Source organism: Osmerus mordax, chromosome 24, assembly GCF_038355195.1.
Source record: "Osmerus mordax isolate fOsmMor3 chromosome 24, fOsmMor3.pri, whole genome shotgun sequence".
Taxonomy (NCBI): Eukaryota; Metazoa; Chordata; class Actinopteri; order Osmeriformes; family Osmeridae; genus Osmerus; species Osmerus mordax.
This window is the reverse complement of record NC_090073.1, coordinates 6,801,547-6,872,404: the sequence shown is the minus strand read 5'-3', so window position 1 is coordinate 6,872,404 and position 70,858 is coordinate 6,801,547. Positions and strand designations below refer to the sequence as shown.

General features: G+C 49.5%; 3 protein-coding genes across 5 annotated transcripts; 1 reads left to right on the top strand and 2 right to left on the bottom strand.

The window, feature by feature from the left end:
* Window positions 1-19,667: 19,667 nt before the first annotated feature.
* On the top strand, window positions 19,668-27,756 carry tbx1 (T-box transcription factor 1). Of its 2 annotated transcripts, none has more exons than XM_067227851.1 (8): window positions 19,668-20,160; window positions 21,365-21,704; window positions 23,722-23,823; window positions 24,003-24,174; window positions 24,588-24,743; window positions 25,672-25,739; window positions 26,221-26,321; window positions 26,653-27,756. In XM_067227851.1, exons 1-8 carry the CDS (start codon window positions 19,974-19,976, stop codon window positions 27,027-27,029), a joined length of 1,503 nt encoding a protein of 500 aa, XP_067083952.1. In that variant the 5' UTR covers window positions 19,668-19,973; the 3' UTR covers window positions 27,030-27,756. The 2 variants fall into 2 exon arrangements, with proteins under 2 accessions (XP_067083952.1, XP_067083951.1); XM_067227850.1 differs by having other exon boundaries at window positions 21,314-21,704.
* A 3,754-nt stretch (window positions 27,757-31,510) lies between these two features.
* Window positions 31,511-48,987, bottom strand: gnb1l (guanine nucleotide binding protein (G protein), beta polypeptide 1-like). 2 transcript variants are annotated; one of them, XM_067228162.1, is made up of 7 exons: window positions 48,957-48,987; window positions 44,275-44,418; window positions 44,043-44,168; window positions 43,268-43,430; window positions 41,573-41,665; window positions 37,641-37,856; window positions 31,511-32,515 (listed from the first exon to the last, which is right to left on the bottom strand). In XM_067228162.1, exons 2-7 carry the CDS (start codon window positions 44,382-44,384, stop codon window positions 32,237-32,239), a joined length of 987 nt encoding a protein of 328 aa, XP_067084263.1. In that variant the 5' UTR covers window positions 44,385-44,418; window positions 48,957-48,987; the 3' UTR covers window positions 31,511-32,236. The 2 variants fall into 2 exon arrangements, with proteins under 2 accessions (XP_067084263.1, XP_067084264.1); XM_067228163.1 differs by lacking the exon at window positions 31,511-32,515 and adding an exon at window positions 35,140-35,277.
* A 6,589-nt stretch (window positions 48,988-55,576) lies between these two features.
* On the bottom strand, window positions 55,577-70,606 carry txnrd2.2 (thioredoxin reductase 2, tandem duplicate 2). The gene is made up of 17 exons (XM_067227914.1): window positions 70,531-70,606; window positions 70,143-70,208; window positions 69,911-69,967; window positions 69,629-69,773; window positions 69,257-69,331; window positions 68,642-68,720; window positions 68,430-68,492; window positions 67,863-67,933; window positions 65,657-65,676; window positions 65,258-65,349; window positions 64,642-64,816; window positions 60,429-60,565; window positions 59,405-59,500; window positions 58,430-58,522; window positions 57,902-57,973; window positions 57,705-57,802; window positions 55,577-57,363 (listed from the first exon to the last, which is right to left on the bottom strand). Exons 1-17 carry the CDS (start codon window positions 70,604-70,606, stop codon window positions 57,240-57,242), a joined length of 1,539 nt encoding a protein of 512 aa, XP_067084015.1. The 3' UTR covers window positions 55,577-57,239.
* Window positions 70,607-70,858: the final 252 nt, after the last annotated feature.

Genomic DNA, 70,858 nt, shown 5'->3' with positions numbered 1-70,858 from the left:
ACACACGCACACACACACACGCACACACGCACACACACACGCACACACAGGCCACAAGGGCTGCTGGGAAAGACGAGCAGCTGCTGCCAAGGACTACACAGGAACTTGAATGTCTTCATATGCACAGGACTATTTTAGTCCTGTGTTTGCGTGTGTTTGTGTTTATTTATGTGTGTGTATGTGTGTGTATGTGTGTGTGGAATCTGAGGATGCACACCTGCACTTTGTTTGGTTGGTTACTCCTACACTCTTACTCGTTTTCTTCATCTCCTTCTGCCTTCTCTCTCTCTCTCTCTTTCTCTCTCTCTGTCTCTCTTTCTCCCCCCCCCCCTCTCTCTCTCTTTCTCTCTCTTTCTCCCCCCCCCCTCTCTCTCTCTTTCTCTCTCTCTTTCTCCCCCTCTCTATCTCTCTCTGTTTCTCCCTTGTGTTTGGTTGTATTTGTAGCCAACCAGGCCCCCCTTGGTAACCAGCCTATCCACCGTCAATAGCAGGATTAACCTGAGATTACAGACGGGCTGTGTGCCTGTACTCACCAATCCAGCTCTTCCCTGGTGAGCTCATTTCTTTCCTTACTGACAGCTTGGGTCGCAGGTGAACACACACACGCACACACACACACACTCGATACACCCTGCCAAACAACCAGACAGTGAAGGTCAGCATTTTACCGAGGCTCTCGGTCTCTCTTTTGTGTTGGCGAGCCTGTGTTTATTAGCAGGGATCCGAAGGCATTGTGAGCTTGTCACGGACGAGTCTTAATAGCAGTCAGCTCACGTCAAACCCAAAGCCACCCCCACTTCACCCAGTGGAGAGGAACATGTCTTAACCCCACACAGGGGGGGAGACAGGGGCAACACGGCAGACCTTAGCCCCTGCCTCTTCATCTGAAGCTGCCATTGAATTCCAGGATTTAGCCAGGCTCCAAAAGGCCTTCTGGGAGAATGTGTCTTAGTAGCTACAGCACTCTCGTTCTGATCCACCGGGGAGATAGTGGTTATTAGCGTCGCATAAATCTCGGTTGTGTCTCTCCCTACGGGGTCCCTGGTCGTGTTTCACATCCTGCCGTGGCTCTGCGGCGGGGGACGGGCGGATGTGCCCGTGGGCGCAACAACCACCTGATTACTACAATCAGCGCAGACGACACCTCCCAGAGAGAGGTAGAGAGAGGAGGGGGACTTTCAGGGAGAGAGAGAGAGGGAGGGAGGGAAAGATCGATTGAGAGAAAGAGAGAGAGACCGAGGGAGGGAGAGGGAGGGAGGTTGTTTGAGCTTCTGTTGGAAACATGACATTTACAGGACATGCGCATTGGCTCTGAGGTTTTACAATGGGGCCCAATGCTGCCTGCTGCAGTTGTAATGGGGTTGCTAGCCAGGAGGTGAGTGACAGGAAAGCACTCCACACTGTCTGGAATAAAGCCTGTAATCTGAGGTATCGAATTCACCCGGTCTGCTGATGGCCGGGCCACGTTCAATAGCCCTCTTTGTCGCGGCGGCGTTTGAAGACGCTCATTTGCATCCGATGATAAACGTTGTTTACACTGAGCATACAGCGGGTGAAGTGGCAGGTATACGCAAGCACAATGATAGATAACGACTCCAGCCAGGAATGAGAGCCAGGCGCGTATGTACACTCGACACTCACCCCATTTCCACAAACTTTCAAACACACACACACGCACACTCAGACAGACGCTCAAATACGTGCGCACACAGACATATACATACAAACGCAGAGGGCAAACATACACAACCACCAGTTTGTGTCCAGAAACAGGATCAATTTTCCTTCCCTGCTCCAGTGATTGATGCACATTTCTTTCGGCCCTGGCTGCAGTTAATATTTCCAGACTTTCATATTGTCAGCCCACTTTGCCACTCTGTCAGTGCTGGCCTCGAAAGGCCGCGGTGTTTATTTTCGAAGGCCCACACACGGTAAACAGATCCATGTAACCTCCAGGGCCCGGGTGTACCTGGTGGGGTCCCAACCCAGAGCCTCGGAGACGTTCCACTCTCTCATTCCAGCATGAGAGATCCCTCCTCTAACCAGGCCAGGCAGGCTGCAGGGAGGGGCGCGGCCCAGGGCCCAGGGCCCCGCCTCCCCGCCCGCTGGAGGGATCTCTGGGTGATTTGTCTTCGTCCCGAGGAGGGGGCGGGAGCGAGGGGGGGGGGGGGCTGGAGTGAGGGGGGTGGATGGGGGTGGGAGGAGTGGGGGGGGGCGGGGAGGAGTTGAGGCAGTTAAACGGGCTGCGGGTCACTGCCATCGCACAGTGGCCCAGTCACTCAGCCCTGGGTGGAGAGGAGGGGGGTGGCTGGGGACGGGGGGGGGGGAAGAGGGAGGGGGGAGGAGGGGATGGGTGTCAGAGAGAGAGAGAGAGAGAGAGAAAGAGAGAGAGGGCGTGCAGCTTTTGAAAAGGTGGCCACCTTCATCCACTCCTGCGTCCCTGCCCCCCCCCCCCCTCAACATCCACCACAACCCCCCCCCCCCCCATGTGTGTGTGTATCTACGCCCATGTGTGTGTGTTTTCCAGTGCCAGATCATGTCATCTTGTCTGGGGCGGAGCTGTAGACGGCGCCCGGGCCCCAGGTTTCCCAGAGGGCACCGGGAGGGCTTTGATGTCGGCCGCTCTCTCTCATTCTGCCCAGCGAGCCGTGGTGTGAACGACCAACCAGAGGGCTCCGTCTCGCGCCGCCGCCGCCGTGCGTAGCCTAGCAGGCCGTGTTAGCGCATCTCAGCACGCCGGCCAGCAGGAATAATATTGGCCTTTCCGGTTTCCCAGAGAGCCTCACAGCGTGGGTGAGATGGTGGGGAGGGCTGGGGGGGGGGGAGGTTGGGGAGGTTGGGGGTTGGGGAGAGGAGGGGGGGGAAGGCGCCGCAGTCTCATGCCATGCCAGCCGCCCACCAGCCAAGCGCAGATAAATCAAGCCGAGGGCTAGCGGAGCTCCTCGCCGGTAGCGGACCCTCAGCAGGCGCTCATGTCGTCTGGGGGGGGGGGGGGGGCACTTCGGGTCCCTCGATGCGAGGTCAAAGGTTACCTTTGGGTGCGGGTGGACACGTACGGTGACGTACGCGTCCGCGGTTCGTGCGGTGCGTTCTGATTGGAGCACGGGGAAGAACTGAGAGGAACGCTCTGAGGGGACTGGGGGTGGAAGAGAGGATAATCAAGAGGATAAATAAACACCCAGAGTCTCCACTGACCTCAGCGTACATTGATGAGTTCCGCGGCCAAACATCTCCAACATGCACAGAGTGTGGAGGGAACGGAGTTCCCACACTGTCTCGAAGATAAGTTAGTCTGGTCTAACTGGGCTCTGATTGCCTGGCCTGGCCACAGCCTCTGCATCAGTCTTAGCCCTGTCCCAGCCGCCCTCGACCCCCCGGGCCCCCCAGCCCTCTGTCTGTGTCTGGGTGGGCTGACTTAAAGTGTCCCTGAGGTCTCATTCCAGGTAGAGTAGCAGACAGGGGTCTGCAGCCCCCCCCCCTCCCCCCCACCACCTCTTCAGCGCCCAGGCAGCTGACCATCCCATTCGAGGCGCCTTTCACACACGCACCCACAGACACACACGTATGTGCTAATGCACACACACCCGTTCGACCACTCATGCACAAACACAGAAGCACAAACACACACGCAATTACAGACATACGGACACACACGCAGTTTAGTGCCTCTCTCACACAGCAGCATGGTCTGAGGTTCCCAGGGTGCTTGGGAGTGGGTCTGGGTCTGGGTCTGGTCTGGGTCAGGGTCTGGGTCTAGGTCAAGGTCTGGGTCTGGGTCTAGGTCAAGGTCTGGGTCGGGGTCTGGTCTGGGTCGGGGTCTGGTCTTGGTCTAGGTCTGGGTCTGGGTCTGGGTCTGGGTCTAGGTCAAGGTCTAGGTCTGGGTCAAGGTCTGGGTCTGGGTCTGGGTATGGGTCTGGTGTGGGTCTAGGTCTGGGCCCTGTCGGCCGACCACACATTCCTCCAGCACCCTGGCTTATTATTGGAGGAAATTTATAGGGCCATTTATTTAACTGGATTTGAATGACATTGGTCAGGGTTGACTGGGCCTAGTGCAAACTGCAGGGCCATGTGGTCCAGGGAAAACACAGAATAAATCACCATCGAGAGGAGAGAGGGGAAAGAGAGAGGGAGGGAGAAACAGACAGAGAGAAAGAGAGAGAAACAGAGAGAGAGAGGGAGGGAGGGGGACGTTAAGGGAGGGGGGAACACTGGTGTTGTTTTCTTTTTGCAAATTGTTGCTATTTCTGACAACACACTGTTGAGCACGTGTTGCTCAACATATTTGTGTGTTTAAAAAAATGACTGACCCCCCCTTCTTCTTTCTCTCTTGTTTTCTTGGCATGAGATTAGGCCCTGAAACACCACTGCTTGACTGCATGCCTGCAGTGCGGACACACACACACACACACACACACACACACACACACACACAGACAAGCACATGTAGACACACACACATACACACACGCACACAGACACAAACAGACGCACGTAGAGGCAGACACACACACACGCACACACACACACACACACACACACACAGAGGAATGTGGGAAGTTATAGAAAGGGAGCACATTACACAGCGGGGAAAGGTCCAAACCCTGCAGGCAGACTAGGCAGACAGGGGAGGTGGCGTGTGTGTGTGTGTGTGTGAGAGAGAGAGAGGGGGGGGGAGTGGAAGTGAACACCACAAGACACAAGTCGGAAGCCAATTTACAGGAATTCCACCTGTGAGCTCCGAGAAGGAGGCCGCTGGCTGGAGAGACACGCAGCGCACAGCTGTTGCTGCAGGCCGACAGGAAGAGTCTCTAGTCTCTATCTACCAGTCTCCCTGCTGGTCTCTCCGCCAACCTCTCTGCTAGTCTCTCTGCTGAGGCCGTTGCGTCTCCCCTGCGCACCCAAAACATCCCGCACGCACCAGAAGCAGCTCACCGCAGACCACTGAGGAGGAGGAGGAGAGGGCGTGGGTGTATGTTGGTGGTCGGTGCATGTGTCGTTGTGTCTCTGCATGTGTGTGTGTGTGTGGGGGCCGGGAGGGTGAACACGCATGTGCGCACACACACACACACACCCCCTTCTGAAGTGCTGGAGAGGTGTAAGAGGGCGGAGGGGGTGGTGGTGTCAGCGTAGAGAGGATCTGAGCAGGAGGAGGCTGTAGTCTGCAAGGGGACAGGACCACCCACAGAGTACAGGTCGCTCTCCTAGTGTGGGCCTAGAGGGATAGCCACGGACGGGGCTAACAGTAGGGGGAGCCATGCGACTCACTCTAAACATTCTGTGTCTGTGTGTGTGACCGAGTGTGTACGTGTGTGCGTACGTGTGTCTGTGTGCGTGTGTGTGTGCGTGTGTGTCTGTGTGAGTCAGACACCAGCTGCAGCTCTAGCACCAGGGCCAAAGTACTGACAGATTGTCTTTGTGCTGTAGGCCCTCTGTGTCAGCACTACTGTAGCAAAACATGGGTGTGGCTGACAGTCAAGAGATGGAGTACTGATAGGAAGGACCGGGCTTGCTCCGCCCCCTAAGAGGGCCTGTGGCATTGTGGGGGATGTAGTACGAGGGTTCGGCGGGGAGCCGAGGGCGGGTAGGAAGGGAGAGGAAGAGTGGGTCTTCCCCAGGTAGTACAGAAAGTGCCAGGGGTCTGGAATGCCCCCCCATAAACCCCCCACCCCATCCTGCCCCCCTCCCTGCACCCCTTCTACCCCGACTGCCGCCCCAGGGGTATGTACTTGCACACCTGGGCACTGGGGAAAACACAACATGTGCCAGGGAGATGGTGGGGGGGGGGGGGCAGACAGACAGAGGAAACAGGAAGCAGGATGGCCTTTGGAATGACGCAGCCTGCAAATAAAATGCCCCTAAAACGTGACTTCATATGGGCGTCCACCTTCGCCAAGTGTATGTAAAGTGTTCTGCCGAGCATCTGATATATCTCTATCTAGACACGCAGACAGCCCTGGCTACCTTCCAGGAGATGTTTTCCACATTAGATCTGGAGGGGCTTGTATGCAAAGCCCTGGAAGGTAACCTGACACTTCTTGGCACCACACATCCCGACCCAACATAAACAGCCCCATGCCCCCCTCCCTCAGAAACCCCCCTTACACACACCCCCCCGCCCCCCCCCCCCCCGCCCCCCCCAGATGTGTGGGCGAATGCCATGTGACGGACGCCTGTCAGGGGTGAAGGGAGGCCAAGCAGGGCAGAGTGTGTGCACATGTGAGGGGTTGTGTGACTGTGTGTGTGTGTGTGTGTGTTTGTGTGAGGAGGAGAGTGTTATCCCCATCAACGATAATGACCACTCTTCACACGATCCACACATCTACACCCACACACCCACACCCACACACACCCAGACAGGACAGTGGCCGTGCGGCGCACGCCCACTCGTCCTTGGGGGTCAGGAAGTGGGAAAAGATCGAAGGAGGCGTTCTCACCATTGAAAAGCTGAACCAACGAGCGGCAGGAATCCCAGAGGATCGCCTCTTATTTACCTCTTTATTTGTGAAGGACTCAGCCGCCGTGCTGGTCTGTTGTTACAGCAGCTATCAGGGCTCCTTCCCATCTGCTCTCACTGAGCAGGAAACAGTAAACACTACTACAGGCACTAGGAGCTCTAGGAAAACAAGCAAAGAAACCCATGTAACTATGGGGATTATGTGGCACTTTGGATTTGGGATATGGCGGAACAATGTTGGACTTTTTCCTAGTCTGAAGCAACAGTCCCTGCTGGTTTACGTAAAGACTGTGTATGTATTGAATCTTGCTTGATCGCTTTGTTATTGTGTCTCCAGGGGCCAGGGCAAACCAGGGCAGACCAGGGCAGACCAGGGCAGACCAGGGCAGACCAGGGCAGACCAGGGCAGGGTGAAAGTGGAGGAGAGTGTGTCTTCAACACCCCAGCGGTCCCTCCAGAGCCCCGGGAGCACGTCAGTGTCAGCCCCCCCACGGCCTGACCCTGCCCTCCTGACAGGTGAGCCAGGGCTGAGAGCATTCCTCCTGGGGGATGGAGGGAGGGAGGGGGGCCGGGAGGAGGGAGGGTGGATAACAGGGGGGACGACCACGACGGCACCCCCACACGGAAGGAATTCCACGCTCGCTGCTCCTCCGCGAGCTCACATACCGCCTAATTTGCATCGGTAAACAAGCGGGCGGCAACCTCAAAGAACCCTCCTCCGACAAGGCATGACACGGGAATACCTCTCCCCGGTGTGTGTGCGTGTGCGCGCGGGTGTGTTTGCTCAGCTTGCCACCCATGGAGACGTGTCAGGTAAATATTTGGTGGCGAGGTGAAGAGGGGTTTCAGTCAAGTGCTTGCTCCTCTCCAGACCTGATCCAGATGGAGACACCGGATCCAGCATTAAACACGGCGAGATCTCTGATGCCGAGCACAGCTCTGCGCACCCTAAACATCCACCTGAACCTCAAAGAGCCCCAAGGAAATAACTCTGTGTGTGTGTTCTGCTCTGTGTGTGTGGGGGGGGGGGGGCGTGAAACGCTGGAAACTTGAAAGACGCGCAGATCGTCAACATGAATTTGAGTAATTGTTTGAGCCCCGGCAGTTCCTGTGGAGAACAACGTGACGTGTTCCCTTGTCATGTTTGTCATCTGGAAAGCCAGCTGATGAGAGATGGGAGATGAAAGAGCCATCTCGAGGTGGGTGTGTGTGTGTGCGTTTCTGTGTGTGTGTGGGTTGGTGTGTGTGTGCCTGGCCGCATTCATGCGTGTGTGTGTGAGCGCTCGGCTGCATGTATGCTTGTTTGTGTGCCTGCATGCATGCATGTGTATGTATATGACGAGAGATGTAATTACTTCAATTGTTTCACCAGTAACGATACAGATGTTTAAAAGGGATAAGAGGGACCTTACGGGTGACACAGGGTCAGAAATAAAGTTTAATTATTGGTATAAGTTTGCTACCTATTCAGTAAAACACATTTTAGGCAAAGAACACCCACCATGTGTGTATTGCCAGCCACTTAAGGATGTTCCATTGATTATGCCATCACAGTGTATGTGTGTGCCTGCATGCATGCATGTGTATGTGGGTGTCTGTGTGCTTGTCTGCATGAATGCGAGTGTGCGCATGTGCCTGCCTGCTTGCATGCATGCGTGCGTGCGTGTGCGTGTCGAGGGCCAACCACTGGCTGCTCCAGCTGTCTCAGACAAAGATGTTCTGATGAAGACCCCCCCTTCCATGTTCCTCCCAGCTCAGCACAGCTCAGCAAGGTAGTAAAGTACCTCAGTATGATGCCTGAGTCCAGTACAGGTATCACACAGGACAGGCACGGACAACATACCCCCCCTCACAACCATCCTCCCCCTATCTAGTCCTAGAGGCCTGCCTCTCCCCTCTCCCCCCTTCCCTCTCCCCCCTCCCCTCTCCCCTCTCCCCTCTCCCCTCTCCCCTCTCCCCTCTCCCCCCCTCCCCTCTCCCCCCTCCCCCCTCCCCTCTCCCCCCTCCCCCCTCCCCTCTCCCCCCTCCCCCCTCCCCTCTCCCCTCTCCCCTCTCCCCCCTCCCCTCTCCCCTCTCCCCTCTCCCCTCTCCCTGGGGTAGTGCCAGGTGCTCTTACCCTCCCGGGCCACAGAGGGGAGCTGCTGATTTTTACAAGCAGCAGGCCCACGGCCACGCTGGACTCTCTCCGGCTCTCCCTCGAGCCTCCCGTCACTGCATCAACGGTCAAGCGTTAGCTACTGGGAATGGTCTGTTTTCATTAACGTTTTGGTGTAACATTATCCGTAAGTAATCAGCTGCTGAAATACACGCCATCGGGGGTTGTGTGATTGAAAAGGCTTTGGATAGACTATTTTTTATCCGAGTTGAAGGCAAAAATATACGTGGCAATCAAATCCGTGATTATTATCGTGTCACACTGAGCCAAGAACCTCTTAAAGAAATTATTTCCTTGAAACATGGACAGATTTATGTATTATCAACTGATTACAATAAATGTAGGAGATCAAATTTGAATACAAGGTATAATAAAAAAAATGAATTTGTCATCAAAGCCATTTATTATATTTACGACTCTTGACAAGTTGAATTCAAAATATGGTTTTACAAAACCTTGTCTTTTAATCAAACATGTTAACACAACTCTGTAAATATGTCAATCTGATGCAAGATAATGAAAGATTGCGTGCAAAGACATGTTCTGAAAAATACCGTTATATTCAGACCGGCTAAAAATGCCAACCACTTTGAGACTCTATGGATCCAGACAAGATTAATGAGCTGGGAAATTGGACCCAAACACAAACTTTTTTCCCTCCTCAATTCATTACTGTTTTGGCTTTTCTGCTGTGTCCACATGGGAGGTTGCTATAGCATGCATGGTGGAGAAGGATTTGGACTTGTCTGTGTGTCTGTGCTCATTTGTCAAAGATTCCGTCCATTTCTCACAGAGGTTTGAGAGCAAGATGGGGGGTTCCTGAAACGCTTCTGAAGAGGCTGGAGGGGAACACACAGAATGCTGTACTGTGTTCTAGCTGTCACACACAACCACTGTCATAAAGGGTATTAACTGGGAAACAAACCTGAGACAAGCCATAAAACAGACAGTAAACCTAAATGCAACCCAGCCTCTGTAGGTAGTGTGTTGAGAAGTGATTTATCACAGTTACAAGGTCGTGTGTGCGCGTGTGGTGTCTGTGTGTGTGTGTGTGTGTGTGTGTGTGTGTATGTGTGTGTATGTGTGTGAGAGAGAGATTTCAGCTCTTGCTTTACATGACTCATGGTCTAAATGTTCTCACTGAAGCAGTTTTCAAAGGATTCATTTGTTTTAGATCAGATGTATGGAGTGTTTTTAAAGTCACTTCCAGTAATCAGGATTATGAATTATAAATTGTGCATTTTACATAAATAAAACATTCGTTTTCACCAAATAAATATTTGAAGGAGAGGAAATTGCATTTAGATGAACGGTTTTGTATGTCTAGAATCAATCAAATTAAGCTTTGGAAAATCAAACGCTATAAAGTTGGAAATATTTATGCAAGGAGCACAGCAATTCTTTCCAACTAGGAGAGGGTCCAATCACATTGTATGTGTGTATGTTCTCTGATGCCAGGGTGATGTCGCCCTGGTGAGAGGGATTTACACACATCTAAATGCATTTTTCCTTCACAACTAGATAAATAAACCACTCCCTTAAACTGGTTAAAACTCTTAAAACCGTTCTATAAAATACTTTCAAAATGTCCCAATGAATGAAATATAATACTTGTAATGCTAACATTTTGACCAGTGACTGCCTGGATGCAATTATTGCTTGATTTGATCTACTTTAATTACAACAAATACCTTAGTTATAACAAAAATGAATAATTAGAAACTGGCAAATGAGTTTTTTTCCTGCAATTAAAAAGAAAATGCTGAAAAGAAGACAATTATAGATTAGTTAGATTTGAAATAAAACAAATGATGGATAAAAAAACATATTTGCATTGAATTCTTGCTGAGTTGCTTTATTTATATGTACGTTATTAAAGGAATAAAACAGTGATGGGATCCACAAATACATTAGAAACAAGTTTTGAAAGTTCATATAATTTTCAGTAATATTCATATGATAAGACGAAACATAAGAACATTTTTCTTTATTTAGGATTGTAAATATATTAATTAATTTACTGTACATGTAACTGATTAATCTAAATGAGTACAAAATCCTTATCATTTATTTTGTAAGCAAACACAACAGGCAAAGGAATGTTTTAATTAGAAACAGGACATGTAATCTGGATCCTTTGTTTTTCTTTCAGTCTCAAATGTTGCTCAAAGCCACAGAAATGCCTAATGGATGCAAATGGAGGAAGTGTTTGACATTGCAGACACAGTAGTGCTTGTTTTAGAGGAGTCAGTCGTAAGGGATTCTGAGCCAGGCCACACAGAGCCCCTAATCTGCCCCAGACCCCCCACCCAACTGGAGGGGTCTCCATAACTGTCCGGTCTGAGGTGAGAGAGTGTCAGTTTAGCCCCCCAGTGAACGCAAGTCAACATGCCATAATCCTCCCATCACCTAATGTTACACTTCTGGGTCCCGCAATTAGCCAGCTAGCCTGAGCCACCCACACCCCACTGGGCTAGGCCTGGGGCTGGGGAGGGATAACTGGGCTGGGGCTAGACCTGGGGCTGGGGAGGGATAACTGGGCTGGGGCTAGACCTGGGGCTGGGGAGGGATAACTGGGCTGGGGCTAGACCTGGGGCTGGGGAGGGATAACTGGGCTGGGGCTAGGCCTGGGGCTGGGGAGGGATAACTGGGCTGGGGCTAGGCCTGGGGCTGGGGAGGGATAACTGGGCTGGGGCTAGGCCTGGGGCTGGGGAGGGATAACTGGGCTGGGGCTAGGCCTGGGGCTGGGGAGGGATAACTGGGCTGGGGCTAGGCATGGGGCTGGGGAGGGATAACTGGGCTGGGGCTAGGCATGGGGCTGTGATAAAGGCCTCTAAGCCGGGGTTAGGCAGATGGAACTGGGCTGGGGCTAGGCCTGGGGCTGGGGAGGGATAACTGCGCTGGGGCTAGGCCTGGGGCTGGAATAAAGGCCTCTAGGCCGGGGCTAGGCAGATGGAACTGGGCTGGGGCTAGCCTGGAGCCAGGCCTAGAGAGTGAACTAGTGGTATACGTTTCCATGGCGCTGTGCCAGACTGGCCCAGGCCTGGCCACATGGTCCCTCATCTTTCACTGTCACCACGCTCGCAGGGAAGAGATCAAAACAAATACGGGGGGGCAGCGAGTGCCGGGGATGATGAATCGCTGTAATCAGTATCAGCCTTGCCCAGGCTGCTCTGTGATAGGTCGAGGGTAGGTTTGACAGATTCTTTAAGCAACAAAGTGACGGGAAGCCCAGAGTGCAGCTCTCCGACCTGTAGCGTCGTCTGAAAACAGAACAGTGACAGATCCACGGACAACCTCGATAGTATCTCCGCTTTTGAGAACATTTGTTCTCAAGAACCGCTTTCAGATCCATGAGTCTTGTATCTGAAAGCAAACAGCTGAGAGGCAGGGAACACGCCACCGTACAGTCCTTGGCGGGCGCTGCGTCCATTATCGGTTGGCCCTGGTCAGCGGTCATGGCGTTGTAAAATTCCGTGCCGCGGTACGAGCTCCATTCTCCACATTGTTTGACTCCCATGTGACTTCCTGCGCTGCAACTGAGCTGGCGTGGAAGAGCAACGCAGGGAAGCTCAATATTTCCCCTCAACCCAACCTTCCCAACACCTAAACAAAAAGGCTGTTTTCCTGTCTCCAATCGCTATGTATTTCCAGTGTGTGTGCGTGTGTGTGTACGCGTGTGTGCGCGTACACGCGCGTGTGTGTGTGCGGTGAGAGGGCTGTTGGCATTCCTGATACTGGATCCTGTTCTGATCCCCAATTTCACTGTCTGGGGTGTGTGTGTGTGTGTGTATGTGTGTGGGGGGGGGGGGGGGTCTCTCTCCAAATGGACATGTTATCCATTTCCTGCTCCTGGCTCTCAGGGGTCACGTCCCACTGTCATAGAACGAATCTCCGTGTTCAAATCTCACTAAAAACCGGGAGGGGGCACTGGGGGATTCATCAGGTTACCCTCTCCGGGGGCGACGTGTTGCTCCGGAGAACCTCCAGGATGATGAGGGGGAGGAGGAGGAGGAGGAGGAAGAGGAGGTGGAATGGTTCCAGCTCGTGAAAGGTGCATTTAGAGGCCTGGGCTGAGCTTGAAAGAAAGACTCTCTCAGCTGAATTAAAATAACAGACTGGAACAGGATTTAGCGACCGCGTACAGTTAAAAAGTGAAGACATTGACGCTAGCCGTTATTAATTGCTGTTTCTCTCCAATGGAGGAACGCAGGGAGTGGAAAACACCGTGAATACACACACACACACACACATAGACACACTGTGACTCAGGGCCATCATGTCCTGTAACTAGGAGTCTACAGAAACCAGGCTATGGTTCAAGTTCATGAAAGTGAAGGCCATGGGAGGTGAGGAGTGAGGCGGGCCGGTGAAACTTAGGGCCGGGGCTGGGAGGATGGGGGTAGGGGCTGGGGGGTAGGTGGAGTAGGTGGGGTGTGGAGCTGCGGGGAGGGGAGGTGGAAGGGAGGGGGGGGCGGGGGGGTATATTTGTGGTGATGAGCCTCTGTCTCGGCCTCCTCTCTCCTAGAACCAACATCAGGCCTTCTCACAGTCAAATAAATACGAACCCGCAAGGGGAGTAGGTAAGGACTCGCAGAGGAGGGGTGGGTGGGGAGGGTGGGGAGGGTGGGGGGGGGGGGTCCTGGTGGTTCCTCTGCTGCATTGAAGCCTATTTAGGCTCATGAGCTGGGCAGAGAGAAGCAAGGCAGGCAGTGACAGATTTATAATGAGCACAGACTCGGCCTTTGCATTTAATACCAGGGCTTAAGACGTATTAGGGACACAAAGGACACAGATTCAGCTCTGGAAGAAGAAAGGCCTTAATTAATTTGGGGAGATCACCGAGGGCCCGGGTCCATATCACCAGCCCTTTGTGGCAGGAATGCCAGCTATTTACCGCCAGCCCAATAGGACCAGGGGAGGGACGAGGTGATGATGTACCGGCCGCTTCACCACAGATAGGAAAAGGATACTTTTCAAAAGCTAAAAGCTTCCCCAGTTTTAAAACAAAGGGAGGAGGGAAAGAGAAGTAGAAGTGATTTAGTAAAGGGATCTGCCCCTCGCTCCCATGCACATTCCTGCCTGTTTGGATCCCTGTAGCACCCTGAGAAATACTCTTCCACCAAACGCTGTTCGTGTTCTCCAAAACCCTCCAGCGTCTTCATCCAACTAGACATCGGCAGAAATACGTTTTGGCCAAACAAGAAACGGATGCTATAACTAGGACAGTCTGAATGATGACATACACTTTTTAAATGTATTAAACACGTTCAGAAAAGTACTTTGAGACGTTTTAACGAGGTTTGGGTTTAAAGCAAAGGCTCCAGGGTGCTCGTCGTGACCATCCTGAGTGGCTCTGTGGGCCTGGCAGGGAGGACCGCGAGGGGGAAACTGCTATGGAGTGTTGAAGGGCACAGTTGGCAGCTGTCAAGCCTATATTTGTTAACTCTGTAAAGACATGTGGAGAGAAGACCTTCCTTCCCAAAATAAACAAACAGGGGTGGCACACATCTTCCCAGAGAGCTCCAGTTCGGATGAGAAAGATATTCAAGTATTCCTTCATGGCTGGTTTTAGGGTTGGACATGACCAGGTGGAGAAATTGATTTGTATTCTGTGGGCCTAGTGATGGTCACCAAAACGTCCACACCTAATATCTTTCATTTTGTAAATAGATTTCCCAGGCAACCACTTTTATTTCAACAGGACTTCATTTAGGTTGGGGTATAAAGAAGCTTGGTTGTACAACAGATTATCACGGTTTTTCTAAATGTATTTCGTTTGACTCTTATATGGCAGACAATAAACACTTAAAAAGATTCACTCACAAAACACTTGTAAAGACAACACAATGTTGCACCACGCAGCACTTCGTCTGAATACTGTTACATAGGGTGGGCCTTTCTTAATATCAGATACTGTTTCAAACATGTATACAACTGGATAACTGGACCATACTGTCATGTTTCAAAATATACAATTTTAGATCTTTGTGCGTCATTGCAGCTGGGTGCAACGTGTACCACGTGAACTTAATGTACTTTGTTGAACACCACATTTTGCTGAACTACATCCGTACTTTTCATGACTTGCAATGACGAGGCTAAATGTATTATTTACTATAACGAATAATATATCATAAATTCATTTTGTCCAAGCAAAAGAGAATTGTTCGGCCTTCAAATCAAACTCACAAAGGGTGAAGAAAAGCATTTCCGTGAGAAACTAATGTTTTTTGCTGCGTTGGAATTTGTGCTGGACACTGGGGATCATGCATTCGCATAGTAATCCATTGTGTTCGTGTCCATTGTGTTTTATGTTCTTACGTGATGACCAAAATAAAAACGGAATAGGGTTTAACAGGAAAACTGGATTTTTTGAGCCAGAAAGGAAGTACATTTACTGAAAAAGTTAAAAGGAGACATTCTTTAGAAGTTTTCACAATCAGACTCGTGCTTTTATTTTCTCATTACATTTAGTCATTTAGCAGACGCTCTTATCCAGAGCAACTTACAGTAAGTTCATTAAAAAGAAATCGTCCAAATGGTTTCAATCCTACTTTGTTTTATCAAAACGAATATTGTTATACATATTGCTTGGGGAAAGTGTTGTTTGGGAAAAACAGGGTTTCAGTCTGTTCAAAATAAATTATCTCTAGCTCTAGAGCTATAAAGCACCTGCATAGCTGGTCACTAATGTCGCAGTTCAAACTATGTCCGATGGTAAAATGATCCCGCTATAGTGATGTAGCGACACCTGTCAAATCGATTCGATTACCCCTATTGAAAGAAAATCGCGTGTTTTGAAAGTTTGTTTAGTCTATATTCTTCCTCGGAGCGGATGCCTGGTGACGTTGCTTATCCTGCGTTATCAAGTCTGTGATCTCAATATGGCTACGAGAAAATCAGTCCACTGGAATTCAAATAGGTTCATATTTATTTAACAATTCTAAAACAAATATCTTATCCTATTATAATTTAGTAATATAATGTATTTTTCCATAGGTGGTGACAAAGTAGGCCTAGGGCTTTCGCCGCACTAGATAAATTTGCCTATTTCCATTTTTAAAGCACCCTAACCCTAAACAGGCATAATCCACAAACATATGTATTTTCTTTATTAGGATGTCATTTAGGCTAATCGATGAGAATCAGGATTACATAAACGTGATATGGGCTAAATGTTTGTCATTAAATATTTTTAGATTTGTTTCCACTGAATTATGTTTGGTTCAATAATCCGAAAGAACCGTTAAAATAGCCTATATAGGCCTACACGTACAACTTTTTAAAATAGGCTGAAACATAACCTAAAGGAGGACATGACTTAAACTACTTCAAACTTTCCTCTCAAGAAGAATCTAGGCTACATTTTCTTTTTCATCTTTTATCAATGTTTAAAAACCAAAATAGCTACTGGTAGAATTATGCTCTTCTGATCATTGATCTTCTGCTTTAATTTCTGCCACATTCATAAAATGTAATGAAGCCATACAAAATCATATTTTGATGCAGTTAAATTGCTTCCTATTGGTGACCAAACAACCTAAATCTACAAATTAAACATTTTTTACTGATTGTGAATTTCAAATCTCACTTGGGATTATCAACCAATAGTCCAATCGTCTTTGTTCTATATGATGAATAGAAAAGCCTTGGGCAGTCATGATCCATCACTCAAAGATCGATACTTGCGTTTGGTTATTTGTTCACTTTTCCTCGAATGCCTGTAGAGAACGAAGGGACACCTTAAATTGGGCAGCCAGTCAACAACCAGCTGTCAACGGTGAACTGCTAACTTCCTCCCTGTCTTATTCAAGAATTTAGACAAATATTTTGATAGGATAGAGTTTATATACGGAGCGCGCCGTCGTGGGCCTTGCAGTTCCAGTCACGCTATATGCATGTTAAAATTATTATTTAATGATCGTTAGATTCCATTTGATTTATTATCTGATAATTGATCTAAAATCGTAATTGCATAAAACATGATTTAATCTGTATGCAATACCTAATTCAAGATCCATCTGGTATAATGTTTTTGGTTTGACCTGCAAGTCTGTGTTTATGATGGTGCTTTTAAAGCTTAATATTCACATGCCATTATTGGTCGCACCCTTGTCTAATCGAGTGGAAACAGTGTCGTCCCACCTGGAGAATGTAACCCGACTCATATCACACATCTGATCACACACAAATAGCAAAGAGCATGCCTTAACATTTGCTATATCCTAAGTTATTTAATGAGGCGTGGACGGGAGCCCTTGTTTTAGTGATTTATCTTGTTACCACAACGGAACATTCAAGCGCAGACAGTATGAGCCCACACACTGTCAACTAAATAAATGGACATTAGTTGTTTTTTACACCAAAGAAAAAAAAAACTAGATACAATTCACATATGAATAAAAAAGTAATCAAATAAACATGCCTGCTCTATAATTTTTTTTAAAATGTGTCTAGCTATTTGTATATTGTTGATGATTGATCGTAAATTACCAATTATACAAATATTGAAGAAATCTATGTCAGGTTTCCCAGAAAAATGTAGCTACAGTGCAGACCCTTGGAACACATCACGTGAGGAAAAGATAAGGCTTTTTGTCAGGCTATTCAACACATAAATCTGAAATAAAGGTATTAGATCCTCAAGGGTCCTGATCGAGGTTTTTCAGTTGCTTGCTGTAGTCCTACAGACCTTAAAATAGTTAGGATAGATAGGATATTTAAACTAATAGTTTTAAATGTCATTGTCATGTAGCCTATAAGACAGGACGTCTGGAAAGTAGCAATAACCACTTAAGAAACATATTGAACCTTCGTGCTATGGTTATATCTATCAAAATTAAAAAGACCACCGATTATTTAGGCTATCACATGAATAATGTCGGCCTAATTAACAAAGAAATCATATTGGGCAAATGTCAACTTAGAAATGTCATCATATTTAATCATGCCTTTAGGCGTCAACGAAGTGCATATAGACTACAGTTTATTCAATTTAAATGCGGCAAACATTGTATTTCACCTTTTGAATAACTTGAACTGACCAATATTCAACTGTTATAAAATGCTTTCAAATCAAATTTTTAATATATAGCCTAGCCTGTGTAGAAAAGTGCTTTATGCATAGATTTCGAATGATAAGTAGGCTAACAAGAATATTATCCATACTTGACCTTTAAAATAGGGGACGCAATAGCTCGTTTTAGGCCAAGTGTTTTTGTAAAAGTGCTTCTGGGCTCATTGCGCAATAAAATGAATCTTACTGAAGAGCCAAGCTACTAGTATGCGAGGCTGTTCATCAACACGCACACCTGAAGCATGGCACTAGACGCCATATGAGTCACAACAACAGGAAACACGGCCCGTGAATCAATACAACGCCACAAGTCACTGGTTGAATCGGTTGCAATCATGGCTAATATGAACGAAATTATGAAGATATTTGGAGAAAAATAATTAGGCATAATAGACACCGTTTAAAGTGTTCTATTTACATGCCATGTCTTTGCTCGGAAACGGTTGGACAAATGTGTTTTCTCACATTGTAAAAAGTTGGACTCCTGCCATAAAAAATTAAACATTTAAATGTAAAACTTGAATATAGCCTTCTCCTATTGGGTCGCATGTGCAGTTGGCCATTAGCAAATTCCTTAACAGGCTCTTCCCTTTTATCAAGTTCTGTATTCTGTCCGTTATCACCTGCGTATTTACAAAGGACGCTTCCGACTTGGCAATGATGAAGTGAACTGGTATCAATGGCATCATCTGATAAAAGGAAATACAAGAGCGTGTCTTGAGGTGCACTACTTGATCTTTCACGATAGCTACTATTTTATGAAGCGCATTGGCTGATACTGTCTGGTTTACGTTTTACCGTTAATGGGCTCTTGCAAAATCGCAAATAATGTCGCCGCAATTAAACCCTAAATTGACAAAAGGCCTGTATGCCAAAATTGTTGTGATAGAAATTAGTTAATGTTTGTGGCTCAGCCCAACCCCGTGATCTAAATAAAATAGTATAGGCCTTAAGACTGCCTGAAAACAAAGGATCGCCACAGTAGTTTATTTGTACGTAATTGCACCAAGACAAACGTCCAAATCAAACAGGGATAATCCGCAAAGACAACAAGCAGCCGCTAACTAGGTTATCCCATTAGGCACGTTATTCGGTCGCAGGTGTAAATTAGACTCAATCCGGTTGCTATATCAGCAGCTCAACAACAAAACATAACTTCTGTTACTATTCATAATTGTAAACGTTGATAAGCTGATAACCAGACAGATAGGCTACTGTAACGCAAGACAAAAGGTCAAGTGTTTTTTTCAAAGTCACTTGCTTTACTCACTCGGCGCATGTTTGTCCTTTCACGCGAGCGCAGAACTTTGTTTACTGAATACAACTCACCATGGACAGAATTGCTGCTTGCCTAAATTCTAACTTGTCAGTAAACATAGGCTACAGAGATGTGTTCTACACTGTTTGAAAATTACATATCTTATCAAAGGGGTTTGTGACCAAATACACACATTTAAAGAGGTCAATACCCTCACTCAACAATGTTTTGCATATTGACAGGCAAGTAAAATGAATAGCGGATCATAGGATAGATGAATGGGTGAATGGAAGAATTAACGCACTCACCATGTCATTTGGGCACTAGGCTATAGCCTACAGTATCCAACGTATACTTCAGAAAACAAATGATATATGAGTGAAGTTAATATATCAACAGGGATAGAGACGGTGTCTATTTTCCAAGTGAGTAGCTATCTGTGCACAGCTAAATATCCCACGGAAACTATAATTTACTGTAAAAATTCTGCACTTTGAAGCCGGACATCCGCAATGACGTTTGAGTTTTTTCCTGATGTGAATTCAAATTTGGCACTGTGATTGACAAGGTCTTATTCAAATAAAACATCCAGAGGAGAGCGTGCACACTTTTTTGGAGCCCCTGCACGGGAGGCGTGGAGCTCTAACTTTTGACATTCTCTCAGCAGTAGCTTCTCAAGCAGACTAGCGAACTCTTATGACATCACCCAGTCATCGAATGGGAGAAGAAGAGAAAATCTAAATGTGTATGAACAATGTTTTCGTACAGGACGAAGAATTTGGGGAAATGAATTGACTTTGAGTATAAGACAGTTCTTTAATGTGATTATATTCAAACCGCCGCGTGGGAATACTTTGCTTGGATAACACAGGATCGTCACTTCGACAAAAGTACATCACCAACGAACAGAGACGAAATGTAAAACTATTGCTGCATTCCTGGCCATTTTTCACAGCCCTCTCCTGCTTTTTGGAACAGACCGAATAGAAAGCGAGGAGACGGTTTCATTCGACTAGATTTCTTGCCTATGGACGACAGTGGTCCCCTCTCTCCAAAGGCAAATGCTTTCAGTATTGCCTCTCTGATTTCAGCTGCGGAGCAAGCAGGAAACGCAACATTTGACAAACACGGCACTGGTCTGAACAAGCAAGACCAGCATAACTGCTACAGTTCCTTAAAAATGCACTACAGCACTGTCACGAGGGAGATGGAAGGTACGCGTTATTGACAATTACCTAAATGTGTCTGTTACTCAATATGTTGTGATAGGAGTTTTCGTCGTTGGTGTTTCAAAGAATCAATTCCGTAACACACCAGAATACGCAACTTGGCATTTCTGCGTAAATTCGAAATAGCCGTCTATCAACACATTCTGTCGCGTATAGGCTATAACACATTTTAAACTAGCGCAACTAACAGACCAAGGCTAACCTATCCCAACTATTCTGTTGAGAGACTCCCCGAACCGCTCTGTATGGAGAATATCATTGTTGTAAAAAGTTGTTGTGTCCAAATCGCACAGAAGCGACTTCTTGATAAACTCTAAGAAGGGAACACACATAGGAGACACCAGGCTGGGGGCATCGGTGCGTAATGGTAAAAACAGTCTATCATAAGACAATTCAATATAAGTGGATTATCTTATTTGTAATGTAAAGATAATTTAACGCATATTCACCTCGATACGTAACGCTGCGTGTTTGCCTATGCAAATGTGTGTTTGTTTACCTTGTAAAAGTTTACACTCCACTGTGCCCGTCTATTGTTAAAGAGGACGATGTGGGCGATACCCTTATCCAAAAGTAAATGGGTGCCGGAAAGCCCATTAAAAGGGGCGCACTTCTCTGTCAATCAGTCTCGTCCCAAGGCGAGGAAAGGCACATTACCTGCAGTTCCTTATCTAAATAGAAATAAGAACCGGTTCTATCGTGAAGGGGAGGCCCTATGTGAGAGATAAGAGAGGAGTCTGGGTTCCAGTGGAGCACACAGCAGCAGTGCAGATAGGAGGCCGCTTGGAATACTTATGAATACGATCCATCGAAAAACCTCACGCGCGCTGACTCACTATATTCTCGCGGCCATACCGATTTTGGTCTGCGAATTAAAACTAGGACACCAGAAAATACAAAGTTCCGATTGAACATTTTTATTTATACCTTTGGATATTTTTTATAGGCTAGTACAACAGACATTTTAGATAGGCTGTCGCTCGCATCGGATGCAACAGCAAGGATTAATGGACGCGCGAAGAAGCTCGAAACGGAAACACATTTAAAAAATAATTTAAGGGAAATAACTGAGACTTTCAACTGATTGTACACATATTTATAACACAAATAATAAATCCAGCTTTTGGAATGATTTCAGCAATATCCAGCCCGTGGCTCACGCAGCTGTCCCATTTTTGCGATGTTGCAGCCTTCACGACGAGCAGCATAAGCAGCCTCAACACACCGGGGAGTTTCCACCTCTCTCCTTCCCCGGGGGATCCTTACGGTCAACATGAAACCCACTTTGAGCCCTGCCCGGCCGCTCAACACAGTTACAACTACTCGGGGTCGAACCAGACCCAGGCCCAGCAAAGCGACACCGGGACATCCAACTGCTCCTCCTCCTCGTCGAGTTCTACACCGAACAGCAAGTCTTTGGTGAAAAAAAATCCTAAAGTGGCCAACATTAATGTTCAGTTGGAGATGAAAGCTTTATGGGATGAATTTAATCAACTTGGAACGGAGATGATCGTAACCAAGGCTGGAAGGTGAGAGGCCTCGCAGCTCATGTAGTCGAACATCTCATGTGTTTGGTTGACTGATTGAACAATATCCCATAAAACCACACGCACAAAGGAAGACCAAGTCGGTCGTTTGAAAGTTATGAAGATTCTGAGAGCGTTTCTTAAATTTAGGAAATCGTTATTTGGCAAATAAGTCAACCATTGAGCGCTTGTGGGAATTGCTTTACAAACCTTTGAAAGGGTAACCGCCTACATTTTTTGACCTGAATATATTTGCCATTAGAATAGTTCCTACAATAAAAGCTCACTGTATGGAGAGTTAACTAAATGCAATCATACATCGTATAAAATCTAGCCTAGTTTTATAGGTACTACAATATCTTGATTAAATTAATTTGTTTAACCAAACGTATTGTTAACATAGGCTATATTTACCTATCTTCTTGTCAAAACGTGTGCAAAAGACACCCTGTTAACACAAGTATATTGAATCATGAAAATACAGAGTTGAATGTCTTTATCAAAGTTTGCAAAATCTAAAAGGATTTGGAATAGCCTATAATTGATGATAAAAACACATTTTGTAGAAATAAAACCGACCTAATTATTTCGAGCTCGAAACATGGAGTATAAAGTACATAATGGCATGTTTATATTATAGCTCAAATTCACAACAAACAAGACCACACATTTTTTTCCTGCAAACTCAAACCCAGATTTACGTCCTATTGAGATCATCAAAAGCCAAGGAATCATTGGACACATGATTAGTTAATTAGTATAAATCAAACCTGTAGATGTCTGCTTACTCACTGCTTAACCAAGTTTCCTCTTTGTAAATTGCTGGATGTGGGCATATGCTAATAAGATTGATTCAATAGATAAAGCCTTTTCCTTTCCACGCATGCGGTTATGGGTTGTGCAATTGCTCTCAGTTAATTATATGGTTCTTAAAAGATATGCCTGTTTCATTTCTACCAGGCCTAGACTAGGCCCAACAATGTCATTAGTCCTTACTGAAGTTTTTGTATAATAAACAGTGCGTTGATACGCTGTTTAATGCATGCTAAATGTATGCATTCCAAAATGTGACGTTGATATTTGAGCAGTCAACTTATTTGCAACGGGGAAATTGAGCAGTGAAACCCACCAGCGTCCATTAATACTATTATTAGCTATTTTCAGTACAACTTGCACTATGATACGACAGAAAACAACATATCTAGACATGTATATTGAAAACAAAAAATACATGGGATGTCTTGGCGATTTTAGGAGATAGTGAATGCTTTGCAAGGCCAGCTTTATCCACGCCAAAACCATGATTTGCTTTTTTAAAGTATTTGATCTGAGAGGCAACAGACGCGGTTTACCTAGTCTCCGTTGCAGACTGACAGTAAGAAGATCTGTCATTTCAAAGACACAGGGAACATACGATCCGAGGGAGGACACTTTAAGAGCTACTTTAGCCTCACCTATCCACAACTGCTGTCTTGAAAAGACACTGAAGCTAATTGAGCGGTAATTTCAAGATCACTTTCACTAAAACCTTTCCATGTCTTCAGACATATCCCTAATTATAAATACATACGAGGTATAAGCATTTAAGACAGAAGCAAATGGTAGATTATCCGGTGTGTGTGTGTGTGTTCATGTGACAGAGCGGGCCTGGAATACATCACTTTGTGAAACCAAAATTCAAGTGAATTGCTTAATGTTATACAGTATACACGAGTACAACAAAGTAGAGTCACCTTAGACTAAGTGTTCTACTTTCTTTAACCAGTCAGTGAATTGTGTCATATGCAATAGCTTGCTACCTCAATCTTTCTTGAACAGACGTCATTACACGAGCTATAGGGCCTATCGTTAGGCTACAGCTATTTTCATTGTATTATTCAATTGACCATTTTAAAGAAAAGAAAAGACCTATACAACATTAATAATTTCGTAAAGGGTATTTTCTTTTAAAACACGTTTACAGGGCAATGGTTTTCAACATGCAGAAGCACACTCTAACTTGGCTTTGTTTGTGTTTTAGGCGCATGTTTCCAACGTTTCAAGTGAAGATATTTGGGATGGATCCCATGGCAGATTACATGCTCCTAATGGATTTCCTACCTGTCGACGACAAACGATATAGGTAGGCCTACTTACATCACAATAAGTATAGGAAATTACCTGTAACAATTGTTTACCATAGCATACTTTTTTTTTATCTATTTAGTGGTCCTTCAGTGGGCTGTCGTGACATAAAATAGCCTACCCATTATTCAGATATATGTTCATACTGTTTCGTATTGAACGTGGTTTTCTCTTCAGGTATGCTTTTCATAGCTCCTCGTGGCTGGTCGCCGGTAAAGCAGACCCGGCAACCCCCGGGAGAGTGCACTACCATCCGGATTCCCCCGCCAAAGGCGCACAGTGGATGAAGCAAATAGTCTCATTCGATAAACTCAAACTCACGAACAATCTACTGGATGACAATGGGCATGTACGTACTTTGGAAACAACAAACCCAATGTTTCAATCTATTCCGCCATCTATTCATGCAATCTAATCATATCCCCAACGGGATGTGTGTATTTGTGCCTAAAAGTGCAATTTCTTTCACATAACGCATGCATAGCCATACACCCCACAATCCTAGCGCAAATGTTGTATTTAAATTTGTTGTGATCTCCAAGAACCTACAATTAACAAATCATTTGGAATAATTGTTTGTTAAATAAATATGAATAGCTATGCATCACGTGCATGCCTCATATCCGTGAATACCTCCTTGTTTCAAATTATCATGTTTGTAGCCTAGCGAATGTGGGGTGAAACGTTTGCAGGCCCATACGATTTTACCAATGTACAATATATACAATACATTGCTTTTAAATTTATTTTTATTTTTTGCAGATAATTCTAAACTCCATGCACCGATACCAGCCGAGGTTCCACGTTGTCTATGTCGACCCTCGGAAAGACAGCGAGAAATATGCAGAGGAAAATTATAAGACTTTTGTTTTTGAGGAAACAAGATTTACGGCCGTCACTGCCTACCAGAATCACCGGGTAAGAACCAACACTTTTGTGCCACCGTTTGAATTAGGCCTATACCATTTTCAAGATATGGGAATTAATAGCGTTTTTTATGGCTTAATTAGTCTAGGCTTAATTAGCGTAGTCTAGGCTAGGCTACTATTCTTTTTTTATATTTTCTTTCATAAATGTGTTTGCCTAACACATTTCTTTGGAATTGTAGCATATTCGTTTAAAAATAAGATAAGGCTATTGTAGTGGACTATCCCGTGGTTGCTGAACATGGAAACAAAGTCTTAATCGTATAATTGTCTGATTAATGAGGTGTAAAGTAAACTGCTTAGCTCGTCTCGTTGAAGCGCGACCGAATAGTTGACGGAGTAGCCTATAGGCACTACACCGTAAGAACGAACATTAAACTTGCCTGATAATTCTCTGTCACGTTATTCATTTTGATTCATTATTATTAAGTTTCAGTAAAATGTTTTGACCTGTTCTTTCTCACTGATGTTCCAGCACAGCTGTTCAGATTAGCTTTTTGTCTGTTTCTTCCGCATCCATGTTATCAGTTTGACCCCTCGGTCCAATTTACACCAATGGACTTGCAATAGTTTGTTTTTACAACTCACTGCAGACATTCTTGGCCGTATCATTTCATTCTTGAAAGTTCAAAACAACACTACACTGAAAAAATATGGCTTGATGACTGCTAATTCACCGCATTGGCAATAGCAATAAACAGACGCAGGCATTTCTTGAAACATTCCACTAAAATATATGTGATAAAATAAAGATTTACCAAACAATATTCATGCTACTGTCATTTGCATGAATTGTGTGTTCATGGGCGTTTAAATCAAAGTGTTTTCTTCATTAATAGACTTAATAGATTCCGAACATTGTTTATGTGGAAATGGCCGTGACATAGTCTTTGACATTCGTTTTCTTTGTTTTGTTTTAGATCACGCAGCTGAAGATCGCCAGTAATCCGTTCGCCAAGGGCTTTAGGGACTGTGATCCGGAAGATTGGTGAGCATCAGACGTCTTCATAAGTCATCTACAGTAGATAATCAATAAAAGTCTTCACTGTATGTTTTCTGAATATTCAGCATAAGTTTAAACAAATGAAAAAAATCCTGCAAAATATGTAGCGATTTTATTTCTCAAAAGAGCTACCCCCATATCTCACATATCATACATATGCTACAATAACTTGTACACTATTTTGACCAGCCCATGTAAAAATCACGAACAAAGAGCCAGTGCATTGAATTTCTTCCATTGCTTTCTTGATAAAAAAAAAACGTTGATACATTTCATAGGTGTCAGGTACAAAGATTACATGACACAAATCCACTTTTATAGATTACATGACAAAAATCCACTTTTATATCTGTTATGTTAATGGATGGATGCAGTGTTCTCCACCATTTCAGTTAACGTATAATAAGGATAGTGAGCTTATGACACATACATTAGCATGTAACTGAATACATTCTCTTTACTCCAGGCCCAGAAATCACAGACCAGGCTCTCTGCCAATAATGAGTGCTTTTGCCAGAACAAGGAACCCAATGTCGTCTCCCCCACAACAGAACGGCTCTGAGAAAGGTCTGTACAGCCATCTCCTTCTTTGTTTAAATGGAGAAATGATCGTGTTCATTATGTCCCAAAAAAGTTAAACATCTACTTTGTTTCATCAAAGGAGCAGCAAATAGGAGCAAAAGCTAGCTTCTGGGTTCTATTATATGTCCATTTCACATTCCAAAAGCACCATGTAAAAGAAAAACAAAGCAAAAAAAAAAATCATTTTAAAGGACAACATGGGATTAGCTGGGCTAGTTCAATCGTTGTTGTTAACATGTGCTTGCCCCGATGCGGTGGATAATACCCTGTCAAGTCGCCCATCTTTGACCGTCCTAATGTTTGTTGTTCATTTCAGACGATAGGAGGGACTACGACCGAGACCCCAGCGGCACACCCATCCACGCCGACCCCGCTCACCAGCTGATGTCCCGTGTCCTTAGCCCCGCCCTCCCCGTCCCCGGAGGGCTCCACGGCGTGCCCCTCAGTGGGGGGCGCCCCAGCCCCCCTCACGACCTCCGCCAGGACGGACACACCCTCCCCCCGGACACCCTGCACCACCACCCTTACAAGTACCCCACCACCTACGAACATTACCTGGGGGCGAAAACCAGGCCCTCACCCTACCCCTTGCCCGGCATCCGAGGACACACGTACCACCACCACATGAATCCTGCTACGGCTAACATGTACTCGACCAGCTCCCCGGCTAACTACGACTACGGGCCCAGATAATGACTGTGTTCTGGGCTGCTGCCCACCACACCTGGGCTGCGGCTAACTGCCCCAGCTGGAAGCAAACGTGCAGGAAAACAACAACTTTTCTCTAGCTGCCTTCTGCAGCCGTGTGAGCTGCGTTCAAGGGTGCAGGCATGTTTCTTGTTGCTGGCTGATGCAGAAAGAAAGAGAAAGAGTGAGAGAGAGTGAGATGGGGGAGAAACGTTATTTATTTAAAGGAAACATATCTTCACAGGATGTGCAGACTGGTCCTTCGAGCCCGAGAAGAGATCTTCTTTAGCCTTTGAACTCTGACAGCGTTAAGCTCTGTCAGGACCCTAGTGGTCTGGGCAGAGCTGCAGACATTGAGCCGGCTAACAGAGAAGGCAGGAGGCTTCTCTCTTAAACATGGATGGTGCATTATCACGGACTGGAATTGCAATTTTTTTTTTGTGTTGGATGCACTTTTTTTGTTTTTATGTTGCTTTAAAACAAAGCCATACGTTATATAGTCAAACAAGCTTCTAGATAGACAAGATATTTGCATGTTGAGGGTGTAGTAGGTGTCAGCCCTGAAATGTTTTTGTTTGAGATTGAAAAAAAAAAGTTTGATATTTTGGACGCTTTTGACCATCGTGAGCAGCTCTGAGTAGCTTGTACCATGGCACTGACTTGCAGCAATTCTAAGTAAATAAAGAAGCAGAATGACTGTTCTGTAACTGTAAAATAAATATTAACTTCTTTACATTTAGTTATACATTTATTTCCATCAACCATTCATTCAGACACCTCTCTGCTGTTTCCAGGAACAACCATGACTCACAAATTGCATTGTTTGAGTGAAATAGATGACTGTGTCCAGTGTTAAGCACAGGATAAATGCGAATATGCTGTATCAGATAATAGTTGCACCGACAAATATACAAAGACAAAATCGATGCTAGTGAGTGCAAATACTGGCAATACGCGCACACACATTAACACACACTTTGAAAATAATACAGAAAAATAATAATTCAATACTGCCCTATATACAGAGAAAAGCATCACATTGTGTGTTTATGTGTGTGTATGTAGGTTACATGATTTAACAATTTGGCAAACTGTACTATGAATGTTACGGTCTTAGACATTTACAGAACAATATAGGTAATAATACAATTAATAACAATAATAGTAGGCCTATAACTATATTAGTGGCAACTGTTTTTTTTCGGTTCTGATTAAACATGGCGCTCTCGTAAACTGGTTTAGTAAAACCTTTCTATCACAACATTCTGCTGTTGGTTAGGTGATGATATTGGGTAACAGTCATAATAAAGGTCAGTTTATATGAGTTTGCGAGTGAAACAAGCTTCCAGTAAAAAAAAAGAAGCACGGTGCACGTTGAAGTCTCATCTTACTGGGCCTATTAGTCACTATTAGGAAGGAACTGAGGTAGATTTCACAAATAAAAGGAATATTTTCCTCACACTGATAAAAGGAAAACATTGAACATTTCCCTTCAGAGGATACAATTCCTCACATGAAATGAGACAGTTGAGCGATATTTTTAGGCCAGGACCTTTCTGTGGTCTATCCTGTGCAATGATCTCCCTATTTGAAGTCTCGTGAGGAATGTGTTGTCACTGGTAATTCGTCCTTGCAATAATAAATAGTTTGGGGATTTGTGACGGTCAGGTACAATAGGAAATGTTAATGATTCATTTGTATTTTTCTCCTCAAAAGCGAGGAACGTTTCATCTCGAGCGACGGAAAAAGGACGTCAGTGCACCCAGACCTCTGACTGTTAAAGGTGCCAAAGGTTAAATAATGTTTCCACTCATTTAAACGACTAATTGATCGTATAATTTCTGTTTTGGGTATAAAATCAACAACCGAGCAGGAGCACGAGAATGAACAGATGTGGAATTCACTTACATTCAGCAACATTTAGGCCTATAGCCTTTGCTTCCATAGGCCTACTGAAGATTCCGGCTACAATAAAATGGGATTTCTTCATTATAACATCCTACACTGATTTATTTATTAGTTTTTTCCAATTGGTTATTTCTTAGTCTTACTAATTTTGTCTGCAGTCTTATATGTGACTTCCCATAAGTTATTTGAGACTAAATCGTATCGATCATTAAAACACTTTTTCCGAATTAGTCCTGGGACTACACAGGAAGAACTAGTCTAGAGATTTGCCTCCCTTCGCGTGAGCCGAATCCCGGTAGAGGTAATCAGAAGTTGGCCGTCAGGAAGGCGAGGATACCGAGACCCAGGACTCTTCCGTTAGATCGACCCAGCTGTGTTTATCCTTCCGCGCTTCGCCTTGATGTGAGGCCGGCGGTGGTCGAACCTGTGCCCCTCTCCAGCTGGCAGTTAGCTTGGGCCCGGCAGGTGAGGACAGGACCAATGACCGTCCAACTGACGACTAATTACCGCTTTGACACAACAAAGGTTTTTCAAAGTAGGCTATTATTTATTAGACGGAAGAGAATATGAAACTAAAAACAATATTTCGACCATTTCACCCATGAGTGTCAAATCGAAGCTGACAAATCCCTCAGTTGATCTATCAACTCAGCAGTGGTCAAGTAATTTTTAGAGGTCACATTTAGACAGACAAATGTATACAAACATTGAATATGGACATTGGCTACTCTATTAAATAGCTTCGAAGTTGCCTTAATGAAATCATGCCCGCCAGAGGAGACACACGGAACTGCAGTAGCCTACGCCTAATAGGCCTATTATTATGGGTTAATAGTTTTTAGTTGGCGAGGACATTAGATCTATCTACAAGCATCAAATAAAACTTTACATAACCTAAAACAAATATGACATCTCTCAACGTAGGCTCGGTGTTAATCGAAACGCAAATGCTTTACACGGCTATCACTAACGCATGATACAAATCTCAATAAATATTTGAAGATGCTGCATTCCTAACCTATGGCTACATCATTTAAGCTACAACAACACCGCATGTTCTGTTGTTTAAACAAATTCAACTGCATTCCATTCATTCGACTCCACGCACGTTTGCGTGGTGCATGGTGTGTTTAAGGCTGAACATGTGGAACAAGCAACTTTAAAACGACGTTTAAGAAAAGCAAACGCGTACTTTTTAGTCTTTCTAAATATGCACAGATGTCTCCAGCCTCCCCAAAATACGGTGCCAAATGTTTTGCCACTGACAGATGAGGAGACGAAGAAGAACCCAACGCATCTTTTGACACCCATCTGCATGTGGAAGGTCTGTTGTGACAGGCCGATCAGAGTTGCACTCGGTTTGTTTTACCTTTGTGTACATTTCTGCTGCCGCACCTCTGCAACTTGGCATATCTGGGGAGAGATATTAAAAACAAACCTGACTGCAGACTCCCGGGGCTCGTTTACCTTGGGCACGTGGTTCCTATTTTCCCCCGCTTTTCAGCGACCGTAGAGGTTTTAAAGTTTATATTTAATTTGCTATCGATGATGGACGTTTTATGCTGAATACAAAAGCAAGTCATCACCAGAGAGCGGGAACCGTGATGCTTCACATACAATCAATAGAAACAACCAAGCTAGTCGTTTGCATGCACAAGATAATCTTTTTACAATCTTGTTAATTTTCATTTATATCTTCAGTCAGTCACAGTACTGCTCACGCAACAGTCACCACCTAATTAAACCCATAATTACAGAAGCTATCCAATCACAAAGCATAGCTGACCCTTTCCCTAAAAGACTAAAGAGAACACACTTGAGGCGTGGAGCATTTTGTCAGTATCCGGCACCGTCATGGGGCACCCGTTCATTTATTGACTTCCTAAATCATTTATTATGAGTTGATTTACGACGTGGACGCACTTCGCTTGTTTCTTCTCGTTCAACCCGCAACTGCGAGGGACTGCCTGGTATTTGATTTAGCAGAGAATGAGCGGAAGCTGCCCCCAGTCACCTCTGTTATTTGTTCAAAGTCTACAGGAGAAGTAGGAAGCTATTATAGATGGGAATCCCTGCAGAGGTCAGGGACGGAGGTGTGGAGGAACAGTGGAGGGACACAAGGACACGGTCTACGACAGGGAAGCTCGGGTAATGGCGGGGCTTGTCTTTCCTCTGAGCTGGTAACACGGAGTTTGTGCCGGTCCGGGCACTATGACTGCACTAGCCTTCCTGTAGCGTCTAGGCCTGCTCTAGTCTGGGTCATCCCACAAGACGGGTCCTTTATGAAGCAGAACGCCCCGAAGCTGTTTGAAGTCCCGTCTGTAGCCTATACGGCCGTGTAAAGTATGAAGTTCCATGCAGCTCGATGACTCACAAGGATATTGTTAGAAGCGGCATTGACTCTCAAACGGGAATAAACCTCTCTTTTCCAGCCTGCCTGTCAGACTTTGAATACACCATGAATGTGACAAATTAAATGAAATATCTACAGATTTTATAGAAGGCTTGTGCAGATACTTGGAGTAATAATTAATCCATGTATAAAGAACATATTTTTTTTTTTTTTTTTTTTTTTTTTAATTTCAACAAATATGGCCTCTGGGTGCACAGTACACAGGCCTACTATTCAAACATATATAAACCTAAGCAATGCTAAAGAAACTCAGTTGCCTTAGGTTATTATGGGACAATAGTGACTGTCACTCGTTTAAACCTGCTTTGTGCGTTCTGCCCGGCTGCAGTGATTAACCTTGTTTGAATAAAGCAGGCCAGGTCAAATCAGGGTCCGTGTTAAACTCAGACCTGGTAGAAAAACAAGCCTGGATTACACAGTCACTCAGGTGAGACTCACACCTCAAATTCAAGTCCCCTCAAGCACATCTCCCCCCAGATGAGCAAACACACTGAAATAGTTTTTAAGATTTTGACATTTTGACAAAAATAATAAAACATCAGCCTTTTGGACTGAACACTTTTTGAATTCATTTTTTTTACTCATACTGTACAGTGTTTAGAATGCAGATGTATGTGGTCTTGGGTGGCAATTTGTGGAAGAAAAATGGAGAGATGAAAAACAGTGAATGCTGTGATCTGGGAAGCACACACAGCACATTTAAAAAAACAAAAGCTTGTTGTAACACACATGGCACTCCCTCACATCAAGATCAACAATGTGACATGCAAGTCATCAACCTAAGTTAACTCTGCCATGGCCTTGATCACAGTGTAGAGGGCTCTCTATGGAGGGGTAACACCGATATCATTTAGGAGTTCACATGTCCGAAGAGCTCAAAGGACTCGGCGCCTTAGCCAGTGTGCGAGGCGTCGTTGTATATGGACCAGAGGCTGATGCGCCGGTCTTTGGAGCCCGCGGCCAGGAGCCTGTGTGTGGGGTCCGGGTGGTCTGAGAAGGCCACGCTGAGCACCATGTCAGTGTGATGCTGGAGCACGGCCAGAGGCCGCAGCCTCTTCCAGCCGAACACCCGCACGCGGTGGTCCCAGCCGGCCGACGCCAGGATCTTGCCGTCCTGCCGGACGCACAGTTGGGAGACCCCCGGGTTCACCAGGGGAACCGGGTCCTGGGCCTGAGGGTCCAGCCACACCAGGCAGCGAGTTAGACAAGCACACACACACACACGAGCGAGAAGAGTTTGTCACGGTGTGTCCAACAATGTACTGTCAAACAAAAGAGTTAAGACTTCCAATGCTAAAGTAATATGGCCCAAGGGAAAACTAAACAAACACAAAATGGCATTTTCCTTTCCCCAGATAGCTGATATGTGCATTCAAAAGAAAACATTTTTTTGGGGGGATAATTGCGCAACTAAGAAAAAGAAAATCATTATCACACCATTTAGGTCACCAGTGACTTAATCATTCCAGTCGGGCAAAGTGTGCCCAACACAAACAGAGAGGGAGAAAGTATCAGCTGATCTGATGATTGAGGTCCAAGTGGAGGGCTAGATGGCTGTTGAACCTGGCCACGTAACCACCAGCGACTCTGGAGACTCAATCATCGGGCATTAAACATTGCTACACGAGTGGCGCGCGGGCACATCTCTCTCTCACTTCGCTATTTGGTTTGGAGTTAGCGGCCTCCTCAAGCGCGACGGGGACGCGCTACCTTTGTCACAGGAGAAAGAGCACCTCACTGAAATCCCTGTGTGCGGAAACCTGTTTCTTTAAGCGCCTTGATGAATTACAAGCGCAGCGAAAGGTCCGGTCGGCGGGAGAAGAGACGCTAAATACACGGGGCTGTAATGACCGCCTGCGCTACGTCGACTCCGCTCCCTCTCCCTTGATCTACAGTGGCCCAGAGACAGCATCCATCTCCTGCAGGGGCAACATTCTGACAGCGCAACACACGGCGGCTGGAAGGACATCTAACGGTCTCTCCCTGTCGCTGACACTACTCATAATCAACTGCATTACATTCATAGTTGTCCCACGCAATTCCACGCATATTTGCGTGAGGTGTTCATGGCTGGACTTGTGGAACAAGCAACCTAAATAATACTTTAGAAACGTGTCGTTTTTTTTTGGGTCGTTCTAAATGTTTGCAGATGTCTCCAGCATCCAAAACATGTGGTGCCAAATGTTTCGCCACTGACAGATGAGGAAAGGAAGAAGGATCTGTGTCTATCTCCTGCAGGGGCATCATTGTGACACGGTAACGGCTGTCAGCTGGAAGGCCATCGAATGTTCTGCTGTCACTGACATTCCGGAGGAGTGGTGCTGGTGGTGAGGGGACGAGGGGGGGGACGTGCTCTTCACGTGCGTCGGGGCTTTCGGGGAGGGGGGGGAGCCGGGAACATCTGGCCTCTGAGCCGAAATCGAACTGGACAGCGTAAAATTGACTTCATAAGCGGTGTCCTCGGAGAGTAATGGCTTCCGGGCGGGAGGAGACGCTGAAGAATGGAGCTGCGTGCTCCCGTCCTCGGCCTGGAAATTCACCCGGCGCTCCCCGGTGCATGTGGAAGACATAAGCCAGGTACTCCAGAGCTCCGAGGGAGCGAGCGAGCCGTGGAATGCAACAGGAGAGCGACTAACAGAGGAATGTCATTGATCCAAATCAAAAACCCCCAACCCACACGGGAGACCTACAATTGCGAGTCTCCGACGACCACAATCGTACTCGCTCACACTGCTGGGTTCTCTCTATCGGGGGGTTTCAGGAGGGTATGTGGGCCGTGTGTTATCGACATGCCTGGGGTGTGAAAGAATGGGTGACTTATCACACATTCGCAAGCTCCAGCGCTGCGAAAAACGGTCCGAGGAGGTGAAAGATGGATAGTTAGGAAACACTGTTATTACCTCAAGAAGTTGGTATGCCCAAACCCCTCTCCCATCTGGTCTACATTACAGCCGCTGATAATGATGGGTTAAAGTGTCTGTTTGTGTTTGTTTGGCTTTCCATAGCCTGTGTCAGGAAGAGGAATTTATTCAATTGAAAGGTCACTTGTAAACGGCAAGTACCTGGTCAGCTAGTTAGTGTCGCTGTTCCATGGAAGGAGAAAGTCAGCTAAAGAACTCCAATCAGACTGCCGCAGAGAAAATGGCCGCCCGGCTGTCTGTCTACAGCTTCCTGCAGAAGGGCTGTGTCCCTCACCCCTTCCTTCCACACCAGCCCTTTCTCCAGTGAGCGACCTGGTCTACTTTCGCTGTCATTAGCTCTAAGCTCCATCACTAAAACAGGGCATTAGCATTAGCTTCTGGGGTTCTAGGCCCCCACCCCGGCCCTAAACAATCCCGTCTCTCCTTGGTTCCTCTCCGCTCCCTCACTGCCCATCCCTCTCATCATCACACAAATCCGTCTTTGGGCCTCATTATTTATTTCTCTGTTTGAGCATTCCTTCCTGGATTGCACACACACACACACACACCGACGCACACACACACTGAGTGAATGCCAGTAATCTCAGCCGTGAAAGACTCAAAAAACCTCCGTCTCTGTTGTACAGCTGGGTAGCACGGGAGACGTTCCCTTGGTAACATCCAGCCCCAAATCAAAGCTCACACGTCGAGATCCTTTCCTGGGCGATTGTGGACAGACGAGCCGTTCAAAAGGAGCGTCCGTAACTCCCTCTCTCTCTCCCTCTCTCTTCCTCCGTCAGTCCTGGCACGGAGCGCTGACTTCACGCTGATCTATTGAAACGTTCCATCATCGCGCGCTCACTCGAGCCCGTCCGCGTGAGGAGGGGTTCGAGCAGGTATTTCAGACACACCCCGGCCATGAATCACCCCGCGCACAGCCGGGAGATTACAGGCTTTTGTCACCTGGCCTGTCAAGAGGGCCTGGCTGCACTGGCAGGATATGGACGAGGCAGACAGGTGAGGAGAGCTGACACTAGAGGAAAAAAGGGGGGGGTTGGAAAATTTCTTGACACAAGCCCCATGCCTCAGAACTGTCCAAGTCATGCGTCAACCCCCCCCCCCCCCCCTTCCATCACATGGTTTGGTCCGTCATGACCTGACCCCTGCTTGCTATTGGACAGACAGGAGAGACTACGTAGGGGACTGGAAAGAGAGGGGCATGTTGACATGTGGCAATCACGGAGGTGTTGGAGCTCCACCTGTGGGGAGCTGTCATCGTGTCTCCCCCCCCCCCAGTGCTCAGAGTCGGCCATGCCTGATCTCCAGCGCTAAGCTCCTGTCTTTACTGCATATCTGCACAGGATGAATCTGTCTGTGTGTTTGTCAACAGACTGAGCTAAAGTCGCCAAACTGGAGCACTGGCAGTGTTATAATCACACTCGCCCCTTCCTACAGACTTAAAAAACCCAACCTCAACTCCTCAACGACAAACCATTTACAACCGTTCACCCACATGTAACAAACACAACCGCGTAAGACGGACCGCAAGGTTTACAAACCTCCACCTAAGCCCCAAGAAGGCCTCCGCAAGCCATGTGTGAAACATTAAGCCCATTCCGGAGTGTATCTCTCCTTATCTGACCTTGATAAGCTCATTTCACAGTGGTTTCGCCCCAGCTAAATCACAAGCCCACTGCGTTGTGTCAAACTCGGTTTCCCTTGCCCATGGCTCTCACGTTCCCAGGCCCCCCACCCCCACCCCGCTCTCCCCTCCTCCCCCCAGCTTGGGTGGTGGTGTGGGCCTGATTTGTAGACCAGGGGTCCTATGGCACTTCCAGCCCCCTCAGTCTTTAATGCAGCCTCCCACTGTGAGACTACTGTTCCCTTTACGGCAGATGTGTTTTCTGTTTGGTTAAGGGGCCTCGGAGGTTTTGATATTTTTATTACCTCTCGCGGGTCGTCCATCAGGGCTTCAGCCGCCTCCCACACCAGATACCCCTCACTACCACCGCACAAAAATACTCTTGTGGGAAGAACCGAGGACGGTTGTCTGGACGTCACACTGCGCTGCACTTCAGGATAAATCACGAAACCCCATTAGGATCCTCCCCTCCAAACGCGCTTTTTTGTTTAAAAAAAATATTTGGTCCCAAATTGCATATTAAATCAATATTTTGTGCTTGTGTAAAATAAACGGGATAACCAGGCTCCTCTATTTTCAGTTTATTGAATCAAATCTTTTCCAGTGTTATCCCAGACACGATTTGAGCTTGAATTCTTCCTTTTTTTTTTTTGAGGCTTTGCAAATATTTCTAATTCAAGCGTTCATTTGCAAAAAGCCCTGGAAAGAATAATACCAGAGCACCGAAAGGGAGAGCAGTATATCAGTCTCGGGTTCCACTCTGCTCTGATTCATGGGAGCTCGGGTGAAATATTGGCCCATTTTCTTTTTGGTCATGAAATCAACAGAAAATATAGTGTCAAATGGGGCGTTTCGACCGAGATGCACTGGGTGTTATGTAAGATAAATGATGGTGGAGGATTGATGTGATCTTTTCTTGTGTGTGTCAAAGTCACCAGAGCAGCTAGTCTAGGGAGAGAGGATCTTCTGGTCTGGCCGAGTGTTTGGACCAGTCCCAGGGAGTCTGTATGTTTCTGTGTGTGTGAGAAAGAAATATAGAGTGTTTCTGTGTGTGTGTGTGTGTGTGTGTGTGTGGTAGGTCTGGAGTGACACGCCAGGCCCTCAGCCCCCTGGCCTGGCCCTGCCAACACTGTGGAACCAGCTGCTGATTTACGACCCCGTGCCCTGTGGAGAGACCTTCCTCAACCCCTGCTGTTCTTCCCAGTGCCGTGGAGAGAGCCGCCGTCTAACACTGATCTAGAGAGAGCTGTTTAAAGACCTCTCCCAGACTGACCTGGAGAGAGCTGTTTAAAGACCTCTCCCAGACTGACCTGGAGAGAGCTGTTTAAAGACATCTCCCAGACTGACCTGGAGAGAGCTGTGGAGAGACCTCTCCCAGACTGACCTGGAGAGAGCTGTGGAGAGACCTCTCCCAGACTGACCTGGAGAGAGCTGTGGAGAGACCTCTCCCAGACTGACCTGGAGAGAGCTGTGGAGAGACCTCTCCCAGACTGACCTGGAGAGAGCTGTGGAGAGACCTCTCCCAGACTGACCTGGAGAGAGCTGTGGAGAGACCTCTCCCAGACTGACCTGGAGAGAGCTGTGGAGAGACCTCTCCCAGACTGACCTGGAGAGAGCTGTTTAAAGACATCTCCCAGACTGACCTGGAGAGAGCTGTGGAGAGACCTCTCCCAGACTGACCTGGAGAGAGCTGTGGAGAGACCTCTCCAAGACTGACCTGGAGAGAGCTGTGGAGAGACCTCTCCCAGACTGACCTGCAGGTTGAGCTGTCCGTCCAGCCTCCAGGAGGACAGGCTGTTCTCCGACGAGCCCGAGACGCCTCTTCCCGTGGGGGGGTCAAAGGTCAGGCACATGACGGGCTCCAGGTGGGCGGCCAGGCGGCTCAGCACAGACCTCTGGGATACATCCCACAGCAACAGGGAGCCGTCCTCGTAACCAGCCAATAGGAGAGGGCCGGGACCGGAGTCTGGCTGGAGGGAGAGTAGGAGAGGGGAGAGAGAGTGAGGGGGGGGGGAGCGAGAGAGGGGGGGAAAAGCAAGGGGGGTGTTAAAATGGTCGCCTGTAGCGTACAAAGTTTACAATTTTTCAGGGGGGAGGGAGAACAAGGGGGAGAAAGAGAGAGGGGTGGGAGAGAGGGAAGAAAGAGAGAGGGGGGAGAAAGAAGGATGAGGGATGTGTTGGGGACCACAGAAGCCGCAGAGCGAAGCAGAGTGCAGCAGGGTTAGGGCTAGTGATAGCAGAGGTTATCTGGCTGGAAGCACTTTGACACCAGGAGACTGGTGCTTCATTACTCAGCTGCTCCAACCGCAAGCCTCGCACAGACAGCCAATCAGAAACACCCTCACACACTCATTTTGTAATATCTCTTATCTATTACATAACAACAATGTAGCAGAGTGGATTCACAAAACAATTCCGACAGCTTCTTTTCCGAACAACACATTTTGGCTCAAAAGGCCACTCGAGAAGCTCCACGTTCCTCTCCAGCTTCTGTTTCCAGCGTGTCTTTGAAGGATGCCTGAGTATTGTGTCTGGGGGACGTGTGGAGGTTCATCATAAATCAGTTGAGTGAATGAACACCTAAAGGTGAGCTGATAAAAGCACGGGGCTCCATAAATCACTCCGCTCACGGAGGCGGGGAAGAAGGGGTGGGCGGCCGGGGAGATTTACAGCGAGGAAGATTTACGGCGCTCTAACGCTCTCCTCTTTCCCGCCATTTCTCTCCCTCCGTGAGCCAGAGCCCCGCCCCCTTTTGTTTCCGTGGACACGCCCCCCCTCATTGTCCGTCCCCCTTCACCTGAGATCTATGCAAATCGGCCATGAGACGTCCGTCCGTTGGAGAGGCTCCGCCCCCCCACGTCCTGCCCCCGAGCGCAGAACCCTGCACCGGCACAGCGGAGGGAGGGGAAATTCCTTCCACATGTGGAACAGACAAAAAGATCCCTTTTTTCTCTCTCTCTCTCTCTCTCTCTCTCTCTCTCTCTCTCTCTCCGTGCATCTCTCCTCCTCCTCCTCTCTTCATGGTAGACTTGTCCTTGTCGAGCCCGAAATCAAATGATATACAGAGCCGTGTCGTCCTCATAAACACGCCCGGACGGAACGAATATTCCGCGATTGTGAAAACAAACGCAAGCGAGAGGCGGGCGGCGGCTAGCGGGACGCGCTAAGCGTTCCCGCCTGCGGCCCCCGCGGCCCCGGCACTTCACCAAGGAGCAGGGAGCTCCCTGATGGATGATGCCAGAGGGCAAAGGTCAGGGAACCCTGGGTAGACACCTAATTCATTATATCCTCCGCAGCCCCCCCCCCCCCCCTCACTGGAGAGACCCTCCGCTCGGAGTAGGGCTAACGCTTCAGGGAGAGATCCATCAACCCTCCATCGCCTGGGAAGACGGACTGGGTGAAGTCAGGGGGCGATGGGGTAAGGAGTGGGGGGGGGGGGGGCGGTCGCACTGTAAGACATGACAGCCGTTCACCCCCCCACTGTTGACCCCCACCGCCGGCCGCAACAGGAACATCAAGGGGTCGACTCACCGGAGGGGGGGGCGGATGGCTTTTCAACGTGCCGCGGCGATGCCGCACGGACATATCGGACGAGGATGATGATGATTCCATGTGTCGTAGCACTTCATTTATACTCGACGGGTTCACAAATGAGAGGAGGCCTTCTTCAGGCGGGGGCCTGTGTATGAGTGTGTACCTGTCTGTGGGTGTGTACCTGTGTGTGTGTGTGTGTGTGTGTGTTTGTTACCGAGTGTGTAAGGGCCCGGGAAGTCAAGAGCGACAGGAACCAATGATGTGACTTTGACAGAAGGGGGTGGAGGGCACCGCGGAACATAAGGAACCAATCCCTTCCGTCCGTCCGTCCTCTATGATGTCATGGCTGCCGGGGGCGATGAGTTGAGAGTGATGGATATCTGTATGGGAACGTTTCCTTCCCACCGGCAGCCTCTGTTCATGCTAAAAGCCTCGCACATCGTACATCACGGCGCCCGCTCCCTCCCTCCCACATATGGAGACGCTTTCTTTCCTGGCGTCCCCGCCCTCTTCGCCAGGCCCAGCCAATCGCAGGGCACGGTGACAGCGTTTGCCTTCCAGATCTCTGATTTTAGAGGTGGTTGGGGTGAACAGACCGGGGAGGAAGAGAGGAGAGCCTGACCCAAGAGGAAGCTGTGCTCAGGTCACAGCGCGTGTGTGTGTGTGTGTGCTCCGTCGCTCCCTGTGTGTGTGTGTGTGTGTGTGTGCTCCGTCGCTCCCTGTGTGTGTGTGTGTGTGTGTGTGCCACAAGTGATTATGATCAATAAAGATTTATTTTCATCTTCTCTCTTTACTCCTTTGAAACAAGTCCAGCATAGAGAAAGAGAGAGGAAAGAGGGAGAGTGGGAGACAAAGAGAGAGAGAGAGAGAGAGGAAGGAGAGAGAGAGAGAGATCTCCTAACATGTGTGAACCAGAGGAGACAGTGGGCTGTCCCAGCAGGGCTGAGGTGATAAAAAGCCAGGCTATCGCCTCCTGACTGACAGGACGTGTAAAGAGATGTGGTTAGAGGATGGATGGACACAGCTCTCTCTCTCTCTACACACACACACACACACAGCCTCCCCTGGCAGACAAAAGACAGCGCAGCAACTTTCCAAGTGGCACTCTGACAATCCCAGATGATTTTGGCCCGCTGATGAACAGGGTCTGACTGCGATGATTTCAAGTCACTTGAGCCTCCTCCTGCGGTGCCAGAGGGCTGTCTGCACAGCGTCCCACTGATACACTCATGGATCACGCAGTGGCCTGGACGTCCACACCCAGGCGGCGGGCCGCTGCTTATTGATCTGACGAGAGGGGAAGGCGGGGGGCGCAGGCTGGAAAACGAACCAACGCCCATCTTCCTGTGGTGGGACTCGAGCAGCAGAGGGCGGCATGTCTGCCCCGGGTCCGTCACCACAGCCAACCACGGCCGCTTGGATTCCTGCTGCTACGCCGCTGTCGACCGCCACGCCCCTCACTGTCAACCTGCACGCTATTCACCCCCGAGTCTTGCATAACCAGCAAATCATAACCCCCCCCCACCCCAAAATAAATTAATTAAGCATGAAAATAATTACAGGTCTCCTTGACTGGGGCGGGGAATTGAAACTCGCGACGGTATTTACAAAACAGAGGGCTCCCTCAGATGGGATGTGCAGCTGGAGGCTGATTCATGGATCTGAACGTTGCGTTCTCCCGGGCTCTTAATTACAGTCCTGGGACGCCACGTGAGAGCGCGGGGGGAGAGAAGGTGCTGGAAAAAGCGGGCGGGGACGAGCGCCGGGGCTCTAAATCAGCACGTCGCGCCCTCCCCACCGCGCATCTTTAAAGCCGCCTGGCTAATCGTTCTTTGGAGCTGGTAAGTGGAAGCACGGGGAGAGAGAGAGAGGGAGGGGGGCATAACTGTTCATTTGGGTGTGTGTGTGTGTGTGTGTGTGTGTGTGTGGGTGAAAGTAGGGTAATTGGGACAGCTCCTCAGGGTAACGAAGCACTATTACGCCTCGTGAGAGGCGGTGGGGTAATGTATTGCAACGCGTTCGTTTAGCAGGCGGATCAGGAGACCTCCTGATCTGCGGTCGACTGGTCTAACCACTGAGCATCCCGCATCCCTCGCTCACCCCCCCCCCCCCCCCCCCCCGCCCCGCCCCCCCAACGCCGACAGTCACTTACCTGCCACAGCTTGAGGCACATGACCATCCCCAGCTTGGCGTCGGGCACGAGCGAGCAGACGGGCGTCTTCCCCGGCAGCTCCACCACCTTCACCTGCGGGGGAGGAAGGCATCCGTCAGCCTCCGCCACGCGGAGAGGGAGGCCCCTCAGCACAGGCACACCACCTCACCTCCACCTCCACCTGCCGCTCCTAAAGCTACCCACAGCTGCCTGGCTCCACGCCAGCACCACTGGCTTCCCTTTTCTTCCCATGGTTCGAGTTGGAACTTGAAGCCCCTTTGTTTTTCGCCAGAAAACAGGAACCGTGAACGAGAAACTGCAGCGATAAAACATGCCGATGAGGGGAGATAAGGGTTTTACTAGGTCTGCGGGAGCGCTGCGCTCCGGCACGGGGGGACCTCGCGAGGGAGGCTGCAGTCGCCTGGTGGATGATGAATCCTGGTAGAGCCGTAACCCAGATGTGAGTGGTGTTTTCCTGCGCGCCCGCACTGATTCGGATAGAATACACACACACTCTAATGATGCTAGGAGAGTAGAGAAGGAAGGAGGGAGGGAGGGAAGGAGGGAGGGAGGGAGGGAGGGAGGGAGGGAGGGAGGGAGGGAGGGAGGGAGGGAGGGAGGGAGGGAGGGAGGGAGGGAGGGAGGGAGGGAGGGAGGGAGGGAGGGAGGGGAAGGGGGATGATAGAGAGGGAGAGAAAGAGAGACGGAGAGAGGAAGACAGAGAGGGAGGGGAAAGGAGGAAGGGAGGAGGGGGGGTGAGGAAGAGAGAGTGAGGCCCTGTACCCACAGCACTTCCTCACTGATGGTCCAGATTCATCCTCATTAGGGGGCAGATTAAACATCCCTGTTGAAGGAACCATCTGTATTTTAGCACTGCCTCACATCTGCCCCGCGTGTTTACCTCTGTCTGACCAACTGACAAAGAGGCCTTTAAGGAGCTGCCTGCCTCAGGTGCTGCTGGGTGCCCTTGTGTGCTACACACACACACACACACTCTCTCCCACACACTGCCCGTAATTAAAACCCATTCTATTAATTAATGCCTGTGTGATGATGATGGCAGTCAGCCGTTGGCAGATGTCTGTAGCCGGCGGTAAAAGGCTGGCCTTCCCTGTCCTAACAGAAGACTGATGGCTGTTCTACCCAGCGCCTCTGGGGGCAGGGAGGGGGGGGGGGGGCAGGTCTACATGGAGGATGGGACGGCCTGGGGATCTTTTCTAGAGCGGGGGCGTGCTCTGTAGCTGCTGTGCGCGGATGTGACGTCTGTGTGTTCCGTAGGAAGGAGGAAGCCAGGGATTGGACATGGCGAAATGAGAGGGAGATGTGTGTGTGCGACAGAGTGTGTGTGTGTGTAGCGGGGGGGGGGGGGGGGGGGGGGTGTACAATGGCATGATTGAGGAGGCGGGCTTGCAGGCGCCCCGCCGGCTCGAGGGGAGCAGAGCCACGCTGGGCAGAGTGACCCGCCTGCCCCTTTCAAGCGCGGCCCGACCTGAGCAGGTGAGTAACATGAATCTGGAGGCAATAAAGGTGCCTGAAATGCGGCCTGTCCCCTTTCTGCAACGCTCCGCTGCACGGCGACTAGTAACACACACACACACACATGCGCAGCAACTACTCACACACGTGGTTGCTGAGCAACTAGCACCTCACACCCAACCCCCCCCCCCCCCCCTAGCCCCACCAGTGGTGGCTCACCTCCTCGGCGTGGCCCCCGGGGAGGGCCAGGAGCCCGGCCCCAGGGCCCGTCTGCAGCAGGCCGCAGCAGCAGAAGCCCACAGAGCCGGTGAACAGGGAGTCCAGCAGCAGGCCCCGGCCCTCACTCAGGTCCCACAGGCACACCCGCATGTCCCGGCCCTGGCTGGGCGTTCACCGCATGCAGAAACACACACACGCAGAAACACACACACACGCAGAAACACACACACACGCAGAAACACACACACACACGCAGAAACACACACACACGCAGAAACACACACACACACGCAGAAACACACACATGCAGAAACACACACACGCAGAAACACACACGCAGAAACACACGCAGAAACACACACGCAGAAACACACACGCACACGCAGAAACACACACACACGCAGAAACACACACGCAGAAACACACACACGCAGAAACACACACACACGCAGAAACACACACACGCAGAAACACGCCCACACACACGCAGAAACACACACATGCAGAAACACACCCACACGAACACACACAAAGTCACAGACACACACCCACAAACACACAGACACACGCCCACACGAACACACACAGTCACAGACACACACCCACAAACACAGAAACACACACACACGTACAGACACGCAAACACACAGAAAAAAAAAACACACAAAACAGAGGCAGCCACAACACTGACGTTAAGCACAAAACACTGTTGGGTGGGTGACTTTCTAGTGATGAGAGTGACCCAAACAGAACAGATGTGTTCTGGGCTGCGTACCTGATCAGGGACTCTCTGGACTGGAACGTGTCCAGCCAGATGACAGAACTCCCTGAATGTCCTTCCAGAACCTTCTCAGCTCTCCGGGTGTTCAGATTCCACACGTGAACAGCCCCTTTGCCTGACCTGCGACAACACCACATTCAAACTAGTATGACAGCAATCACTTACGGTTGTGGATTCTCTCAGTGTACAGGATGTAGTCTGTGTGTGAGGTTGCCATGGTACTCACCCAGAGAACAGCAGAGGGGGGTCCCCTCCATCACAGCTGAAGTGCAGGGTGTTTAGGGGCGCCCCAGCCCCCCGCAGGGTGTATAGGGGAGAGGGGGGCGGGCGGGACATCGCTCTGGTCACACGCCCTGGGCGTCTCCCCCCACTGGGAAGAAACAACACCAGCTGCCATTAGAACCAGTGTTACAGAGCGAAATTGATTCGTTGTTTATTTGTCGAGAATTTTCGTCAAATTGGATTTTGATTAGAAGGGGAATTTGGAGTTGCAGGTTAGACAAGCGTTAAGGTTTGTTCATTGATGAATCGGATCAGTCATTTGGGAAACAGTTTGGCCAGCTAGCTGTAAGAGACTTGCCTGAAATCAGTCAGTCAGTGTGACATTACCTTGAGATAATGAATGTTGACTACTTAACTGTGTGTATTACACACAATTGTCAAGTTTTTGTCGCATAGATCAAACTTAAACTAATAACAGTTACAAGAATGGGCCTTGGACAAGCCATAATATTGATCTTAATTTTATGTTCCAAAAACAATTAAACACAATTAAATACTGAATGTCTTATCTTAAGGTTGCATTCACAGTCTAGTCTCTGGATTGTAAATACAAATAAAGCTGAGGGGAATGTACTGACACCTGGCTACACGCTAAGACTTCTTACTCAATACGTCCTAAATCACGCCTTGCGACAGCTTAATTACAGTAAACAGAGAGAGATTCCGAGATTTTCACTCTCGTTTTGATCAACACACACAGTGTGGAAGGCTAGGAGCAGGCAGGCTTTAATGACGGCCTGTAGGCAGGAACAGGGTGGAAATCCAGTCGACCGCAAGAATGCGTCAGGAAACGATGTGTCACTGTCCCACCGCCGACACGAGCGCGCTCTCAAACGGCTACGGGCGAGCTCTCAGACGGCTACGGGCACGCTCTCAGACAGCTACGGCACGCTCTCAGACGGCTACGAGCGAGCTCTCAGACGGCTACGGGCACGCTCTCAGACGGCTACGAGCGCGCTCTCAGACGGCTACGGGCACGCTCTCAGACGGCTACGGGCGTGCTCTCACACGGCTACGGGCGCGCTCTGAGGACACCCCGACTACCAAACAACACAGACACGGAAAACTGGAAACCAGTTTCCGTCTTTTTCCTCTCGAATAATTGCTGAATACCCATTGGGGGGGTGGCCGAAGGCCGTCTTAGTTTGTCGGGGCGAGCCCCCACCCTCCTGACACACCTCCTCAAGACGGCCTGGCCCCTTACTCTTATTTGGAATGACCCCTGACCCCTGCGTGTGCAGGCGGCGAAACCAGAGCCCCAGGTATTTAGCAGCGGCTCTTTCCAGGGGGTTAGTGGTTAAATTGTCCATGTTAATCTGTCAAGCAGAGACGGACCTCTGGACGGCCTTCCTGATTAAGGAGGGGGCACCGCAGTCAGGACTTCTCACAAAGAGGACAGTCATCTCCGCGCCGCTATCCCGTTACCACCGAAGACACCAGCGACATCAACGAGACGCCAGGCCGGACCAGAGGGTCCCCTTGATCAGGGTCCTCTTCACCGGACCAAACCCTGCCACGGAGAGAAGCACCAAAAGCGGCCTACCAGCAGCGCAGAGCACACTGTTGGTTTTGCAGTATGACGCCGTGAAGAAAATGTAAACAGTGGGTTTTTGGCAGGTCCATTAGTTAATCCGGGGTGACGTGGGTGGGTGGTTAGGCTGCATTCCTCCTCCGACGGCGCGGAGCGGGGTATGACAGAACGGATCACCGTGACAACAGGTGGATTAAGGTCCCCATATTGTCCTCCTGAGCCAGGACGACCACACCGATGTCTGGAACCAGAGGTGTTTCCTTGAGCAAACAGCGTGGCTCGAGACATTCCCCCCCCGCCCCCCCCCCCCCCCCTGATGGCTCCACGTCACTCACAGCCAGAGGGATGACTGACACGTCCCCAAATTGGGGAGGACATCGGGACAATGACACCGCCGAGAGCGTCCTGTCTGCACTGAGTCTCTGTCCCTCCTTTTGTTGACGAAAACGATGTCCTCTGTTTTTGTGGCGTCGGCGTCAGCAGTGCCTGGGCTGCCCCAACAATGGGGCCGGCTGTCCTGCTTGTTACTCACCCACAAACCCAAACACATCCGAGTGTGTGGGAGGTGGCAGAGAACGGAGACAAATAAACAAGCCGGTGACAGGATGTCACTCAAAACCCAGGCAGAGGGGGCTCTGGAATTGTTGAGACACCAACCTGGAGCAGCTGTTTGCCAGACACACAAACATGGCGGCCGGCCACCATGGCCGACAGGCTCTCGCCACGGTGATTTGTATCTAACCACAATATTATCCACTTAGGAGAGTAGTACCACTTAAGTTACCACAACAAATGCGTATTGAGACCAGACTTAAGGGAAACTAAAAGGGCTGGATGGATTCCATTGGAATTCCATTGCACTTGAAATAACCACACACACAAAAAAAAAACTGAACCGCAATTCTCCCCTGTCTCTAGCTTTACTTAATCAAAACTAAGTAGCCTCCCTCTACAAGATGATGGGCTGAGAAAGATTTTAATCAAGCCAGTGGGTCAGTGAATTGGCCGCTCTGGGTCACACGGCTAGTGGGCTCGATCTTGGGAGTGTCCAGGGAGAATCTGACAAGCATCAGAACGGGGGCGAGAGACCCCGGCCTCATTAAGTGTGCGTCCAGGCCGGAGCCGTCCGGAGGAGGGATCCAGTAAATCAGACTGACTGATTAATATACCTGGGCTGTGACGGGCCGGAGGGGAGCGGAGGGAAGAGAGAGAGGAGGACCGAGGCTCCTGCCTGCCCCTGGAACAGATAAGACAGCTCCGGTAATCTGACTCTAAGTCTGGGGATAAAGCCAGTTTGTGTCTTCTTGGCCAGTCTGTCAACACCTTCGGGGCAATTAGGCCTAATTATGAGAGCGAGTCCGCTTCCCCTTCATGTTATTAAATAAGAGCCAGCTTCGCCGGCCAGGTATCTTTCAACACAGGCGAGGGGATGGCGACCTTCAGATCAAACGCAGCCACTAGCCGTGGCCCTCTGCCTGTGCTGCTTCTACGGGATGGGCGGGGGTGGGGGGGGTGGGTGTGGAGGGGGTTGCTAGTTATGATATGGACGCTTCAAAGTTTTGGGGAATAGGGCCGTCCACATTCCACCCCTGGCTCTTTGGAGTTGGGATCATGTGAGCGCCCCACCTGAGCTGCCCCCCCTGTCACACTCGCGGTCATTCATGAATCAGAGTGGAACACAGACAGACCCCGAGGTCAGCCATAATGCCCACACTCACCAGGGCAATTAAGTGGGCTGGGATCCCATGATTCTGTGGTCTGATATAAACATCAAATAGGAGATTTGAGACACATGATGACAATCATAGTCTGGCATACAGATGATTCCAAAAGCATTCTGGGTGAACCTAAATCAGAAATCGGAATCAGAAATTACTACTGGGCTATTTTAGGTCAAATTAACCCCTAGTAAGCCACTGACATGATCCAGGACAGTCTACCACTCGCGAAACAAGTTAGCGGTCATTTTACTGAGATCATACTTCAACTATTAGTCTTTATTTCTTTTATCAGAACTTATCTATGGTTTCCCTCTTATCTAATGGGGTACTTCCACTTCACTGGGGGGGCAACTTTGACCACCATGAGCCAGCCTTTCTGCTCGGCCCCTCCTTCCCTCATTCAGATCCTCCCGTGGAGGAAACCAACATGCTGAATGGAGAGCCAGGTCCATTATAAAGTCCAGTTAAATAAACACAGTAGGAAGTGCCAAGGACATACGCCCTTTATTGTGTGACTGGACGCTGGGGGAGGGAGGGTATCTGGACTGGAAAAACACCCCAGCGATAGACAGAGGGTGAAGCTGGACACAAGTACATCCACGCCCTACTGTCACTCACAACTGCACTGGGGGGGAAAAGCCAACATTGTTCAGGTCAACAGCGTGAATGTTGCTCTGGGGCTGTGGTAGATAAGGGCTCCATGGCATCTCAACCTCATTGAGGCAGACACTGATGGAGCACTTTGTCACTGTGCCCTGATTAGGTAAAGACAGCCTTAAAGCCAACAGGTACCTCTCTTCCTTATCTGTTTGCATTATCACCCATTTCCTCTGCTAGAACGGTTACCTGCTTGCTTACTGCAGGAAAGACACTCACAAGAGGGTTGGCAGTCTTTGTGCCTGCAGCACTACGTCCTGCCTTAGCTTAACTCTTTGTTTTGAATCTGAAGTCAATCATCGTGACCATATGGATAGCCTTTGTACCCCCAAAGTATGTTAATATCTCTAGTAGATACATGGTTTCTAGTTCCGAAGACATTTTCAGGCGCGTGAATTCTAAACTTATCTTATACTTGCTCCGTTTTAAAAGATGTTATCATAATCAAAAACAAACACACCTTCAGCAAACTACAAGCTTTAATTATTCGGTAGGCTAGATATACAACCTTCAGTGGAGCAGGACATAAAATTATACATAGCTAACGTTAGCATTGCACTGAACTGGTCTGCTAGTGTTAGCAGGAAGCAGCATTAGCATACCTACATTTAGCTAGTGCTAGCTACACCAGTTTCTCTAACGTGAAGCGATATCAACACATACAAATTCACAGACGGCTTGCGTAGAGCAAAATGACAACTGACAAAAAGGAGGTACCTTGGATAAAAGAGATGTGTGTGCAAGCATGGAGAAGCAAAACATGCGCCTTTGAACTTGAAGGACCCTTTTTGCCGGTAGAGCTGTCCTTTCCAGTGCCTGACTTAATCATTCTAAGCACTCTGTTCAGTGCAACGCACTGGTTGAAGTTGCCTAATTTGTGTAAAATATTTTAATGATCTCCTTATGTGTTTTTGTTTGCATTACATGCATTGGAGATGTGCAAAACTCCACCTGTTTTATGACCGAACAATTATATTTCACAGACTGCACACATATTTTTCCCCCATTTCACATGCATTTCCCTGAAGAGATAGGTCAGACCTGCAAAACCTTTAGGCCAGGTATTATAGTGAGCAAACAGAAGAGTCTTTATTTTTCCATCCTTTTCAGTCTAATTGAGAAAGGGGAAAAAAAAAACACTAGGCCCTAATCCACGAAGCACACAGTGTCCTTTCATGAGAATGCTAGGAGAGACCTTTATTTGTCCATTCCTATCATGGCAAAGGGGAGGTTTCAAGCTCGGCTGGGTCTGAGCGAGAAGATTATATGAAACCAGAGTGTTTTAAACCTCTTTAGGGGGCATGGATTAGACAGGCTGGTGGCTACACTGAGCCCATTCCCCTGCACTCCTAAATGAAAAACTAAAGAATTCAAGCTCACAGGTGTTTGAGTCTATTCTGGGGGGGATGAGACAGAATATACAATTTAAAAAAAATCTTAAATATGCAAAGTCAAACACAGTTAATGTTTCCACCTTGACAGAAAGTATTTTCTGTTTGTATCAAGATGTATAATTTCAATATCAACACCAAATAGCAACTTGGAAAATATTTGAATTTACACGTTTTATTCACCTCACCTGTGTCATTGACGAGATGGGAGGAGACAGCTGGTGAAAGGTGGGTGGGAGGTGGAGCTAAGGGCAGCAGTGGGGGGCAAGAATCTCCTCTGAAATCAATTACTGCAAATGGAGGTGGTAGGATCATGACCCCCTCCCCCAGGAGGGGCAACACGAAAGTGTCTGTTGACTAGCCTGGTCAGATGCCATGCCCTACATCATCATCAATTATTGGTGGTGTCTCAGTTTACCCAGAGTGCATGACAAAGCTGAGAGCCGGAGCCATGGTCTCCCTGGGTCTGAGGAAGGGGGGGGGGCTATTGTCCAGCCAACAGAGAGAGAGAGAGACACAGGGGGAGAGGGAGAGAGAGTGAGACAGGGGGAGAGAGAGAGAGAGACAGACAGACAGACAGACAGAGAAAGAGAGAGGAAGAGAGGGTAAGGAAATCCTTGGACTCCCACTCTGCATCTCACCACAAGGCCAGACAGGTCATCTTACAGATCATCACCAAATTAGAGAGGCTCTCAGTCGTGCAGTGCGGCCTGGTCAGGCTGTTGGACGGTCGGACCAGCAGTTAGACTGCAGAGAGGGAAATAGAACAGTGTCCTGTGTGAGGATCCTGACACCTCACTTCAGCACCCACCTCTCCTCTCTTCTCCTCTCCCCTCCCCTCCCCCTACTTGCTCTCCTTTCCCTCCTCTCCCTCCTGCCCCTCCTCTCCCTCCTTCCCCTCCTCTCCCTCCTGCCCCACCTCTCCTTCCTACCCCACCTCTCCCCACAGAGGAAGGCACCATAGATGGCAAACAGAGGACAAACCAGCCAGTCGTAAAGACATAGTGGATACAAAGACACACGACAGAACAAACATTCGCAAAACAACATTCCTCTGGCGTGCTCTGACTTCAAGCTAAATGCAATATAAGCAGGTAGCTGAAACATGTGTTTGACTAAAGACCCTTGGAGTTAAGCTAATTGGGCCTTTAGACTGCACTATGATCTGCCTGTTCTGTAGGACCCTGCTGTCTGCGCTGGGGTTCCAAGCCCCCAGTGACAGCTATGATCCCTTACTGACAGGACGCGGCTAGACTATGACTCTCATCGAACTGTTAGCCTGCTGGTGCTAGACAAAATACTGTCTATTTTAGCTGCAGATAAGTGGCTCGGTACATATAGATTCATGTGGGAGAATTGTTCGGAAAACCCTGTGGGGGCATTTGTGTGTGTTTAGCAGGGGAAGGACAATGGGGGAGATAGGGATAGGAATACAAAGAAAGAAAGAGAGAAGGTTGGAGAGGCTGGGGGCATGGGAAGGCTGGGGTCTGGGCAGGCAGAAGTCTGAGGAGGGAGGAAAGGAAGGCCAGGGGAGGCTGGGGTCTGGGGAGGGAGAGCAGTGGGCCTTTAATAAAGTCCCTGCTTAAATCGAGAGCAGATGCACTGCTGCTATCAGCAGCACCAGGCCACCCTCCCCTGTCTGTCTGAGGTGGGGGAGAGGCAGGAGGGGAGACACACAGTGTCTGAAGTTAATAGTCTTATCACCTCATTCACTCACACCCCCCTCTCCTCCTCCCCGCCGCCTTTCTTGCTGACAGTGATGGTGCAGCCCTGACTGGCTCTCAGGGTCACTCGCTGTAAGATCAGATGGGAAAGCATCTCCATCCTCCTCTTCTTCATTGAATTTGCCTCCTCTTGATTGGCAGTCAAATGCTCCATGGACACAGTGTGTATATGTGTATGTTTGTGTGTGCGAGAGTTTTCCGTTCATAAACTGGTCAGCAATCCAGTCACACACGAGGCTAAACAGGAACCATACATCAGACCGCCGTCGACGGGCGCCCCGAGAGCTCTCCTAGCATGCACTCTGTCAGCGTCTCCCAGCATGCATTCTGTCAGCGTCTCCCAGCATGCATTCTGTCAGCGTCTCCCAGCATGCACTCTATCAGCGTCTCCCAGCAAACTCGTCTCACAGCAAACTCGACGGGAGAATGCAATCCGCCGGCTCTGGTCGATCAAGTAGACCACGTCCCTCCAACCCCAAGCTTATGAGGAGACAAGAGCGTGATTTATGGTTGTCTTGGTCCGACTGATAACTGTGGGACTGCAGGGGTAGAAGGCAGAGGGGAGGAAACTGTCGATGTAAAGATGACAGTTTAAGTTACCCTGTCATCCTAAAGTTAGTCTTCCAGACTCGTACCGCTAGGCCATACTTGGTAGGCCTACTACAAATCATCCAGAGATAATCAATGAATCAATCATTGACACTCATCGCTTAAACGATAGAGTAGTTGTTTACATGATGCGGCTAAATCAATACGTAGATATCAACACGTTGACAAAGATGCTATCATCGCAAAGATTATATTTTTTTATTAGTCTGGAATGCCTTTTTATGCAAAGGAAAAACCTCAAATAGATTCGGCGCTAGGAAATGAACAGTAAATTCCCGGGACTATCTGTCAAAATATTGTGTGTTGGGTTTGTGTCTTGTTTGACCCCAAATGCAACTGCAGGTGTTTGTTGTTTTGCTCGGTGGGTGAATCAATGTCATTCTTCGTTGCGGTTTGGGGCGTACTGCTCTTCTGCTAAAAGACAACTTATTTTTGTTGTGCTGCATCTGAACCCAGATCAAACCAGGCGGCTTCCTGTGTGGCCAGACACGATCAGTTGATTTAAGAGTTGTGGTTGCCGATCATAATTGCCTTTGTTGTTTATGTCTGGGAAGCAAAGCCACAAATAACGACGTCGCACTTTTTCTTTTATTAGTATTGGCCGCGAGCTCTAGGTGGGTGTAGGGTGAGGCTGCGTGGGGTGGGCCAAACCGGTCTAGGCAGGGCCATTTCAGCCACAACACTGCATCCACCCTCATCTCATCTTCACCCATTTCCTCTTCAGGCAGAGGCCCTCCGCAAGCCATGTGTGAAACATTAAGCCCATTCCTGAGTGTATCTCTCCTTATCTGGGACTTGATAAGCTCATTTCACAGTGCTTCACCTCAGCTTAATCTCGCAGGCCTACTGTGTTGTGTCAAACTTGGTTTTCTCCTCTCGTTTCCTTCTTTGTGTGGCACGTGAGGCATGTGTGTGTTTGGGCTCAGGAGGTGGAGGGGGGGGATGGTTCATTGTGGCTCAAACATATAAGCCACCTCCTCATCTGAGACCAGAACCTTTGCCCTGTATGGAGCCATTATGTCGACCCAGCAGGGGGTGGGGGTGGGTCGGTAGAGACAACCTTGAGATTCCTGGAAGAAAGTGAGGAGTGATTCTGACTCTGGAGTTGTAATCTTCATTCGAAAGAGAAAAACAACGCTTGGAGTGTCACTGACTTTGGCCTTGGAGGAGGCTCATGGGAAAAAAGCCCCTGGCATAGACATCGTCTGGGCATTTGTACGGAGTAGTTAAAAGGTGACACTTAACACACAACCATAGGTCAACATTCACATTCACAACGGTTTGAGTTTAGCTTAAAGCTACCATTAGGCTTACCACATTGCTCCAGGGGCTTTTGTCCTAATCGTGTTGAACACGGGCCACCAAGCCACAGGTCAGACCACACTGTGCCGACCGCTTTCAATCTCACCGTGGCTTCTGTTCAATCACGTTTTCTGAAGGGGCCACTCCCCCCGCAACCCCACCCCACCCCAGCCTCCACACCCAGCCCCAGCCTTCACCAGCCTCCCCCGACCAGCCCCGGCCTTCACCAGCCCCATCCTCGAGCCCCCCACCGGCCTCCAGACATCTCAGCCTGACAGGTCTGGAGGAGACGCCGGCTGTGTAACACAGCGCTCATAATCGGCACCTATTCATATCTGAGGGATAATCCTTCTGCCGACTCTGCCTTTTCTTCTCCCAGCCTAGTTATTTGTGTGTGAATGTTTACACAGGTACATGTTGGTCTATTTCTCTACCTGAGGCTTCGGCGAAGGCCGTAGGACTGTGCACTCGATGTGCGTGTGCTCTCCTTAGTTGGCAGTTGAGTTGAGGCACTGACGTTACAATGGGCTGGTGAATGTCGACTCCCATGCAGACTGTCAAGCCTTCAATAGGACTGGATTAATTCCACCTTGGAGCGGAACCTTAGCGGAACAACATGTTAAGGTGTGCCCAGTGACATCTTCCATCGTAACCAGTTTGCTTCATCGTTCAGGCTAAATGAATAAAAACGTCCCCTTCATGAACACGGCCCCACTGTTCAAGGGGCGCTCCCCGAACTTGTATTCCTGGCGTCCAGATTGACACCACCTCGAGTGCACGAGTGAGACCGCCGAGAGTCCCGAAGAGTCTCCGGGTTGGAGAGAGCCATGTCCTTAACCAAACAAACAGAGAGGAATTTCTGCCATTGTTGGTGAAGAGGGTTGAGTGACAGGTCTGCATAGGAGCCTGTCAGCAGAGATGGGGGTGGGGGGCGGGGCGGTGGGGGTCAGAGAGGGACTACCCCTGCCCTGCACCGCCTCCTCCACTGAGCTGACCCTTACGACTAACACCTCGCCAGACTTCCAGAGAAAACACACACACACACATCTGTACTGATGCGCACACACAGGCACACACACGCAGATACTCCTGCTTGCATACCAGCGCACGCACACACACAATCTTGCAGGCACACACCCACAACTTTCCATTGTTGATTCAACAGAGACACAGGCACCTCATTGAAACTCATTCTGATATTTTATTACTTGACATCATAAATAATAAAGCACAAAGCTTTATGGCAAATGAGGCCACTCTATTTACAGTAACTAAAGTTGGTGGCCTGGTGACATCAGACATGCCCTCCCCTGTTGAGGGTTTTAGTGCAAGTCATCATTAGCAGGCCACCTCAGAGCTCTACCCTGACCCTGGGAGCAACACGTGTGACAAGGCTGAGACTGTGGCTGGGGTCCCCTTCAATATCCCTGGCTATGGCCCCGGACTGGAGAACAACACTGAATAATATCCTGTACATAAATACATACAAATACCAGTGGAAAAACTAATTCAGCAAAACCTAAATCCTGATTCGGACTTTTGTGCGTTTGTGCAGCCGACATAACACAGGGACAGTTTGGTAGAGAGGAAATGGAGAGCGAAAGAAAACAGACATAATAGTTTCACAAATGACCTCAATGACTTCCTTCACAGTGACTCTGGCTCAGCCTGGCACTGTAGAGACCAACAGGCTCACTTACCCATGCTACTGGGCCTCTCACCTTCTCCCAAGCAGCAGTAGAGTGGGGCAACCCCATATCTAGCCCCGGCCCCAGCCCTAGTAATAGTCCCACCCCAAGCCCTAGCCTCAGCCTCAGTCCCAGTCCCAGCCTCGGCCCCAGTCCCAGCCCCGGTCCCAGCCTCGGTCCCAGCCTCGGTCCCAGCCTCGGTCCCAGCCTCGGTCCCAGCCTCGGTCCCAGCCTCGGCCCCGGTCCCAGCCTCGGTCCCAGCCTCGGCCCCGGTCCCAGCCTCGGCCCCAGCCTCGGCCCCGGTCCCAGCCTCGGCCCCAGCCTCGGCCCCAGCCTCGGCCCCAGCCTCGGCCCCAGCCTCGGCCCCAGCCTCGGCCCCAGCCTCGGCCCCAGCAGGCTGGAGCAGGCTGGAGATGGAGGAGCATGTGCTCCAGAGTGCTGCGGAGGGCGATGGAGTCAAGCTGTTCCTGCCGAGCGAGGGTCAGGTCCTTCAGTCAGCACCCCGTCCCTGAACACAGCACACAGGAATCCCCCTTTTCCTCCTAACCCTTCCCCCCCTCCCCCCTCTCCTGCAACACAGTTGCATCCCCACACTCGCCCCCCGCCCCCCACTCTCTCTCAGCCCCAGATCCAAATAAACCTGGTAGCGCTCTCTCTCTCTCTCTCTCTCTCTCTCTCTCTCTCTCTCCCACCGCTCTGCTGTCACTCCCCTCTACAGGACCATTAATCAGGCCGGGCAGATTAGACTTCAAACATAAATAAACCGACCCAGCGGTCTACCCTCTAACCCCCTCCATCCCTCCCTTCCTCTCTTCCCTTCCTCCTCTTCTCCGACACAGATCTGGCCCAGTCCTCCGGTGCCACAGGCCCATGCAGCCACCACTCAGACCAGGGCGACTGGGCGACAAAGGGAGAGGTGGGCATGTTTGATGACTCGGGCTCATATGATATGATCTGCGTGATTTAAAGGATCACGACAGTCTAATAGGGCTTTAGTGAAATAAACACATTTCCGTTATCTCCCAGTGTGTTGACTCTGAAGGGCTAAACGGCCAGTTGTGTAAATACACAACTGATAACCCTTATCGGTTGGCACTAGAATACCACTCTAGCACTACGCCTTCATCTAATAACACATATCGCTAATGCTGGATTAAAGGATTAAATGTGCAGCTTGAGTGCTTGGAGGAATACGTTTGATACCCTATCCTACAGTTGCTCAGCCTGCAAGGTTTTGGAGGTAAATCTGAAGGCAATACTGCCACCTTCAGGTAGAGGCTGGTACTACCACGGCTCTCTGCAAAAGTCTCTCCCGCAGGGGGATAGGGTTGCCAGGTTCTGCTGGCCCAGGCATCCACACACGGCCAGACACAGGCTGTTATTACAGTCCCACTGTATTCCTCAGAGGGCGAGAGAAGGAGAGGAATAGAAGGAGGAGAAGAATAGGAGGAAGAAAGGAAGAGGAGGAGGAGGAGGAGGAGGGAAAAGAAGGAGGTTAGGGAAAGAGGAGGAGGAGGCGTAGTGTTGGAGCAGAGGCCTGAACAAGCTCCCTGGCCAGGCTTGGTCCCGGTCTCGCTCCACTGACTGACAGCCGGCCCGCCGAATGTTTGTGTGTGTCCCTGGGAAACGGGGTGGTGTCACCGCGGCGACGGCTCAGGGCCATCCATCAGTGTCAGGGGCCAAGGCATGTGTGTGTGAGTGTGTGTGTGTGTGTATGCGAGTGTAAGAGTGTGTGTGTGAGTGTGTGTGTGTTCCCTGCATCCTGGCATGTGTCACTTTCAAGACTAATGGACAGGAAGTACAGGCGGAGAAACAACAACATTTGCAGAATATATATTCAGAAACGTTTAAGGCCCACGCTCTCGTACGATTCTGTTTTCAACAAACCGGGAACTGGCCCATACCCTGATTTATGAGAGTGTTTATGTGAGGGACGCTGCTTGTGGCTGGAGGTTTCCCTCAGACAGGACCCACAGGCCAGCTCCAGGAGAACCAGGACACACACACACACACACACACACACACACACACACACACTGGGGCTCCATGGGATAATCTGGCTCTGCTTGTTAGGTGACACAAACCTGGGTCCCAAGTTTCCCAAGTCTGCCGAGCTGACTTCCAGCTGCTTAAAAACTCCCTAACCTGTGGAGAAACCTGCCGGCCATTTTGGCTCAAGAAATAGAGAGGGAGGAGAGAGCGAGTGCTCCGGTTTTAACCAAGCCCTGACCCTGTCGCTGTGGGCCCTGTGTGCTTCGCTGTGTTCAGAGATGGGGATGCTTAACCTCAGCAGCCTGTGACGGTGGCGTCCAGACCTGAACGCTTGCTGATGTTGAGTTTGGTCAGCTCCTCAGCACAGGTGGGGTGAATGCCTACTGTCTCCACCAGCTGTCTGTATGTGGCCCCCCACCTGGACACACACACACACACCACAAAGACCTTTTATTCAGAGACTGACCCCAATCTGTAGAAAGGTAATTACTCTGAAAAGCCCTGATCAAAAAATATAATAATAATAATAATGATAATCTCTTAGCTCTACAACTGACAATGCACCATACAGAGCACTCATCCAAACACATGAATTTAACATCTGGTCGTAAGTTAGACTATCAGTTTGTTTTCCCCCCAAAGGCATTCCCATCCAACATTTCAGATAACCCTTACCACATAAAAAATAAAATCATATATTTCCTTAGCTGTGTGTAGGAGTGGGAGATTTGCCATATGGGAGAGGGGGGTGGAACTTACTGGAAGCCCATCGAGAATCCTTGTGTGACCTCCCCAGCATTGGGGCCTGTAATGTGCATCCCCAGGATCTTCTGGTCTCCGCCCCGCTCACACACCACCTGCAGGGGAGAGAGGAGCACCGTGACTACCCCCGGCCTCCGGAGGTCTGGCGCCAGCCGGGCGCCTGGCCTGCTGGTAGACTGGGGGGATGGTTGTACCTTAATGTAGCACTGGCTGGCATCTTTCTCAGCCACGGTGAACTCCAGTGGCTTGTAGAAGGCATGGTACACCTGGTGCAAACACACACACACACACACACAGCATGAAATAGATAGACTCACACAGGCTCAGTCCACATCTAATTTCTATACAATCAGTACACAATGTGTACATACAACACATTTAGTACCAATGCAGTGGAGAAGCACCGATGTTAAACAAAAGTGTCTTATCATCCAGCATATTTCTAATATAGTACTAGATCACCAACTAGACACACATAGATGGTGTGTGTGTGTAATTGTGCATTTTTTTTATATTGAGCGAGCTGACACAAGTCTGCCCAGCCGCGCAGCTGGAGGATGCACCTCCACAGGTGTCTCCGATCCGTCATCACCTTGACAACACCTCAATCAGACCTCCCGATGGCCTGTCACTCACACACCGGCCACGCCCCCGTCCCCACAGGGTCCAACCCTGGCCTGGTGCAGGTGTGAGCACACACACACACACACACACACACAAACCTCGATGGAGTCCTTGCCATGCTTGCTCTCGGCCTCTTCCTCTGACAGACCCACACAGCCGTACTCCAGAGGGGTGAACACTGTGGTGGCAACCTGACAGACAGACGGAGAAACAGACAGGTAAACACACACACACAGACAGACAGACGGAGAAACAGACAGGTACACACACACACACACAGACAGACAGACAGACAGACGGAGGGACAGACAGGCACACACAGACAGACGGAGAGACAGACATGTACATAGACAGACAGGCGGAGAGACAGACAGGTACACAGACAGGTACACAGACAGGAGAGACAGACAGGTACACAGACAGACAGACGGAGAGACAGACAGGTACACAGACAGACAGACAGACGGAGAGACAGACAGGTACACAGACAGACAGACGGAGAGACAGACAGACGGATACAGACAGACGGACCCAAAGAAATGACAGGAAAAGAGTGAGACTAAATGAAACCCCAAACAACAGGTCATCAATCTGTCATTACGATTGTTTTATTTGTATTGAATTTGGAAAAATGGCCATTGTCTGCTGTCGCTACTGACGATCTAGGAGGCCCAGCCATCAACATCCCACAAACTGTAGCCTACACATCAGCCCGCAGCCCAGCACAAACATGTACACCCAAAGTGCCACTGATTTCACTTAGGTCACACAGACCCATGAAACAAAAGGTTAAAAAGCACGTCTGAACAATCTGTGGGGAGATGAAGGGAAATTCTACAGTGTGTGTGTAGGAGAGTATATGAGATAAAGAGAGAGAGTGTGTGTGTGTGTGTGTGTGTGTGAGAGAAAGTGTGTTAGTGTGTGTGCTGATGTGAGCACACGTGTTCGCATGTGTGTTGGAGAGAGAGTGTGTGTGTGTGTGAGGTGTGTGAGAGAGAGAGAGAGAGAGAGAGAGAGAGAGAGAGAGAGAGAGAGAGAGAGAGAGTGTGTGTGTGTGTGAGAGGATGACTCACGTTGTCGTAGTTCATGAGCTGAGCGGTCTGGCCGGCCAGTCTGCGAGCCAGTAGTCTTCCTGCCCTGATGGCGGTAGGGGTCAACTCAGGACGACCCTATGAGCAGAGAGCACTGTTAACACACACACGTCATCCATGACCACAAACACCTAAGTTAATAAGTAGGAGACTGACTATGTAACATAATAATGACCACACTACAAAACCACCAGAACTTACACTACTGAGGTAATTCTGTCTGTGTTAGTCACTTCTACACACACACACGCACACACACACACACATCCAGTCTAACCACAGAGGATATGGTTGAGCTGCAGGGCAGGTCTGAGAGTCTGTCTGAAGTCTTGATTACCACATACATCCTGCTTTCCTCAGGCAGTGTGTGCGTGTGTGTATGAGTGACTGGTATGCACAGTGTACCAGTGATACTGTAGTATGTGTGTGTGTGAAATGGGAACGTGTGTGTGTGTGTGTGTATGTTGTATGTACGAGCGCACGCTTCTGCCAGGCGGGATTTTCAGGTGTTGTGTTTACACATCCGCCCTGCCTGAGTCACCGTCGAACAGCCCCGGCCACAGGTGTGGCTGAATCAGATGTCCAGGCTTATCGACGGAGCTATCACGCTCGGTGCCCTCCTTTAAAAGCCCCCCCCCCCCCCCTCGCCTGGCAGTGACAGACTGACAGGCAGAGAGGCCTTCAAAGGCCCCCACGCTCATCTGAGTGTGAGTCAGAGGGCCGGGTAGGCGAGGAGCACTCCAGCTGGCCACGTCAGGGAGACAGCTGATCTTTAATACAGCAGCTAGAACTGCTCCGTGCATCTCTGCCAGCCTAACAGACACAGACAGGCAGGCACAGACAGGCAGGCAGAGACAGACAGACAGAGAGACAGACAAACCACTTGGCAGCCTTATCCAGGCTACCGTGTGACGGAATATCAGTTGAAGAAACAAACAACAAAAACGCCTATCCCGCAGTGCGGTCGAGGCGTTTCCTGGCGTCTCCGGGGGTCCTGTGCACCCACCTGGCAGATGTCGCCCACGGCGTAGAGGCCGGGCACGGACGTGGCCTCGTCGGCGGCCACCAGGATCTTCCCCGTGTCCTGGTTGAGGCGCACGCCCAGCCCCTCCAGACCCAGCGCCCTGGTCTCCGGAGCCCTGCCTGCAGCCAGAGAGGAGAAAACACCCAGGGTCACTATATTACATTACACCCTGAGGAGAGAGACAGAGATGGAGGGTGGTGGTGGTGGTGGTGGTGGTGGTGGGGGGGGGGGGGTCTGGTCAGTGTTCTTGACACATACCGTTCGGCTGGCACGCAACCAGGTTTTTTAAAAGGCACGTTCTGTTACCGTCCCACAAAGAAAGAGAGAGGGGGAGAGAGAGAGAGAGAGAGAGAGAGAGAGGGGGAGAGAGAGAGAGAGGAGCTTATCCAGCAATTAGAAAAGAAAACATCTGTTCAGCTGGGGGAGAGAAGTAGAGGGAGAGAGGGAGGCAGGGAGGGAGAGAGAGGGAGAGAGGGAAACAGGGAGGCAGGGAGAGAGGGAGGGGGTGGAGGTTTGTCTTTAGGAGGAGTGAATAATAAGGCAGGCAGGGATAAGCATCCCATCAACCACCTGGGGCCCCGAGATGTCACTTCTGCCACTTCCTGCTCCGCAGACGACGGATGCTGTCGACACCCGCCCCTCTCCCCTCCCTCGTCTTCATAGTGATAAGGAGTGCCTTCTGCTGCCTTGGCAACCCATCTACTCCTCCACCACTCCTCCTTCCACCCTCCGCTCCTCCTCTCCTCAACCTCCTTCCACTCCTCTCCACCACCCTCCTGCGCTCCTCCCCTCCTCCCCCCGGCTCAGCTCTCCCTGCCTGGGTAACATAATAAACACTGCTGCCTCCTCTCCACAGGACCCAGAGGGATCCACGTAGATGCTATCATACAACAAGAATAACAACCCCCCCCCCCCCCCTCCCCCACACACACACCATCCCCACCCCTCCAAGACCCCTTTCCTGGCTGGAGCCAGGGAACAACTTCCTCTGTTTCCCCCCCCCCCCCCCCCCCCCACCCCCCCCCCCCCACCCCCACCACACACACTACAGCCAGACCTGGAGGGCCGGTGGACCTGCCCATTACTGCATCATGGGTGGTAGGGAGCGGGAAGAAGGGGGGGGGGGGGGGGGAGAGAGAAAGAACGACAGAGAGAGAACCAAAGAGCGAGAGAGAGATGGGTGAGAGACAATAGAGTAGAGGATGGGGCAAGAAAGCGGGAGAGGGCGCGGAGCAGAAAGAGAGGTCGAGGAAAAACGAGGTGAGAATACGAGAGGCTGAACGAGGGGGAGAAAGCAAGAGGGAGTCACAGAGAAAGAGGGAACCGTCGTAAGGAGAGGCTCAGAGAGGAGGGGGGGGGGGGGGATAGGGAGGTCAAACGAGAGGGAGAGGTAGATTACCAGAGCTCCCCCCTGAGAGCTGCTCTGGCAGGGCACACGCTCGCTCATACAGGCCCCACTGTTCTGGAGGGCAGGCCTCGGGCCTCTCTCCCCTCTCAGACGGCCCTCCCAGATACCATCTGACCCGCTCTCCTCTGGATATGCACGAGGCAACGTCACCCTGTCCCAAACCACAGCGAAGGAAATGTTTTTCCAAAAGCGAGAATGAACTCCTTCCATCGGCGACCTCTGATGTCGCTGACCCCTGACCCTCCTATCCCACAACAACACAGCTCTGTTGTAGCAACCAGAACCGACACAGATCTCTCTCTCCCTTCCTTCTGCTTCTCTCTCCTTAGCCTCGCTCCTGGCTGACGTCTCTCTCTCTCCATCACTATTTCCCTCTCTCCCGGCCCTTTTTCTTTCGCTGCCTTTCTCTGTCTTTCCCACCTCCATCTGGCTAACGCTCTCTCTCTCTCTCTCTCCCGTGTACAGTCTACAGCAGTGTCGCCCAGCCTTTTCCTGCCCTCTTTCTGCCTCTGGGCTGGGGGGCTGGGCTATTAGACTGGGCTATGGGACCGGGGGGCTGGGCTGGGGATCTGGGGGAGTGCCAGGGTGCCCATTGTGTGTTGAGGACACAACAACAGAGGGCAGCTGATAAGAGGTCTGGTCGAGGCTGGAGTCGCACACAGTGCTGTGGCCCTGATAGGCCGCTTCACAAAGCTCGCCGTGGCGTGAGGAGGAAGTGTCCTGGCCAGCCGGCCAATTAGCCACAACATGCACTCTGGCACGACTTGAAATGAGACGGGTGGCCCTTATCAGATCGATCCCAAATGAGCAAAGACAAAAGGCTGTAAGGTGGTGAGCGGAGTGTTTTGGAAATAGATTATTATTATTTTCAGTTCCCCCGAAAATGGCTTGTCATTCAGGGCTTGTTCCATTTCCTGTCTGAAGGGGAAGATGACTTAATGAGGTTCTTTATTCTGGCTCTGCGGAAGTGACTGTGCGTGAGGGAAAGAGAGGGAGGGGGGGGGGAGGGAAGAAAGAGAGAGAGGGAAATAGAGATGGAGAGGGAAAAGAGAGAGAGAGATAGAGAGAAAGGACAAGTGAGGGAGTGGGGGCCAGAGAGAGGGAGGGTGAGCGAGAGTGAGAGAAAGCCGGGAAACATCCAGAAAAACTTGGTGCCATATCCCTGCACCTGAGTGCACCCCCCCTTTTACCCCAAACCTCACTGGACAGAGAGAGGACTACAAGGTCCACCAGAAGAGGAAATGTGTTGTTTCCTGGTTTGTCCTTGAGCCACCTGGCCTGGGGGGGCAGGAAGGGCCATAGGAAGGGTGGAGGGGGGCCAGGCAGGGCAAGGATGTACAGTACTAGGTCGCTGATGGCCAGCTAGCGGCCTCACAGACGCCCCTGGCCTTTTACATCTCCTCCGAGGCCAGGGGGCAGGGCCGACCTCTAGTGTAAGGTCACGGAGCAGGAAATGGTCGTCTACACCACAGAGCACTCACAGATGTTCCACTTCAAAAGGAAAACCCCTTCAGTCAAGACTCTAACCTGTAGGACTGTCACACACGTTACCACGGAGAGGACTAATATAATCGAACATCCTGCTAACATGCTCTACTGCTATTAATATCCTCAATTATTACTGAGAATGTTTACTTGCAGAGTAACAAAATACTAAAACTTCCTATGTTGAGTTAAACGTCTATGGTTAATATTCCCGCACGGCTAAAATATCGTCTAATCAATCTTGGTCTTGGTTCTGACAAATCCAACAAAGAGACCAGGCTAATTGCGGGGTGTCGTTGCTCTTTAACATGTAAGTTGCAGAGTGATAAACTACCCAGGGGCCACACTGGTGCCCAGGAGCTTAAAAGTGCGAGATGTGCAAATAACCCTCGCCGCCGGTCGCACGCTATGACACGCTAGGACGCCACCGGCACAGCTGCCACGACGACAAGGCGTGGACGCGACGAGGGACGAGCGACGACCTCCCCCCAGAGGTCAGGGCCACCCGGGTCCTTGTCACACGCACAGCCGCACGAGGGGGCACAGATGGGGGCACGCGCACCAGGGCTGGCAGTACCCAGACACGCGGCTGTGGGGAGCCCGGAGAGGCGTGGAGAGACCGGCTTTAAGGAAGCGAATCCCTGGGAGACGTGAGCGATGAGAGAGCGGGAGGATGTTCCCTCCATTGTTGCTGGAATGATAGATATATCATAACAGTGGAATAGAGAAGAGAGGGATGGCCAAGAGGAGGTATAGTGGGAGTGGAGGGGGAGGGGAGTGATGGGACAGGCAAGGCCAGGGAATGGCAGACAGGGATGGGGGTGACAGATGGGCAGGGCTGGCTGGTTTCCGCAGGGCTGGCACGGAGGGGGCAGGAAAGGCCCAGGGCGGGAGAACAAAGGGGGGAATGTGGCGACCCTGTGCCTGGGCACATCCTGCCCTTGGCTGGGGGGAGAGAGAGAGTGATTAACGTCTCCCCTGGTGGTTCCATCCCTCACACTTTATTACCTTGTTTATGGGCTTGATACCTAGGTGATCTGCTGACTCGGCACTCTGGGGTGGACCACAATGAAACTCTGGGCTGGGAGGAAAGCCTGGTTCAACTAATATCTGCTAATACCGGGTCACATCGGGCCCAAGAACTCTTTTTAAAATGAAGGAAATCATACTGAATCAACAGAAAATGGACTTTAGTTTTGTTGAGGTCGAACCACCCATGATGGTGTTCGAATTCTCAGACACAGACGTGCATTCCCACACACTCTCTTTTCTCCCCAGACACCACACACACACTACACACACCTACGGCCCACAGAACAGACTGGAAGGTGTCCACCTGGTCCTGGCCTGTCCCTGTGTCGGTCCAGGTCACCTGCAGCTCTCCCGAGCCCAGCCGCTCCACCCTCCTGGGGACAGACCTCCAGCAGAACGTGGTGCCGTGGTCCCGCATGTGGTCCGTCACCAGGCCCGCCATTTGCTGCCACACACAAGAGGATACACGGTCTGATGTCTGATTTCGAAACACCACAGCCTTGAGGCTAGCTGTGACACAGGCACAGGCATGAAGAAGCCAGGTTGGCAGGTTGAGACTGGTTCAGGCTGTCAGCCTGGACAGAGAGTAATAGAGGGAGGGGAGAGACAGAGAGAGGGAGGGAGGGAGGGAAAGAGACAGTGAGGGAGAGAGAGCTAGAGAGAGAGAGAGAGAGAGAGAGTAGGAGTCTGGCTGTAGAGTAGAAGCAAGGCTGTTCAGAGTGTAAACTAACCAGCCCTGCCTCAGCGTACCTGGGGAGACCCATACCAGCATGCCTGCCAGGCACCTGTCAGCCCCCACCCCGGGCCCTGACCTCGGGGCCCAGGCTCGCTGGGAAATGCACTACTCATATTATTCCTAAGAATGTGGCCGTGGCGGCGCAGTTACCTGATCGAACCCCCGGAGGGCGATGCTGCGGACCAGGACGGTGGTGTCCAGTCCCAGGCCTGTCAGAAACCCTGCGCACTCCAGAGCCACATCTTCACAACAGGAGGTAAAGGAAAACCCAGGCCTTCACACCACAACACATTTCTAACAAATACGTCCTTCACAGACAATAAAAATTAAAAGTCTAAAAAGGGGGACTCACAGGGGTATAACTTTACAAGGCACCACGGTAGTGATTGGACTCAGTCACAAGGTGATTCGATTCAAATGAACTGACTTGGTAATCAATTGATTCATAAACAACGCAATACATGTAAAGGGGTTATTACAGAGTTTGAGTCACCGAACTAGTGATTCGTTCACAAGCCGAGGTCCTATGACAGGCGGGTGAAAGGATACAACTGGCACCAACTACAAGTCTGGAAACAGAAAAAGAGATACGGCATTATTCATTATTGGCTTCCTTTAAGATATGTCTTACATACATTTCTTAGCTTTAACAATATGCATGACTTATTAGCCTATAGCAATTCATCCCAGACAGAGGCCACAATTAACCCTGAACATGGGAAGTAAAGCGAGTGATGAAAATGTGTGTGTGTGTGTGGTCGAGGTGAATCACACCTCTAATCCCAGCCTTGACATCCATGACGGCGAGGAGAGCTAACGGCTAGCATTTAGGCTAATCCCTGTGGATAGGGCGTACCATGTTCAGGGCTCAGTCCATACATCGCCCTGCTGAGTGATGCCCTACCCCCACAGGGAGGGCCCCCCTCACCCCCCTGAAGGCTCCCACAGCCAGGGCCTGACAGCCCTGTAAGCCCCCTCCCCACCACTCCTCCTTAACCCACCCCCTCAGGCCAGCGTGAAGCACTAACAGAGGGCCCTCTGCTCCCCGTGTCCACCTAACAGACAGCTGCACTTAGTGGCCATCGTGAGGTGGCTTTCGGAGGGATTAGGGATGGGAGCTTCCCGATTCCTCTCCTTCCTCTGGGTCCTCGCGCCTGGGCTATACATTTCAGTCGGTTGCCTTTCTCTGTTCTCTCTCACGGCCCAGAGTGCAGTGGGGGAGCATGGGGAATGTCTCCAGCCTTCACTGGTGGAAAGTACCATTTTCCGTCCTCATTGGCCCCCACTGTCTTCACAGAGACAGAGACAAGGTAATAATGTATTCTGAAGCCGCAGGCGGGATTTGAACCTGCGCTCAAACGCTCTCATGAGTTACACCCATCCCATCCCCATACCACTGTACCATGTCAAAGAATGACACGGGAGAGTCCTTGTTGAGTCAGACCATGGCAGTACTTATGAAAAGGACTGGATACTTCTAGGGGAGTGGACACACTGATTACATATCAGTCCTGAACTCCTGCCTGAGCTTGGTAGGCTGCAGAAACAGGCTTTGGTACTGTTTTATCTTCGAGGGACCTTGAGCAGTCATGTCAGCCCGTGTAGACCAGCGATAGAGGATGTGTGAACCAGGTACCTCCTTCGTGTCTGTCTGGGAGTCAAAGCCCATGGCAACATAAAGAGGGCACCTCAGAAGGGAGAGCATCATGGACAGAATGCTTGACCCAGCTCCGACCGGAGGCTTGGAGTCCTTAAATGACATGTTGTTGTTGTCTGGCCGTCTGCGTGGCAACACATCCTCCACTATCTCCTACACGCGCGGTCGTTCTTCGGCGCTGGCACGCGCTCACTCCGTGAGCCGTCTCGTTGCCGTGGTGATGGCAGCCTCGGTCTTGCCCGTGGCCCCCGGGTGTGTGTGTGTGACTGTGTGAGTGTGTAACTCAGGTGTGTGTGTGTAACTCAGGTGTGTGTGTGTGAGTGTGTAACTCAGGTGTGTGTGTGTAACTCAGGTGTGTGTGTGTGAGTGTGTAACTCAGGTGTGTGTGTCTGTGTGTGTGTGTGTGTGTAACTCAGGTGTGTGTGTGTGTAACTCAGGTGTGTGCAGGCTCCTGGCCCCTGCTAGACACACGTTTCTCACCTGGGGTCGTCGTCGACAACCTCCGCCTGTCAGCCTCCACAGCACCTCACACACACACACACACACACACACACACACACACACACACACACACCTGCAGTGCTGACAGCTCCCCGGCACAACAACAACGCCAAACAGAAGCACCCTGCCAGGGATCCACTGAGGAGGAGGAGAGCTAGCTGCTGGCTAACACCAGCGCTAATGACATCCTCTGCCAGCCTCGGGGCAGGAAGAGAGGCACACTTCCAGCACCTCTCACATGAAAGGGCTTCCTAGACTCAAGTGCTCCTTGAGTGGATAATTCAGAGTTCCCTGCAAAGCATTTTGGGTGCATTCTGGTGCGTGTGTAGGTGACTGTTTCAGAACGCCCTGTCACAAAGGAATCTGCAGAGGGCTCGACATGGGACGGCGAATGAATGCATATCGCCACCAAGTGGTGAAAAGACCAAAGAGCAGCTTTACGCAAGTGAGTTAGGTTTAGTGACAATTTGTGAAAGGTATATCAAATGTTGTGTGCGGTGTGTGTGTGTGTGCGTATGTGTGTGATGTGCACGTGAGTGTAAGGTGTGTCTGTGTGGTGTGTAGGTGTGTGTGTGTATGTAAGAGCGGGCTTCTCACGTCTTTCCAGGGGACTCGTTCAGCCAGAAGATATCGTCGCTGGTCATGCCATGCTCGACTGCCCCAGGGACCTGAAACAGTTCATATCATCATCATCATTGAATCTAAAGGGGGTGCTAAAGGTCAGCTCTGCTGGGCTTTAGCAGAGAGGGTCGTTGGCTGTGTGAAGCCGTTATCAGCAGTGAGCCAGAGCCTGTGCTGTACTACAGGGAGGCTGGAGAGACGGCAGCCTGGGAGGATCAGCCAGGCGTCCTCTCCCACTGAGCTGTCTACCCTGCAAGGCCACTACACAGACAGGAGCCAGGGCAGGGAGGGAGGGCAGGGAGGGAGGGAGGGAGGGAGGGAGGGAGGGAGGGAGGGAGGGAGGGAGGGAGGGAGGGAGGGAGGGAGGGAGGGAGGGAGGGAGGGAGGGAGGGAGGGAAGGAGGGCGGGGGTGTAGGGTGTAGGGAGGAAGAGAGACAGAAAGAGGGAGGGAAAAAAGAGAAAGAAGAAGGAAGAGGGAGGGAGGGAGGAAGACAGAAGGTGAAAAGAGAAAGAGGGAGGCAGCGTGGAGGCCAACACACTCACATGTGTGGGGTACTTTGGCCTTCCGCCAGTTGCAATCACAATGTTCCTAGCGGTGAGGATCGTCTGTGAGACGGTGGAGTGGGAGGGGATCCCAGCGGGTTCATCCAGGACACAAGGCCAAGACACAGAAGCATTAGTGTCAACGTTCATGTCCATTCAAAACACAGGAAGGACACAAAGACAGTTGTTTTGCCGTTGCTAATGTGGCTTACCTCCTTTCCCGCTCTGGTCAACCCGCTGACGGTATGATCGTCCACCAAGCGCCCCTTAAGGTTCAGATACTTCACTTTCCTGCGGGGCACAGACAACACGTCTGAGTCGCTGCCGCGACGCTGTCAGGACCCCCTTCCTCATCTCCTGGCCGCACCGGGGTTCGAACTCGGGTACTCCTGCCCCTCGCACGCAACAACCGCCTTAAACAGTGCTTCAGTCAGCTACACTACCCAAGAGCTAGCTTTGCTATGGCGCGGCAGGGCAGTATTTATGCTGTGGGGTGAGTTGAACGAATTCAACTCAGTTCAACTTTCAAGATCTTTACTCAAAGGCAGATTTTTGGCCGAGGGCAGTAAAGAAGTACAAGGCAGGCCCATTGGAGCGCTGAAGGGTTGTCAAGTGCTGGATTTAGATGTGAGCAATCCTATTGCACAACCAGCACATCTGTTAAGGGAGTGCGGGCACACACGCACAGGTCAACACCTGTTTGTCCTCAGGGAATTCATTCAGCATGCTATCCTCGATTTTTTTATACCTCACTTGACAATTGATTTTGTCTTCAACTGGCCCTTTACGACATCCACTTAGTTATGATAGACAAAAGAGTCACTTACTTGTCTTGTAGCTGGACACGGTGGCCCCAGTTAAGAGACCTGATATAGTTCTGCACAGCCTCTGCCATGGTAGACCTAGTAAAACAGACACACACACACACATACAAGTTTGTAGGCTATTGCTATTCTTGTGAGGACTCAATTCTCAAGAGATCATGAAATAAAGCACTTCTAAAAGTACTGTCCTGTAGTATTATTCAATGAACTAGACTAGTCTACTTCAGACACCCAGATGCTAAATCACCTTGAAAAGAGTTTTTCAAGCAGGACTACTGAGAACCACTAGATGGTATCGTTCAGTCAAAACACTTAAGCTCACAAGCTCAAAATCAGTCGACAACATTTTCCTTGTGTCCTCATCTTGAGTCTTACCAGTCATGTGAAACAGGGCCTGGGATTTGCCAGCCGTACTTCTTGGCGTCCTCTACAGCCGACCCCAACAAAGCTGTTTGATGCATGAGCTTCTTGGGAATGCAGCCCACATTGACACACGTACCACCAAGGCCCCACTTACTGCCTGGATCGGATACATTAACACATACCACCTTTTGAGTACATCAGTTTAAACGCTTATACATTGTATTGTTTTAATCAAATAGTTTGTTTTTTAGTCCTCTGTTATACAGGTAAGTTGGCTTTAGAGAGATCTCCTACCTTTAACAGATGGCTCCACATAGTCCAAAACAGCAACTTTTTGTCCCAACTGAGCAGCTGTAAAGATATGAATAAGGTACCAGTGCCAATTGGTTAGTTATACATCCATAAACTAAACAAGGCTACGTATGCAGAAGGTTCACCTCTACAAGCAACTGCCCAATATAACAAGTCGAGGGAACTTCAGACTAAAGCCATTACTGTTGAGGCTTGCTAAAGGTTAAAAACTCACCTTCCTTGGAGCACGCTAGACCCCCAGACCCACCGCCAATAACAACGAGGTCATAGTCAAATTTCCCTAGGTGAAGAAACACACATACCGTAAGCCGTAAAAAGCAGACCTAGCAATTACGTTTTCCGTTAAACAAAAAGTACGATTAGATTTGAGCTTTTTTGGTCTATATCAATGCACGAGCTAGCTAGACAACGCAAGGGTTCCAACACATAAAGCAACTGTTCTCCAGTTCAAGTCTCTCCTTCAGCAGGTAGTAGTAGCGAAACACTATCAGGATGACAGCTGCGCCAAGGCCAGTAATGTCACAGCTTGGACCGTAATTCATATATTTCATGCTATGTGGGTCTTGTGTGTGCCTGCAATGATCAGATAAGTAGCACGATACCTGTTAAGTTTCTTGTTATAATTTGAAAGTAAGTATTGCGTTTCCATCGGTGCCTGCCCCTACAGAAGGCTGCCATGTTGTTATTACGAAAGGACCTTGACTGAGTTCTTACGTGTCCTGCGATGTGCCTGATAAAAAAAGAAGTATTTTTGGTATTGGGAATATGCTACCCTTATTATTTTCTAATGTAATCAATATTTAAACGGTATGATGTTGACTTTTTATTGCCAATAGAAACACATTTGCACTAACATCATTTTCTGGATGAGATACTGATGCAACACTGTCAAACTTTGAAGTATGATTGAACTTCAAACTGATGTGAATG

Bases quoted from the DNA above. Each gene is read 5' to 3' on its own strand.
- tbx1 (XM_067227850.1), top strand. From the start codon at position 19,974: ATGGACGACAGTGGTCCCCTCTCTCCAAAGGCAAATGCTTTCAGTATT. The intron at 24,744-25,671 runs GTAAGAACCAAC...GTTTTGTTTTAG, and splicing joins CTGCCTACCAGAATCACCGG to ATCACGCAGCTGAAGATCGC. The intron at 25,740-26,220 runs GTGAGCATCAGA...TCTTTACTCCAG, and splicing joins GACTGTGATCCGGAAGATTG to GCCCAGAAATCACAGACCAG.
- gnb1l (XM_067228162.1), bottom strand. From the start codon at position 44,384: ATGTCCCGCCCGCCCCCCTCTCCCCTATACACCCTGCGGGGGGCTGGG. The intron at 43,431-44,042 runs GTACGCAGCCCA...GTGAACGCCCAG, and splicing joins TCCAGAGAGTCCCTGATCAG to CCAGGGCCGGGACATGCGGG. The intron at 41,666-43,267 runs GTGAGCCACCAC...CCTCCCCCGCAG, and splicing joins CCGGGGGCCACGCCGAGGAG to GTGAAGGTGGTGGAGCTGCC.
- txnrd2.2 (XM_067227914.1), bottom strand. From the start codon at position 70,606: ATGGCAGCCTTCTGTAGGGGCAGGCACCGATGGAAACGCAATACTTAC. The intron at 64,817-65,257 runs GTAACTGCGCCG...TGTGTGTGGCAG, and splicing joins CCCTCCGGGGGTTCGATCAG to CAAATGGCGGGCCTGGTGAC. The intron at 59,501-60,428 runs GTGGGTGCACAG...CTCTGCTCATAG, and splicing joins CCGTGGGCGACATCTGCCAG to GGTCGTCCTGAGTTGACCCC.